Raw genomic sequence first — 72,089 nt, forward strand, 5'->3', positions numbered from 1 at the left:
AATTATGGTCAATGGTGTTTCCGCCAAGGAAGCAAAATATTGGGAGGATTACCAATTCTCCGATGAATCGGATTCCGATGAGAATTCCGATGATGTTATAGAAATTACCCCAACTGAATTTAAAAAGGCAAAAGAAAATAATAAGGGAAAGGGCATAAAAATAGAGAAATCTAATTCCAACCCCGATGAACTTTATATGTATCGTCAACCCCCGAAGTCCTTAAGTTGTAACAATGACCCGGGAACCTCTAAACCACCAGGTTTTTCAAAACCAATGTGGACAACGACGGCTCGTATTAGGGGAACATCATATATCCCTAGAAACTTGGCAAAACGAACCAAAACCGAAGAAGAAGAAACGAGTGAGTCGGAATAAGATAGTTGTATTCGTGTGGTGTAATATATGTAATATAGTGTTCTTATGCTTTATGATATATGTAAAAATTGCTTGTATTAATAAGTATTTTTTTATGAAACTAACTCTTGTCTATTTTACAGTTTAAAAACACAAAATGGATAGACAACCCAATATTTTAAGAGACCTACCCGGAGACATGATTGATGAAATCTTGTCTAGAGTCGGCCAGAATTCTTTGACACAACTATTTAAGGCGAGATCAGTTTGTAAGACATTCGAAGAACGTTCCAAGAATGTCTTGGTTTATAAGAGACTTTCGTTTGAAAGATGGGGGATATCACATTGGGAAACCCATAAGTTACGATGTGTTTACTTTGACGCATATATTGCGGGGAACCCAAATGCTATTTTACGCAACGGGTTAAGAAATTATTTTGACTCAATATATCCGAATATTGGACTTCGTGATTTAGAAAAAGCGGCTAACATGCAACATAAAGAAGCATGTTATGCTTACGGATTAGTAATGTTCGCTTCTCACCAAAGTGAGAAAAAGAACATCGGGCTACAACTATTAAACAAAACGTTTCCACAAGTGACGGAGTCGGTAATTGGGGTAAGAAATGAGGTTTTTAGATTATTACGGGACTGTTGGACATTACGTAACCCTCGTCCCTTTGATGACGTTACAACACGCTGTCTTATCAATGGCCATAACGGTTATGTTGCACAAGACCAAGGATGGGAAGTAGTCCTAGTAAAACCAGAATGCATGGCTTGTTTCTGGACGTATGAATTACGTGTCTTTATTGCCTTTGCTGAACGACTTGTGTACTAGCTAGAATTGTCTTCACAACTATCTTGTATCAAAGTTATTGTGTGCTATATTTCATGCTTTATGTAAAATAAGCGGTATTGTAAGTTTGTAAAATATTGTATAAAAGTTTGAACGCGAAATATTATTACAATCAGTTTTTCATATAGAATTGTAGTAGTTGAATTGTATATTAGCTACTAAGTATGAACTTAACGGGTAGGTACTACCCGAATTTAAACTTATAAAACGCTAATATGAAGAAAAATATTTTATAAATGAGTTCATAATATGCTACGAAATACTATTAACTACTCTTAATATTCTGTTTGATTAACTTGTTCCATTTAACTATTTTGAAGGAAATGGCACCGACTACTCGACACACCGTGAATATGAATGAAGAGGAATTCCGTACTTTTCTAGCTTCAAACATAGCCGCAGTACAGGCTGCGCTACATACCAACAATAACCTTGGATCTAGCAGTAAAGGAAATCGTGTAGGATGCACCTACAAAGAATTCACTGCCTGCAAACCTTTGGAATTTGATGGAACCGAAGGACCGATCGGATTGAAACGGTGGACCGAGAAGGTTGAATCGGTGTTTGCCATAAGTAAGTGTACTGAAGAGGAAAAAGTGAAGTACGCTACGCATACCTTCACAGGTTCTGCGTTAACATGGTGGAATACCTATCTAGAGCAAGTGGGACAAGATGATGCGTACGCACTACCGTGGTCAGCATTCAAGCACTTGATGAACGAGAAGTACCGTCCCAGAACCGAGGTCAATAAGCTCAAGACAGAACTTATAGGGTTACGAACCCAAGGATTTGATATTACCACGTACGAAAGACGATTCACAGAATTGTGCCTATTGTGTCCGGGAGCATTCGAAGATGAGGAAGAGAAGATCGACGCGTTTGTGAAAGGATTACCGGAAAGAATCCAAGAAGATATAAGTTCACACGAGCCCGCCTCCATACAACAGGCATGTAGAATGGCTCACAAACTAGTGAACCAGATTGAAGAAAGAATTAAAGAACAGACTGCTGAAGAGGCCAATGTGAAGCAAGTCAAAAGAAAGTGAGAGGAAAACGGTGATAAGAATCACCAATACAACAACAACAGCAATTACAACAATAATCGCAACAATTATCCCAACAATCGCAATATCAATCGCAACTACAACAAACGGCCCAACAACAACAACAACAACAACAACAGCAACTACAACAATCATCCCAACAACAATAATAACCGCAACAACAACAACAATCAGAAGCAGCTATGCCAAAGGTGTGAAAAGAATCACTCGGGGTTCTGCACCAAATTTTGCAACAAGTGTAAAAGAAATGGTCATAGCGCGGCGAAGTGTGAGGTCTACGGACCAGGGGTTAATAGAACGAAAGGAACAAATGGTGTCGGAACGAGTAATGGCGGAGCAAGTAGTGTCGGAGTAAGTTATGCCAATGTAGTTTGTTATAAATGTGGAAAACCAGGCCACATTATTAGAAATTGCCCGAACCAGGAGAACACGAATGGACAAGGCCGTGGAAGAGTTTTCAATATTAATGCGGTAGAGGCACAGGAAGACCCGGAGCTTGTTACGGGTACGTTTCTTATTGACAATAAATCTGCTTACGTTTTATTTGATTCGGGTGCGGATAGAAGCTATATGAGTAGAGATTTTTGTGCTAAATTAAGTTGTCCATTGACGCCTTTGGATAGTAAATTTTTACTCGAATTAGCAAATGGTAAATTAATTTCAGCAGATAATATATGTCGGAATCGAGAAATTAAACTGGTTAGCGAAACATTTAAGATTGATTTGATACCAGTAGAGTTAGGGAGTTTTGATGTGATAATCGGTATGGACTGGTTGAAAGAAGTGAAAGCGGAGATCGTTTGTTACAAAAATGTAATTCGCATTATAAGAGAAAAAAGAAAACCCTTAATGGTGTACGAAGAAAAGGGCAACACGAAGCTACATCTTATTAGTAATTTGAAGGCACAAAAACTAATAAGAAAAGGTTGCTATGCTGTTCTAGCACACGTCGAGAAAGTACAAACTGAAGAAAAGAGCATCAATGATGTTCCCATTGCAAAAGAATTTCCCGATGTATTTCCGAAATAATTACCGGGATTACCCCCACATCGATCCGTTGAATTTCAAATAGATCTTGTACCAGGAGCTGCACCAATAGCTCGTGCTCCTTACAGACTCGCACCCAGCGAGATGAAAGAACTGCAAAGCCAATTACAAGAACTTTTAGAGCGTGGTTTCATTCGACCAAGCACATCACCGTGGGGAGCTCCTGTTTTGTTTGTCAAGAAGAAAGATGGTACATTCAGGTTGTGTATCGACTACCGAGAGTTGAACAAACTTACCATCAAGAACCGCTACCCACTACCGAGAATCGATGACTTATTTGATCAACTACAAGGCTCGTCTGTTTATTCAAAGATTGACTTACGTTCCGGGTATCATCAAATGCAGGTGAAAGAAGATGATATTCCAAAGACTACTTTCAGAACACGTTACGGTCATTACGAGTTTATGGTCATGCCGTTTGGTTTAACTAATGCACCAGCTGTGTTCATGGACCTTATGAACCGAGTGTGTGGACCATACCTTGACAAGTTTGTCATTGTTTTCATTGATGACATACTTATTTACTCAAAGAATGACCAAGAACACGGTGAACATTTGAGAAAGGTGTTAGAAGTATTGAGGAAGGAAGAATTGTACGCTAAGTTTTCAAATGTGCATTTTGGTTGGAAGAAGTTCAATTCCTCGGTCACATAGTGAACAAAGAAGGTATTAAGGTGGATCCGGCAAAGATAGAAACTGTTGAAAAGTGAGAAACCCCGAAAACTCCGAAACACATACGCCAGTTTTTAGGACTAGCTGGTTACTACAGAAGGTTCATCCAAGACTTTTCCAGAATAGCAAAACCCTTGACTGCATTAACGCATAAAGGGAAGAAATTTGAATGGAATGATGAACAAGAGAAAGCGTTTCAGTTATTGAAGAAAAAGCTAACTACGGCACCTATATTGTCATTGCCTGAAGGGAATGATGATTTTGTGATTTATTGTGATGCATCAAAGCAAGGTCTCGGTTGTGTATTAATGCAACGAACGAAGGTGATTGCTTATGCGTCTAGACAATTGAAGATTCACGAACAAAATTATACGACGCATGATTTGGAATTAGGCGCGGTTGTTTTTGCATTAAAGACTTGGAGGCACTACTTATATGGGGTCAAAAGTATTATATATACCGACCACAAAAGTCTTCAACAAATATTTAATCAGAAACAACTGAATATGAGACAGCGTAGGTGGATTGAATTATTGAATGATTACGACTTTGAGATTCGTTACCACCCGGGGAAGGCAAATGTGGTAGCCGATGCCTTGAGCAGGAAGGACAGAGAACCCATTCGAGTAAAATCTATGAATATAATGATTCATAATAACATTACTACTCAAATAAAGGAGGCGCAACAAGGAGTTTTAAAAGAGGGAAATTTAAAGGATGAAATACCCAAAGGATCGGAGAAGCATCTTAATATTCGGGAAGACGGAACCCGGTATAGGGCTGAAAGGATTTGGGTACCAAAATTTGGAGATATGAGAGAAATGGTACTTAGAGAAGCTCATAAAACCAGATACTCAATACATCCTGGAACGGGGAAGATGTACAAGGATCTCAAGAAACATTTTTGGTGGCCGGGTATGAAAGCCGATGTTGCTAAATACGTAGGAGAATGTTTGACGTGTTCTAAGGTCAAAGCTGAGCATCAGAAACCATCAGGTCTACTTCAACAACCCGAAATCCCGGAATGGAAATGGGAAAACATTACCATGGATTTCATCACTAAATTGCCAAGGACTGCAAGTGGTTTTGATACTATTTGGGTAATAGTTGATCGTCTCACCAAATCAGCACACTTCCTACCAATAAGAGAAGATGACAAGATGGAGAAGTTAGCATGACTGTATTTGAAGGAAGTCATCTCCAGACATGGAATACCAATCTCTATTATCTCTGATAGGGATGGCAGATTTATTTCAAGATTCTGGCAGACATTACAGCAAGCATTAGGAACTCGTCTAGACATGAGTACTGCCTATCATCCACAAACTGATGGGCAGAGCGAAAGGACGATACAAACGCTTGAAGACATGCTACGAGCATGTGTTATTGATTTCGGAAACAGTTGGGATCGACATCTACCGTTAGCAGAATTTTCCTACAACAACAGCTACCATTCAAGCATTGAGATGGCGCCGTTTGAAGCACTTTATGGTAGAAAGTGCAGGTCTCCGATTTGTTGGAGTGAAGTGGAGGATAGACAGATTACGGGTCCGGAGATTATACAAGAAACTACCGAGAAGATCATCCAAATTCAACAACGGTTGAAAACCGCCCAAAGTCGACAAAAGAGCTACGCTGACATTAAAAGAAAAGATATAGAATTTGAAATTGGAGAGATGGTCATGCTTAAAGTTGCACCTTGGAAAGGCGTTGTTCGATTTGGTAAACGAGGGAAATTAAATCCAAGGTATATTGGACCATTCAAGATTATTGATCGTGTCGGACCAGTAGCTTACCGACTAGAGTTACCTCAACAACTCGCGGCTGTACATAACACTTTCCACGTCTTGAATTTAAAGAAATGTTTTGCTAAAGAAGATCTCACTATTCCGTTAGATGAAATCCAAATCAACGAAAAACTTCAATTCATCGAAGAACCCGTCGAAATAATGGATCGTGAGGTTAAAAGACTTAAGCAAAACAAGATACCAATTGTTAAGGTTCGATGGAATGCTCGTAGAGGACCCGAGTTCACCTGGGAGCGTGAAGATCAGATGAAGAAGAAATACCCGCATCTATTTCCAGAAGATTCGTCAACACCTTCAACAGCTTAAAATTTCGGGACGAAATTTATTTAACGGGTAGGTACTGTAGTGACCCGAACTTTTCCATGTTTATATATATTAATTGAGATTGATATTTACATGATTAAATGTTTCCAACATGTTAAGCAATCAAACTTGTTAAGACTTGATTAATTGAAATATGTTTCATATAGACAATTGACCACCCAAGTTGATCGGTGATTCACGAACGTTAAAACTTGTAAAAACTATATGATGACATATATATGGATATATATATATATATATAGTTAACATGATACTATGATAAGAAAACATATCATAAAGTATATTAACAATGAACTACATATGTAAAAACAAGACTACTAACTTAATGATTTTTAAACGAGACATATATGTAACGATTATCGTTGTAAAGACATTTAATGTATATATATCATATTATGAGATATTCATACATGATAATATCATGATAATATAATAATTTAAAATCTCATTTGATATTATAAACATTGGGTTAACAACATTTAACAAGATCGTTAACCTAAAGGTTTCAAAACAACACTTACATGTAACGACTAACGATGACTTAACGACTCAGTTAAAATGTATATACATGTAGTGTTTTAATATGTATTTATACACTTTTGAAAGACTTCAATACACTTATCAAAATACTTCTACTTAACAAAAATGCTTACAATTACATCCTCGTTCAGTTTCATCAACAATTCTACTCGTATGCACCCGTATTCATACTCGTACAATACACAGCTTTTAGATGTATGTACTATTGGTATATACACTCCAATGATCAGCTCTTAGCAGCCCATGTGAGTCACCTAACACATGTGAGAACTATCATTTGGCAACTAGCATGAAATATCTCATAAAATTACAAAAATATGAGTAATCATTCATGACTTATTTACATGAAAACAAAATTACATATCCTTTATATCTAATCCATACACCAACGACCAAAAAAAACCTACAAACACTTTCATTCTTCAATTTTCTTCATCTAATTGATCTCTCTCAAGTTCTATCTTCAAGTTCTAAGTGTTCTTCATAAATTCCAAAAGTTCTAGTTTCATAAAATCAAGAATACTTTCAAGTTTGCTAGCTCACTTCCAATCTTGTAAGGTGATCATCCAACCTCAAGAAATCTTTGTTTCTTACAGTAGGTTATCATTCTAATACAAGGTAATAATCATATTCAAACTTTGGTTCAATTTCTATAACTATAACAATCTTATTTCAAGTGATGATCTTACTTGAACTTGTTTTCGTGTCATGATTCTGCTTCAAGAACTTCGAGCCATCCAAGGATCCATTGAAGCTAGATCCATTTTTCTCTTTTCCAGTAGGTTTATCCAAGGAAATTAAGGTAGTAATGATGTTCATAACATCATTCGATTCATACATATAAAGCTATCTTATTCGAAGGTTTAAACTTGTAATCACTAGAACATAGTTTAGTTAATTCTAAACTTGTTCGCAAACAAAAGTTAATCCTTCTAACTTGACTTTTAAAATCAACTAAACACATGTTCTATATCTATATGATATGCTAACTTAATGATTTAAAACCTGGAAACACGAAAAACACCGTAAAACCGGATTTACGCCGTCGTAGTAACACCGCGGGCTGTTTTGGGTTAGTTAATTAAAAACTATGATAAAATTTGATTTAAAAGTTGTTATTCTGAGAAAATGATTTTTATTATGAACATGAAACTATATCCAAAAATTATGGTTAAACTCAAAGTGGAAGTATGTTTTCTAAAATGACTACCTTTACAAAAACGACTTGTAACTTATTTTTCTGACTATAAACCTATACTTTTTCTGTTTAGTTTCATAAAATAGAGTTCAATATGAAATCATAGCAATTTGATTCACTCAAAACGGATTTAAAATGAAGAAGTTATGGGTAAAACAAGATTGGATAATTTTTCTCATTTTAGCTACGTGAAAATTGGTAACAAATCTATTCCAACCATAACTTAATCAACTTGTATTGTATATTATGTAATCTTGAGATACCATAGACACGTATACAATGTTTCGACCTATCATGTCGACACATCTATATATATTTCGGAACAACCATAGACACTCTATATGTGAATGTTGGAGTTAGCTATACAGGGTTGAGGTTGATTCCAAAATATATATAGTTTGAGTTGTGATCAATACTGAGATACGTATACACTGGGTCGTGGATTGATTCAAGATAATATTTATCGATTTATTTCTGTACATCTAACTGTGGACAACTAGTTATAGGTTACTAACGAGGACAGCTGACTTAATAAACTTAAAACATCAAAATATATTAAAAGTGTTGTAAATATATTTTGAACATACTTTAATATATATGTATATATTGTTATAGGTTCGTGAATCAACAGTGGCCAAGTCTTACTTCCCGACGAAGTAAAAATCTGTGAAAGTGAGTTATAGTCCCACTTTTAAAATCTAATATTTTTGGGATGAGAATACATGCAGGTTTTATAAATGATTTACAAAATAGACACAAGTACGTGAAACTACATTCTATGGTTGAATTATCGGAATCGAATATGCCCCTTTTTATTAAGTCTGGTAATCTAAGAATTTGGGAACAGACACCCTAATTGACGCGAATCCTAAAGATAGATCTATTGGGCCTAACAAACCCCATCCAAAGTACCGGATGCTTTAGTACTTCGAAATTTATATCATATCCGAAGGGTGTCCCGGAATGATGGGGATATTCTTATATATGCATCTTGTTATTGTCGGTTACCAGGTGTTCACCATATGAATGATTTTTATCTCTATGTATGGGATGTGTATTGAAATATGAAATCTTGTGGTCTATTGTTACGATTTGATATATATAGGTTAAACCTATAACTCACCAATATTTTTGTTGACGTTTAAAGCATGTTTATTCTCAGGTGAATATTAGGAGCTTCCGCTGTTGCATACTAAAATAAGGACAAGATTTGGAGTCCATGTTTGTATGATATTGTGTAAAAACTGCATTCAAGAAACTGATTTCGATGTAACATATTTGTATTGTAAACCATTATGTAATGGTCGTGTGTAAACAGGATATTTTAGATTATCATTATTTGATAATCTACGTAAAGGTTTTTAAACCTTTATTTATGAAATAAAGGTTATGGTTTGTTTTAAAAATGAATGCAGTCTTTGAAAAACGTCTCATATAGAGGTCAAAACCTCGCAACGAAATCAATTAATATGGAACGTTTTTAATCAATAAGAACGGGACATTTCAAATATCATAAATAATATTTACTGTAGAATTAGGGAAATATTCTAAATAATATTTTGATATGTTGATATAGATGTATAATTAATATTTTTGCATATGGGTTTGATTTTTTTTTTTTTTTTTTTTTTTTTTTGAATTAGGATTTTGTTAAATTTTTAATATGGGTTTTAGTTTGCAGTTACATGATGTTGGGATTAGTATGTTTGTTAATCTTCATATTACTCAGTTATTCGAATTAGTATAAGAGGTTTAAAATAATACATCATTGTTAATAGATTTGAGTTAGCTTTGGTGACAGAATTAGGTGCTAAAGTTATTGGAGTAATATTTATATGTCCTGTTCTAATATGCAGATTTCGTTAACCAACATAAATAGAACAATAGGCTTTCGGGTGTTGCAGTAAAGTTGTTAGTTCGTTCGTTCATCTGAAGTTGTAACTATTCAGTGCTTGTTTACAAGTTTAACCTTTAAATTACATAATTATAGGATCTTACCACATATTGAGATGAAGCTTGATGGCTACAGTTTGATGAGGTAACATAAATTAAACCTATGTTGTCTTTAGCTTGTCAACTACACCAAGGATATTGGATCAGGTAAATAGTCATATCAAATTTGAGACCAACACATGTATCTTTCATTGACTTGAGTTTTTGATTTAATGCAGCAACAGAAACAAGCTGATACAAGCTCGAACCAGGGACGTTTCTATTCTTGATGATTGGTAATCGAACAAAAGAAGAAAAATATAGAAGAGTATAATGGTGACGGTTTAAGGTGAACAGAATTATAGCAGCAGTAGTAACTAAGGTAGCAGTGGTTGGTTGTTGATGGTTCTTCTTGGATGGAAAACAGAAAACAATAAGCATCGTAACAGCAATGATGGGTGGCGATTAGGGATTTTACTTCAAACATAAATAACAGACATAACAGCAACATTAGTGGTGGTTTTAGGGTGGTGTGTTGGATTGGGTCGAGCAAGAAAGTAGTAGTAGGGAAGAAAGATATATCGAGCGTGTGATGGTTTGGTTTAATACTACTCGAATTAGAACATAAAAGAGGCAGGCACATAGTGATCGGTTTAATATCAACAGTGATGGTGATTTGAAACAGAGAATTCTAGTGATAGGTGTTCGTTTGAAAAGAGGAGAGAACAGAAAGCAGAGAAAATAATTTAATGTTGAGGTTGATATATGATACGAGCTTGGATGGTAACAAATGCAAGAGTTGGTACATGTGAAGTGGATTAGGTTATTTGCTCGATGGCTATAAGGGCATGGAAACAAAGTTATAAAGTGATGATGTTTGTCATATGAGGTGTACTCATAAATATATGTATATAAAATATAGAATGGACAGTTCATAGAACAACACAATATATGTGAATTGAGAAATCGAATAGTAATGTGGGGACTGGTTAGTTAATTGATAATGATATCCAATTCCTTTTCTCAATCAAAGTCTAACGAATTTTGCCAACATTTTCTCAATATGTTACGTGATTTAACATGTTTATTTATCTTCTTTATTCTTTTTCCTTTTACCTTGATGATAAGTTTCGCACAAGAAAACAAAAATATTTCATAAGGGACTCAGTATGCTAAGCTAGTGGAGACAGGAAAAACAACTCAGATAGAGATATATAACAAATTTTAATTATGGTGATGTTATTGCGAAATAATTTGTTTTTATTTAATATTAATAGTTATTGAATATATTAATAATATTAATACTGTTTATTTTAAAATCATATAAGTTGGAATTTTTACTTGCTTAATATCAATCGGAACATCAAACGAGTATTACAATCATTTAATATTTATTTTTAATATACTGTAAATATATATAGATTCAGGTTTTTATTATATAATACATTAAATATATGTCTTCAAATAAATAAATTTAATATTTAATCTTATATATTTACAATTAATATTCATGTACATATATATATACATACATAAATATATATGAATCTATTTACAAATAGTTGTTCGTGAATCGTTGGGAACAATCGAAGGTCAATTGAATATATAAACATAGTTTCAAAATTTTCGAGACTCAATATTACAGACTTTGCTTATCGTGTCAAAATATTATATCCTATCGAGAGTTTGATTCAAAATTAGTCGAAATTTTCCGGGTCGTGACAATATATATATATATATATATATATATATATATATATATATGTATATATATATATATATATATATATATATATGTATATATATATATATATATATATATATATATATATAATTAATATTCCATACTTATGATACTTGTGATAATTTTAATTGTCCATTGTTAGTAGTCCAACGTTCGTAGTCCAATAGTCCAATAGTCCAACAGTATAAATGTATATATAAATATAAATGTGTATATTGTGTTAGAATTCACTAACACTATAATATATTGTCTTAATATAATAAGACACATAATATGTATATTGTCTGAAGCAATCCGCGACCCATTGTATACATGTCTCAGGCTCGATCACAACTCAAAGTATATAATATTTTGGAATCCACTTCGACCCACAGCTAACTCGAGATTACTGCCAATGGTGTCTAATAGTTCGTTCCAATAATATATATAGAAGAAGTCAAAATGATATGTCAAAACTTTGTATACGAATCCATGGTGATCATGTCATATATATATATATATATATATATATATATATATATATATATATATATATATGGTGCCTTACGATCTTTATTAAGACTATAATATATTGTCGTAGAACTTAATCACGACTATTATAAATTGTATTTCCATAAGTTCGGGAACAAGACATGTATAAATACATGTAGGATACAAGGTAAGTTATCTAGGATAAGGTTAGCATCCATTTTTATAAATCATGTCTGTAGCTAAAAATTAAGAAAAATATCCAATTTTGTTTTACTCATAATTTCTTTGTTACAAATCCATTTTGAGTGATTCGAGTTGTCATGGTTTCGTATTGAACTCAAGATTATTAATCTTAACAGAAAAAGTATAGGTTTATAGTCAAAAATACAGCTTAGGTGTCAAATAAGAGAAGATAGTCATATCCATCGTAAGAACGACATCATGATGACCCTTTTGAAAAACATACTTCCACTTAGAGTTTAACCATGGATTTTGGATATATTTCATATTCATATAAAATAAGATTTTTCACCAAAGAAAATCTTTTAATTCAATGTTTAAGATAGGTTTTTAAAATTAAACCCAAAACAGCCCCCGTTCGACTAAGACGGCGTATATTCGATTTTAAGGTGTTCTTCGTGTTTACAAGTTTTATATCCTTATGTTAGCTTGACATACTGTCATAATACATGTGTTGAAGTATTTTAAAAGTCAAGTTAGAAGGATTAATTTTATTTGCAAACAAGTTTAGAAATAATCTAAACTATGTTCTTGTTGTTATTAGTTATAACTCAAAATAAGATAGCTATATGAATACGAATTGAATAAGATTATGAATAAGGTTACTACCTCAAATCAAATGAGTAAAGTTGCTGGAGAAATAAGGAGAATATCTTGAGTTCAAAGATACCCTTGATGGCTTGGAATTCTTGAAGTGTTCTTGATCAAGCTTTGTTATGATGATTATAACTTGGATTATGAGACCAATACTTGCTGAATTGAATGGAGGTTTGAGAGAGTGTTTGAGTATGTGTTTAGAGAGTAAAATGATGTAGTTAATTGGAATAAAATGGATGGTTATTTATCCTACATGTTGGCATCAAAATGGGGACAACAACATGGCTCCATGGTTTGTAATTTTATGCATTTAGTCATACTAGTTTCCAAGTCATGGTTCCCACAAGTCTACATCATGTTTATACATGTATCATAACTGATTGAGGGCTACTAAGATCAATGATTTAGTATGTATATACCTATAGTAAATACATATAGAAGTTGGGTATTATATGGGTATAAATACCGTATGAATACGAATAGGATTCTTGATAAAATTGAATGAGAACATGAGTATAGCTATCTTTATTGAGTATCAATATATTGATATATATTATTAAGTCTTTCAAAAGTGTATTAATACATATTAATACAATACATATACATACATTTTAATTTAGAAGTTATTACAACGTTAATCGTTATATATATATGTATATAGTCTTGAAGTCTTTAAGTTACTAATCTCATTTTATGTATATAACCAATTGTTATTATATATAATAATGAGATACTTAAATATCATTTTAAAAAATCATAAGTATATATATATATATATATATATATATATATATATATATATATATATATATATATATATATATATATATATATATATATATATATATATATATATATATCCATATATACATCATTATATAATTATTTCAAATTATGATGTTTGTGAATCGTCAGACAGACTGGGTGGTCAAACATTTGCATAAAATCCATTCCAAAAAATATATATCTTGACAAGTTTGATTGCTTAACATGTTGGAAACATTTAATTATGTAAATATTAATCTTCAATATATTAGCGGAAAAATCCAGGTCGTTACATCATGTCTAGATGGGTCCCTAATGCTTGTTGCAATGTTTGCCAGAACCTTGAAACAAATCTGCCATCCCTATCAGAGATAATAGAGACGGGTATTCCATGTCTGGAAATGACTTCTTTCAAATATAATCGTGCCCATTTCTCCATTTTGTCATCTTCTCTCATTGGCAGAAAATGTGCTGATTTGGTGAGACGATCGACTATTACCCAAATAGTATCATAACCACTTGCAGTTTTTGGCAATTTAGTAATGAAATCCATGGTAATGTTTTCCCATTTCCATTCCGGAATTTCTGGTTGTTGAAGTAGACCTGATGGTTTCTGATGTTCAGTTTTGACCTTAGAACACGTCAAACATTCTCCTACGTATGTAGCAATATCAGCTTTTATACCCAGCCACCAAAAGTGTTTCTTGAGATCCTTGTACATCTTTCCCGCTCCAGGATGTATTGAATATCTTGTTTTATGTGCTTCCTTAAGTACCTTTTCTCTCACATCTCCCAACTTTGGTACCCAAATTCTTTCAGCCCTATATCGGGTTCCATCTTCCAGAATATTAAGATGTTTCTCCGATCCTTTGAGTATTTCATTCTTCAATTTCCCTTCTTTTACAACTCCTTGTTGCGCCTCCTTTATTTGAGTAGTAAGGTTAGTACGAATAATTATATTCATAGCTTTTACCCATATAGGTTCTCTGTCCTTTCTACTCAGAGCGTCGGCTACCACATTCGTCTTCCCCGGGTGATATCGAATTTCAAAATTGCAATCATTCAATAGCTCAATCCACCTACGTTGTCTCATGTTCAGTTGTTTCTGATTAAATACATGTTGGAGACTTTTGTGATCGGTATATATAATACTTTTAACCCCATATAAGTAGTGCCTCCAAGTCTTTAATGCAAAAACAACCGCGCCTAATTCCAAATCATGCGTCGTATAATTTTGCTCGTGAATCTTCAATTGTCTAGACGCATAAGCAATTACCTTCGTTCGTTGCATTAATACACAACCAAGACCTTGCTTCGAAGCGTCACAATAAATCACAAAATCATCATTCCCTTCTGGCAATGACAATATAGGTGCCGTAGTTAACTTTTTCTTTAACAATTGAAACGCTTTCTCTTGTTCATCCTTCCATTCAAATTTCTTTCCTTTATGCGTTAATGCAGTCAAGGGTTTCGCTATTTTGGAAAAATCTTGGATGAATCTTCTGTAGTAACCGGCCAGTCCTAAAAATTGGCGTATATGCTTCGGAGTTTTCGAGGTTTCCCATCTTTCAACGGTTTCAATCTTTGCCGGATCCACCTTAATACCTTCTTTGTTCACTATGTGACCAAGGAATTGAACTTCTTCCAACCAAAATTCACACTTTGAAAACTTAGCGTACAATTTTTCCTTCCTCAATAACTCTAACACTTTTCTCAAATGTTCACCGTGCTCTTGGTCATTCTTTGAGTAAATAAGTATGTCATCGATGAAAACAATGACAAACTTGTCAAGGTATGGTCCACACACTCGGTTCATGAGGTCCATGAACACAGCTGGTGCAAACCCAAATGGCATAACCATAAACTCGTAATGACCGTAACGTGTTCTGAAAGCAGTCTTTGGAATATCATCCTCCTTCACCCGCATTTGATGATATCCGGAACGTAAATCAATCTTTGAATAAACTGACGAGCCTTGTAGTTGATTAAATAAGTCGTCGATTCTCGGTAATGGATAACGGTTCTTGATGGTAAGTTTGTTCAACTCTCTGTAGTCGATACACAATCTGAACGAACCATCCTTCTTCTTGACAAACAATACCGGTGCTCCCCATGGTGATGTGCTTGGTCGAATGAAACCACGCTCCAAAAGTTCTTGTAATTGACTTTGGAGTTCCTTCATTTCGCTGGGTGCGAGTCTGTATGGAGCACGAGCTATTGGTGCAGCTCCTGGTACAAGATCTATTTGAAATTCAACGGATCGATGTGGAGGTAGTCCCGGTAATTCTTTCGAAAATACGTCGGGAAATTCTTTTGCGGCGGGAACATCATTGATGTTCTTTTCTTCGGTTTGCACCTTCTCGACATGTGCTAGAATGGCATAGCAACATTTTCTTATTAGTTTTTGCACCTTAAGGTTACTAATAAGATTTAACTTCGCATTGCTCTTTTCTCCGTATACCATTAAAGGTTTTCCTTTTTCTCGTACAATGCGAATCGCATTTTTGTAACATACCACCTCTGCTCTTTCCTTTTTCATCCAGTCCATGCCAATTATTACATCAAAACTTTCTAACTCTACTGGTATCAAATTTATCTTAAACGTTTCACCAACTAGTTTAATTTCACAATTTCGACATATTTTATCCGCTGACACTAATTTACCGTTTGCTAATTCGAGTAAAAATTTATTATCCAAAGGCGTTAATGGGCAACCCAATTTAGCATAAAAATCTCTACCCACATAGCTTTTATCCGCACCCGAATTAAATAAAACATAAGCAGGTTTATCGTCAATAAAAAATGTACCCGTAACAAGCTCCGGGTCTTCCTGCGCTTCTGTCGCATTAATATTGAAAACTCTTCCACGATTTTGCCCATTACTTTTCTATGGGTTCGGTAAATTACTCCTAATGTGGCCCAACTTTCCACATCCATAACAAATAAAGGCGGCATTACTTGTTCCGACATTATTTGTTCTTTTATTTTGGTTAATCCTTGGGCCATAGACCTCACACTTTCTCGCACCATGGCCATTTCTTTTACACCTGGTGCAAAATGTCGTGCAGAACCCTGTGTGATTCTCTTCACATCTTGGACATTTATTGTTCTGATTGTTGTTGCCATTGTTGTTATTGAGGTTGTTGTTGGGATTGTTATTGTTGTTGGAACGGTTGTTGTTGGGACGATTGTTGTAGTTGTTATTGTTTGAATGGTTTTTGTTGCGGTTATTGTTGCGAAAAAGGTACGTTTGTGGTTGTGATTTTGGGGTTAATTTTTGATGCGATAGTTACTGTTTTTGTTATATTCGTGACCCTTGTCACTGGTTTCTTCCCACTTTCTATTGAGTTGTTTTGTGTTGACCTCATCGGCCGCTTGCTTTTTCATTCTTCCTTCGATCTGGTTTATGAGCTTGTGAGCCATTCGACTTGCCTTTTGTATGGAGGCGGGTTCGTTTATACTCACATTTTCCTGGATCCTTTCTAGTAACCCTTTTACAAACATGTCAATCTTCTCTTCTTCATCCTCGAACGCTCTTGGACACAATAAGCACAACTCCGTGAATCTTCGTTCGTACGTGGTAATGTCTAAACCTTGCGTTTATAATCCTCTAAGCTCCACCTTGAGCTTATTGACCTCGTTTCTGGGACGATACTTCTCGTTTATCAAGTGCTTGAATGCCGACCACGGTAGTGCGTAAGCAGCATTTTGTCCCTCCTGCTCGAGGTAGGTGTTCCACCATGTTAACGCAGCACATGTGAAGGTATGCGTAGCGTATTTCACTTTGTCTTTTTCAGCACACTTACTTATTGCAAACACTGATTCGACCTTTTCATTCCACCGTTTTAATCCGATTGGACCCTCGATTCCATCGAATTCCAATGGTTTGCAGGCAGTGAATTCTTTGTAGGAACATCCGCCACGAGTTCTTGTGGCGTTTGTTCCGTTGCTAGTTTCAGAGTTATTGTCGTTATTATGCATCGTAGCCTGCATTGCGGCTATGTTCGCAGCAAGAAAGGTACGGAATTCTTCTTCGCTCATACTCATGGTATGTCGAGTAGTTGGTGCCATTTTCCTTCAAAAATAGCCAAAAGAAACGAGTTAATCATATAGAATATCAAGAGTAGTCAATAGTATTTTGTAGCATAATATGAACTTATTTATAAAAGCTTTTTCTTCATATTGGCGTTTTATAATTTTTAATTCGGGTAGTACCTACCCGTTAAGTTCATACTTTGTAGCTAATATACCATTTCAACTACTACAATTCTATATGAAAAACTAATCACAAAAAAAAAAAAAATATTTCATATTCAAACTTTTATACAATAACTTGCAAACTTACAATACCGCTATTTTACATATAGCATGAAATATAACACATAAAAACTTTGATACAAAGTACTTGCGAAGATAATTCTAGTTAATGCGCAAGGCGTTCAGCAAAGGCAATAAAGACACGTAATTCATACTTCCAGAAACAAGTCATGCATTCTGGTTTTACTAATACTACTTCCCATCCTTGGTCTTATGGAACATAAACGAAGGTTTCGTAATGACCAACAGTTTCGTAACAACCTAAAAACCTCGTTTCTTACCCCAATTACCGAATCCGTCACTTGTGGGAATGTTTTATTTAATAATTGTAATCCGATGTTCTTTTTCTCATTTTGGTGAGAAGCGAACATCACTAACCCGTAAGCATAACATGCTTCTTTATGTTGCATGTTAGAAGCTCTTTCTAAATCATGAAGTCCTATGTTCGGATACATTGAGTCAAAATAGTTTCTTAACCCGTAGCGTAAAATAGCATTTGAGTTCCCCGCATTATATGCGTTAAAGTAAACACGGTGTAACTTATGGACTCCCCAATGTGATATCCCCCATCTTTCAAATGAAAGCCTTTTATAAACTAAGGCATGCTTGGAACATTCTTCGAATGTTCTACAAACTTATTTTGCCATAAATAGTTGTGCCGATGAATTCTGACCGACTCTAGACAAGATTTCATCAATCATGTCTTCGGGTAGGTCTTCTAAAATATTTGGTCGCCTATTCTTAACATCCATTTTGTGTTTTTATACTGTAAAATAGACAAGGGTTAGATTCATAAAAGATGCTTATTAAACAATACACGCAATTTTTACATATATCATAAAGCACAAGCACACTATATTACATATATTACACCGCATGATTACCACTTTCTTATTCCGACTCACTCGTTTCTTCTTCTTCGGACTTGGTTCTTTTTGCTAAGTTTCTAAGGATATATGGTTTTTCCATAATACGAGCCGTCGTTTTCCACAATGGTTTAGAAAAACCTGGTGGTTTAGAGGTTCCCGGGTCATTATTACAACTTAAGAAATATGGGGGTTGACGATACATATAAAGTTCATCGGTGTTAAAATTTGATTTCTCTATTTTGATGCCCTTTCCCTTATTATTCTCTTTTGCCTTTTTAATTTGGGTTGAGGTAATTTCTATAACATCATCGGAATCCTCATCGGGATCCGATTCATCGGAAAATTGGTAATCTTCCCAATATTTTGCTCCCTTGGCGGAAACACCATTGACCATTATTAACCTTGGTCTGTTGGTTGAGGATTTTCTTTTACTTAACCGTTTTATTATTTCCCCCACCGGAACCTCTTCTTGGTTCCACTTCCTCCGGTTCCTCTTCTTCTGGTTCCTCTTCTTCCGGTTCCTCTTCTTCCGGTTCCTTTTCTTCCGGTTCCTCTTCTTCCGGTTCCTCTTCGGGAATTTGTGAATCTTTCCAATATATATTCGACACTTCATTATTATTAGGTGAGTCGATGGGATTTGTACTAGAGGTAGACATCTATCACACAATATCAAACACGTTAAGAGATTAATATTTCACATAATATTTACATATTAAAAATATATAGTTTCCAACAAAATTTGTTAAGCAATCATTTTTAACGAAAGGCACGGTCGAAGTCCAGACTCACTAATGGATCCTAACAAACTCGATAAGACACACTAATGCAAAATGTTGGTTCTCTAAGACCAACGCTATGATACCAACTGAAATGTCCCGTTCTTATTGATTAAAAACGTTCCATATTAATTGATTTCGTCGCGAGGTTTTGACCTCTATATGAGATGTTTTTCAAAGACTGCATTCATTTTTAAAACAAACCATAACCTTTATTTCATCAATAAAGGTTTAAAAGCATTACGTAGATTATCAAATAATGATAATCTAAAATATTCCGTTTACACACGACCATTACATAATGGTTTACAATAAAAATATGTTACATCGAATTAAGTTTCTTGAATGCAGTTTTTACACAATATCATACAAGCATGGACTCCAAAACTTGTCTTTATTTTAGTATGCAACAGCGGAAGCTCTTAATCATCACCTGAGAATAAACATGCTTTAAACGTCAACAAAAATGTTGGTGAGTTATAGGTTTAATCTCTATATTTATCAAATCATAATAATAGACCACAACATTTCATTTTTCATAACAACCATCTCACATCAGGCATTTCGCATACTGCAGAGATAAAAATCATTCATGTGGTGAACACCTAGTAACCGACATTAACTAGATGCATATAGAATATCTCCATCATTCTGGGACACTCATCGGACATGATAAAATCGAAGTACTAAAACATTCCAAATTCCAGAATGGGGCTTGTTGGGCCCGATAGATCTATCTTTAGGATTTGCATCAATTAGGGAGTCTGTTCTCTAATTCTTAGGCTACCAAGCTAAAAGGGGCATATTCGATTTCGATCATTCAACCATAAAATGTAGTTTCACATACTTGTGTCTATTTTGTAAAGCATTTATAAAATTGCATGTATTCTCATCCCAAAAATATTAGATTTTAAAAGTGGGACTATAACTCACTTTCACCGATTATCAATTCGTCGGGAATTAGGCTTGGCCACGAGTTGATTCACGAACCTATAACAATATATACATATATATCAAAATATGATCAAAATATATTCAAAATATTTTCTTTATTACGTGTTGATGATTTTAGTTGTCCAGTTAGCAGTCCAACGTTAGAAGTCCACACTTAGTCGTACATGAATAATTTAATATGTATCTTGAATCAATGCACGACCCAGTGTATACATATCTCAGTATTGATCACAACACAAACTATATATATATTTTGGAATCAACCTCAACCCTGTATAGCTAACTCCAACATTTGCATATAGAGTGCCTATGGTTGTTCCGCAATATATATATATATATAGATGGGTCGACATGATAGGTCGAAACATTGTATACGTGTCTATGGTATCTCAAGATTACATAATATACAATATAAGTTGATTAAGTTATGGTTGGAATAGATTTGTTATGAAGTTTCACGTAGCTAAAATAAGTAATTTTTACCAATCTTGTTTTACCCATAACTTCTTCGTTTTAAATCCGTTTTGAATGATTTAAGCGGCTATGGTTTCATATTGAACTTAACTTTATGAAACTAAACAGAAAAAGTATAAGTTTATAGTCGAAAATACAAGTTACAAGTCGTTTTTGAAAGAGGTAGTCATTTTCGTCGAAAGAACGACATCTTGATGACTATTTTGAAAAACATACTTTCACTTTGAGTTTAACCATGATTTTTGGATATAGTTTCATGTTCATAAGAAAAATCATTTTTCCAGAAGCATAGCTTTTAAATCAAAGTTTTTCATAGTTTTTAATTATCCAAACCAAAACAGCCCCTGGTGTTACTACGACGGCATATGTCCGGTTTTATGGTGTTTATCGTGTTTCCAAGTTTTAAATCATTAAGTTAGCATATCATATAGATATAGAACATGTGTTTAGTTGATTTTAAAAGTTGAGTTAGAAGGATTAACTTTGTTTGAGAACAAGTTTAGAATTAACTAAACTATGTTCAAGTGATTACAAGTTATAATCTTCGAATAAGATAGTTTTATATATATGAATCAAATGATGTTAAGAACATCATTACTACCTCAAGTTTAGTAGGTAAACCTACTGGAAGTGACAAGAAATGATCTAGCTTCAAAGGATCCTTGGATGGCTTGAAAGTTCTTGAAGTAGAATCATGACACGAAAACAAATTCAAGTAAGATTACTACTCGAATTAAGATTGTTATAGTTATAGAACTTGAATCAAAGTTTGAATATGAGTATTACCTTGATTTAGAAAGATAACCTACTGTAAAAAACAAAGATTTCTTGAGGTTGGATGATCGCTTGAAATGGATTAGAAAGATTGGAAGTAAACTAGTAAACTTGAAAGGATTTTCGAAGTGTTCTTGAAGTGTTCTTCTTATGATGATTATAGCTTGATTCTTGAAGTAATTTTTGATGAAGATGATGATTAGTTACTGGAAAAATTCATTCACAAGTGTGTGTGTGTGTGTGTGTGTGTGTGTGTTGAGAGAGAATTAGAAAGAGAATTGGAAATGAAATGAAGTGAATGGTGAGTGGTGAGTGGTGAGTGGGGTTAAAAGAAGTTATTGCTAGTTGACTAGTGCATGGTAGAAGTTAAATTTGATTAGTCATGCATGACATAATCAAGAGTGGAATCCTATGCTAGTTCCTATTGGTATATACTCATAGTAAGTATGTCTAGAAGCTGCGTATCATACGAGTACGAATACTGAATGAATATTGTTGATGAAAATGAACGAGAATAGAATTGTAAATAACTTTGATAAGTATGAGTGTTTTGATATGTGTCTTGAAGTCTTTCAAAAGTGTATTAATATATCTTAATACACTACATGTATATACATTTTAATGAAGTCGTTTAGTCATCGATAGTCGTTACATGTAAGTGTTGTTTTGAAACCTTTAATGTTAACGATCTCATTTAATGTTGTTAATCCATTGTTTATTATATCTAATGGAAAACATGCTAGTTAAAGTAGGTTCTTTAGTATTTCCAGTAGATTTTGTTATTCTGGATATGGAAGAAAATTCTCGAGTTCCTCTCATATTAGGAAGACCATTCTTAAACACGGCTAAAGCAATAATAGACGTGTTTGGTAAGAAATTGACCCTAAGTATAGAGGACGAGAGTGTTACCTTTTCTGTTGATAGAGCAATGCAACAACCGCAATCTGCAGATGATACATGTTATTATATTCAAACTATAGATTCACATGCAGAATTATTAGAAGAATTTCCAGAATTACAAGGAACAGGGGAATGTTCTTTTGGAGAAGGAACTGAACCAATTTATGAAACTGAAATGTTAGCTACACTTATGGCTAATGGATATGAAACAACAACAGAAGAAATTCAAATGCTAAAAGAGGAAGACAGATATCGATATAAATCATCGATAGAAGAACCACCGACATTAGAGTTAAAGCCACTTCCAAACCATTTGGAATACGCTTATTTACATGGTGAATCTGAATTACCTATAATAATATCGTCTTCTCTTACTGAAAATGAAAAATCTCAACTCATTTCTGTGCTAAAAGCTCATAAACCAGCTATTGCATGGAAGATTCATGATATTAAAGGAATAAGTCCTTCGTATTGCACACATAAAATCCTTATGGAAGAAGGTCATAAAACGTATGTGCAACGCCAACGAAGGCTAAATCCTAATATGCAAGATGTTGTTAAGAAAGAAATTATTAAACTACTAGATGCAGGTTTAATTTATCCAATCTCTGATAGTCCATGGGTAAGCCCAGTTCAATGTGTACCTAAGAAGGGTGGCATGACTGTCATCACAAATGAAAAAAATGAGCTTATTCCTACTAGGACTGTAACAGGATGGCGTGTTTGTATTGATTATAGAAAATTAAATGACGCCACCAGAAAAGATCACTTTCCCTTACCTTTCATTGATCAAATGTTGGAAAGATTAGCTACGTGAAACTTCATAACAAATCTATTCCAACCATAACTTAATCAAATTATATTGTATATTATGTAATCTTGAGATACCATAGACACGTATACAATGTTTCGACCTATCATGTCGACCCATCTATATATATATTGCGGAACAACTATAGGCACTCTATATGAAAATGTTGGAGTTAGCTATACAGGGTTGAGGTTGATTCCAAAATATATATATAGTTTGAGTTGTGATCAATACTGAGATATGTATACACTGGGTCGTGCATTGATTCAAAATACATATTAAATTATTCATGTACGACTAAGTGTGGACTTCTAACTTTGGACTGCTAACTGGACAACTAAAATCATCAACACGTAATAAAGAAAATATTTTGAATATATTTCGATCATATTTTGATATATATGTATATATTGTTATAGGTTCGTGAATCAACCCGTGGCCAAGCCTAATTCCCGACGAATTGATAATCGGTGAAAGTGAGTTATAGTCCCACTTTTAAAATCTAATATTTTTGGGATGAGAATACATGCAGGTATTATAAATGATTTACAAAATAGACACAAATACGTGAAACTAAATTCTATGGTTGAATTATCCAAATCGAATATGCCCCTTTTTATTAAGTCTGGTAATCTAAGAATTAGGGAACAGACACCCTAATTAATGCGAATCCTAAAGATAGATCTATTAGGCCTAACAAACCCATCCAAAGTACCAGATGCTTTAGTACTTCGAAATTTATATCATATCTGAAGGGTGTCTCGGAATGATGGGGATATTCTTATATATGCATCTTGTTAATGTCGGTTAGCAGGTGTTCACCATATGAATGATTTTTATCTCTATGTATGGGATGTGTATTGAAATATGAAATCTTGTGGTCTATTGTTATGATTTGATATATATAGGTTAAACCTATAACTCACCAACATTTTTTGTTGACGTTTAAAGCATGTTTATTCTCAGGTGAATACTAAGAGCTTCCGCTGTTGCATACTAAAATAAGGACAAGATTTGGAGTCCATGTTTATATGATATTGTGTAAAAACTGCATTCAAGAAACATATGTCGATGTAATATATTTCTATTGTAAACCCTTATGTAATGGTCAAGTGTAAACAGTATATTTTATTTTAAATTATCATTATTTGATAATCTACGTAATGATTTTAAAACCTTTATTGATAAAATAAAGGTTATGGTTGTTTTAAAAATGAATGCAGTCTTTGAAAAATGTCTCATACAGAGGTCAAAACCTCGCAACGAAATCAATTAATATGGAACGTTTATAATCAATATAAATGGGACATTTCAGTTGGTATCCGAGCGTTGGTCTTAGAGAACCAGAAAATTTGCGTTAGTGTGTCTTATCGAGTTTGTTAGGATGCATTAGTGAGTCTGGACTTCGACCGTGTTTTCTTTAAAAATGATTGCTTAACATTTATGTTGGAAACTATATATTATTAACATAAATATTATGTGATATATTAATCTCTTAACATGTTTGATATTATGTGATAGATGTCTACCTCTAGCACAAATCCCATTAACTCACCTAATAATAACGAAGAGTCGAATATATATTGGCAAGATTCACAAGTTCCCGAAGAACCGGAAGAAGAGGAAACGGAACCGGAAGAAGAGGAACCAGAAGAAGAGGAACCAGAAGAAGAGGAACCAGAAGAAGAAGAGGTTCCGGAGGGGGGAATAGTAGGAACCACAGAAAACCGGTCAAATAAAAGAAAATCTTCAACCAATGGACCAAAGTTAATAATGGTCAATGGTGTTTCCGCTAAGGAAGCAAAATATTGGGGAAATTACCAATTTTCCGATGAATTGGATCCTGATGAGGATTCTGATGATGTTATAGAAATTACTCCGACCCAATTTAATGAGGCAAAAGAAAATAATAAGGGAAAAGGCATCAAAATAGAGAAATCTGATTCCGACCCCGATGAACTTTATATGTACCGTCAACATCCGTATTTTCAATATCGTGACAATAACCCGGGAACCTCTAAACCACCAGGTTTTTCTAAACCAATGTGAAAAACGACAGCTCGTATTAGAGGAACATCATATATCCCTAGAAGATTAGGAAAAAGAACCAAGTCCGAAGAAGAAGAAACCAGTGATTCAGATTAGAGGGGTGTGAGCATGTTGTGTAATAAATGTATTGTAGTGTGCTTGTACTTTTATGTTCTATGTAAAAATTGCTTGTATTGTTTGTTATTACGAATCTAATCCTTGTCTATTTTACAGTATAAAAACAAAATGGACGTTAAGGGTAGACAACCGAATATTTTAGAAGACCTACCAGAGGATATGATTGAGGAAATCTTGTCTAGAGTCGGTCAGAATTCATCTGCACATTTAGTTATGGTGAAATTAACTTGTCAAACGTTTAAAAGACTTTTCAGAAATGCCTTAGTTTATAAAAGGCTTTCCTTTGATAGGTGGGGTATATCACATTGGGGAGACTTTAAGTTACGCCGTGTTTTCTTTAAAGCATTAAATGCGGGGAACCCAAATGCAATTTTACGCTACGGGTTAAGAACCTATTTTGACTCAACATATCCCAACATAGGATTTCGTGAATTAGAAAGAGCTTCTAACATGCAACATAAAGAAGCATGTTATGCTTACGGGTTAGTGATGTTCGCTTCTTACCAAAGTGAGAAAAAGAACATCGGATTGCAGCTTTTATATAAAACTTTCCCACAAGTGACGGATTCAGTAGTTGGGGTGAGAAACAAGGTTTTTAGATTATTACAGGGCTGTTGGACATTACGAAACCCTCGTCCTTTTGACGACATTACAACATGCTGCCTAGCCAATGGTCATAACGGTTATTTTCCACAAGAACAAGGATGGGAAGTCATCTTAGTAAAACCAGAATGCATGACTTGTTTCTGGACTTATGAATTACGTGTCTTTATTTCCTTTGCTGAACAACTTGCGTATTAACTAGATTTATCTTCAAAACTGTCATGTATCATAGTGTACTATATTTCATGTTATATGTAATATAACGAAGTTGTAAGTTTGAAGAATATTTGTATGTGATATATTATTATAATCAGTTTTTCATATGGAATTGTAGTAGTTGAATTGTATATTAGCTACTAAGTATGAACTTAACGGGTAGGTAGTACCCGAATTTAAACTTATAAAACGCTAATATGAAGAAAAAGCTTTTATAAATGAGTTCATATTATGCTACAAGATACTATTGACTACTCTTAATATTCTGTATGATTAACTTGTTTCATTTGACAATTTTGAAGGAAATGGCACCGACTACTCGACACACCTTGAATATGAGCGAAGAGGAATTTCGTGCCTTTCTTGCTTCAAATATAGCCGCAGTACAGGCCGCGCTACATACCAACAATAACTCTGAATCTAGCAATACAGCTAACGGCGCAAGAAATCTTGTAGGATGCTCTTACAAGGAATTCACTGTAGTGACCCGAACTTTTCCATGTTTATATATATTAATTGAGATTGATATTTACATGATTAAATGTTTCCAACATGTTAAGCAATCAAACTTGTTAAGACTTGATTAATTGAAATATGTTTCATATAGACAATTGACCACCCAAGTTGATCGGTGATTCACGAACGTTAAAACTTGTAAAAACTATATGATGACATATATATGGATATATATATATAGTTAACATGATACTATGATAAGAAAACATATCATAAAGTATATTATCAATGAACTACATATGTAAAAACAAGACTACTAACTTAATGATTTTTGAACGAGACATATATGTAACGATTATCGTTGTAAAGACATTTAATGTATATATATCATATTAAGAGATATTCATACATGATAATATCATGATAATATAATAATTTAAAATCTCATTTGATATTATAAACATTGGGTTAACAACATTTAACAAGATCATTAACCTAAAGGTTTCAAAACAACACTTACATGTAACGACTAACGATGACTTAACGACTCAGTTAAAATGTATATACATGTAGTGTTTTAATATGTATTTATACACTTTTGAAAGACTTCAATACACTTATCAAAATACTTCTACTTAACAAAAATGCTTACAATTACATCCTCGTTCAGTTTCATCAACAATTCTACTCGTATGCACCCGTATTCGTACTCGTACAATACACAGCTTTTAGATGTATGTACTATTGGTATATACACTCCAATGATCAGCTCTTAGCAGCCCATGTGAGTCACCTAACACATGTGGGAACCATCATTTGGCAACTAGCATGAAATATCTCATAAAATTACAAAAATATGAGTAATCATTCATGACTTATTTACATGAAAACAAAATTACATATCCTTTATATCTAATCCATACACCAACGACCAAAAACACCTACAAACACTTTCATTCTTCAATTTTCTTCATCTAATTAATCTCTCTCAAGTTCTATCTTCAAGTTCTAAGTGTTCTTCATAAATTCCAAAAGTTCTAGTTTCATAAAATCAAGAATACTTTCAAGTTTGCTAGCTCACTTCCAATCTTGTAAGGTGATCATCCAACCTCAAGAAATATTTGTTTCTTACAGTAGGTTATCATTCTAATACAAGGTAATAATCATATTCAAACTTTGGTTCAATTTCTATAACTATAACAATCTTATTTCAAGTGATGATCTTACTTGAACTTGTTTTCGTGTCATGATTCTGCTTCAAGAACTTCGAGCCATCCAAGGATCCATTGAAGCTAGATCCATTTTTCTCTTTTCCAGTAGGTTTATCCAAGGAAATTAAGGTAGTAATGATGTTCATAACATCATTCGATTCATACATATAAAGCTATCTTATTCGAAGGTTTAAACTTGTAATCACTAGAACATAGTTTAGTTAATTCTAAACTTGTTCGCAAACAAAAGTTAATCCTTCTAACTTGACTTTTAAAATCAACTAAACACATGTTCTATATCTATATGATATGCTAACTTAATGATTTAAAACCTGGAAACACGAAAAACACCGTAAAACCGGATTTACGCCGTCGTAGTAACACCGCGGGCTGTTTTGGGTTAGTTAATTAAAAACTATGATAAACTTTGATTTAAAAGTTGTTATTCTGAGAAAATGATTTTTATTATGAACATGAAACTATATCCAAAAATTATGGTTAAACTCAAAGTGGAAGTATGTTTTCTAAAATGGTCATCTAGACGTCGTTCTTTCGACTGAAATGACTACCTTTACAAAAACGACTTGTAACTTATTTTTCCGACTATAAACCTATACTTTTTCTGTTTAGATTCATAAAATAGAGTTCAATATGAAACCATAGCAATTTGATTCACTCAAAACGGATTTAAAATGAAGAAGTTATGGGTAAAACAAGATTGGATAATTTTTCTCATTTTAGCTACGTGAAAATTGGTAACAAATCTATTCCAACCATAACTTAATCAACTTGTATTGTATATTATGTAATCTTGAGATACCATAGACACGTATACAATGTTTCGACATATCATGTCGACACATCTATATATATTTCGGAACAACCATAGACACTCTATATGTGAATGTTGGAGTTAGCTATACAGGGTTGAGGTTGATTCCAAAATATATATAGTTTGAGTTGTGATCAATACTGAGATACGTATACACTGGGTCGTGGATTGATTCAAGATAATATTTATCGATTTATTTCTGTACATCTAACTGTGGACAACTAGTTATAGGTTACTAACGAGGACAGCTGACTTAATAAACTTAAAACATCAAAATATATTAAAAGTGTTGTAAATATATTTTGAACATACTTTAATATATATGTATATATTGTTATAGGTTCGTGAATCAATAGTGGCCAAGTCTTACTTCCCGACGAAGTAAAAATCTGTGAAAGTGAGTTATAGTCCCACTTTTAAAATCTAATATTTTTGGGATGAGAATACATGCAGGTTTTATAAATGATTTACAAAATAGACACAAGTACGTGAAACTACATTCTATGGTTGAATTATCGAAATCGAATATGCCCCTTTTTATTAAGTCTGGTAATCTAAGAATTAGGGAACAGACACCCTAATTGACGCGAATCCTAAAGATAGATCTATTGGGCCTAACAAACCCCATCCAAAGTACCGGATGCTTTAGTACTTCGAAATTTATATCATATCCGAAGGGTGTCCCGGAATGATGGGGATATTCTTATATATGCATCTTGTTATTGTCGGTTACCAGGTGTTCACCATATGAATGATTTTTATCTCTATGTATGGGATGTGTATTGAAATATGAAATCTTGTGGTCTATTGTTACGATTTGATATATATAGGTTAAACCTATAACTCACCAACATTTTTGTTGACGTTTAAAGCATGTTTATTCTCAGGTGAATATTAAGAGCTTCCGCTGTTGCATACTAAAATAAGGACAAGATTTGGAGTCCATGTTTGTATGATATTGTGTAAAAACTGCATTCAAGAAACTGATTTCGATGTAACATATTTGTATTGTAAACCATTATGTAATGGTCGTGTGTAAACAGGATATTTTAGATTATCATTATTTGATAATCTACGTAAAATAAGCGGTATTGTAAGTTTGTAAAATATTTCATGCTTTATGTAAAATAAGCGGTATTGTAAGTTTGTAAAATATTGTATAAAAGTTTGAACGCAAAATATTATTATAATCAGTTTTTCATATAGAATTGTAGTAGTTGAATTGTATATTAGCTACTAAGTATGAACTTAACGGGTAGGTACTACCCGAATTTAAACTTATAAAACGCTAATATGAAGAAAAAGCTTTTATAAATGAGTTCATATTATGCTACGAAATACTATTAACTACTCTTAATATTCTGTATGATTAACTTGTTCCATTTAACTATTTTGAAGGAAATGGCACCGACTACTCGACACACCGTGAATATGAATGAAGAGGAATTCCGTACTTTTCTAGCTTCAAACATAGCCGCAGTACAGGCTGCGCTACATACCAACAATAACCTTGGATCTAGCAGTACAGGAAATCGTGTAGGATGCACCTACAAAGAATTCACTGCCTGCAAACCTTTGGAATTTGATGGAACCGAAGGACCGATTGGATTGAAACGGTGGACCGAGAAGGTTGAATCGGTGTTTTCCATAAGTAAGTGTACTGAAGAGGACAAAGTGAAGTACGCTACGCATACCTTCACAGGTTCTGCGTTAACATGGTGGAATACCTATCTAGAGCAAGTGGGACAAGATGATGCGTACGCACTACCGTGGTCAGCATTCAAGCACTTGATGAACGAGAAGTACCGTCCCAGAACCGAGGTCAATAAGCTCAAGACAGAACTTAGAGGGTTACGAACCCAAGGATTTGATATTACCACGTACGAAAGACGATTCACAGAATTGTGCCTATTGTGTCCGGGAGCATTCGAAGATGAGGAAGAGAAGATCGACGCGTTTGTGAAAGGATTACCGGAAAGAATCCAAGAAGATATAAGTTCACACGAGCCCGCCTCCATACAACAGGCATGTAGAATGGCTCACAAACTAGTGAACCAGATTGAAGAAAGAATTAAAGAACAGACTGCTGAAGAGGCCAATGTGAAGCAAGTCAAAAGAAAGTGGGAGGAAAACGGTGATAAGAATCACCATTACAACAACAACAGCAATTACAACAATAATCGCAACAATTATCCCAACAATCGCAACATCAATCGCAACTACAACAAACGGCCCAACAACAACAACAACAACAGCAACAGCAACTACAACAATCATCCCAACAACAATAATAACCGCAACAACAACAACAATCAGAAGCAGCTATGCCAAAGGTGTGAAAAGAATCACTCGGGGTTCTGCACCAAATTTTGCAACAAGTGTAAAAGAAATGGTCATAGCGCGGCGAAGTGTGAGGTCTACGGACCAGGAGTTAATAGAACGAAAGGAACAAATGGTGTCAGAACGAGTAATGGCGGAGCAAGTAGTGTCGGAGCAAGTTATGCCAATGTAGTTTGTTATGAATGTGGAAAACCAGGCCACATTATTAGAAATTTCCCGAACCAGGAGAACACGAATGGACAAGGCCGTGGAAGAGTTTTCAATATTAATGCGGTAGAGGCACAGGAAGACCCGGAGCTTGTTACGGGTACGTTTCTTATTGACAATAAATCTGCTTACGTTTTATTTGATTCGGGTGCGGATAGAAGCTATATGAGTAGAGATTTTTGTGCTAAATTAAGTTGTCCATTGACGCCTTTGGATAGTAAATTTTTACTCGAATTAGCAAATGGTAAATTAATTTCAGCAGATAATATATGTCGGAATCGAGAAATTAAACTGGTTAGCGAAACATTTAAGATTGATTTGATACCAGTAGAGTTAGGGAGTTTTGATGTGATAATCGGTATGGACTGGTTGAAAGAAGTGAAAGCGGAGATCGTTTGTTACAAAAATGCAATTCGCATTATACGAGAAAAAGGAAAACCCTTAATGGTGTACGGAGAAAAGGGCAACACGAAGCTACATCTTATTAGTAATTTGAAGGCACAAAAACTAATAAGAAAAGGTTGCTATGCTGTTCTAGCACACGTCGAGAAAGTACAAACTGAAGAAAAGAGCATCAATGATGTTCCCATTGCAAAAGAATTTCCCGATGTATTTCCGAAAGAATTACCGGGATTACCCCCACATCGATCCGTTGAATTTCAAATAGATCTTGTACCAGGAGCTGCACCAATAGCTCGTGCTCCTTACAGACTCGCACCCAGCGAGATGAAAGAACTGCAAAGCCAATTACAAGAACTTTTAGAGCGTGGTTTCATTCGACCAAGCACATCACCGTGGGGAGCTCCTGTTTTGTTTGTCAAGAAGAAAGATGGTACATTCAGGTTGTGTATCGACTACCGAGAGTTGAACAAACTTACCATCAAGAACCGCTACCCACTACCGAGAATCGACGACTTATTTGATCAACTACAAGGCTCGTCTGTTTATTCAAAGATTGACTTACGTTCCGGGTATCATCAAATGCGGGTGAAAGAAGATGATATTCCAAAGACTGCTTTCAGAACACGTTACGGTCATTACGAGTTTATGGTCATGCCGTTTGGTTTAACTAATGCACCAGCTGTGTTCATGGACCTTATGAACCGAGTGTGTGGACCATACCTTGACAAGTTTGTCATTGTTTTCATTGATGACATACTTATTTACTCAAAGAATGACCAAGAACACGGTGAACATTTGAGAAAGGTGTTAGAAGTATTGAGGAAGGAAGAATTGTACGCTAAGTTTTCAAAGTGTGCATTTTGGTTGGAAGAAGTTCAATTCCTCGGTCACATAGTGAACAAAGAAGGTATTAAGGTGGATCCGACAAAGATAGAAACTGTTGAAAAGTGGGAATCCCCGAAAACTCCGAAACACATACGCCAGTTTTTAGGACTAGCTGGTTACTACAGAAGGTTCATCCAAGACTTTTCCAGAATAGCAAAACCCTTGACTGCATTAACGCATAAAGGGAAGAAATTTGAATGGAATGATGAACAAGAGAAAGCGTTTCAGTTATTGAAGAAAAAGCTAACTACGGCACCTATATTGTCATTGCCTGAAGGGAATGATGATTTTGTGATTTATTGTGATGCATCAAAGCAAGGTCTCGGTTGTGTATTAATGCAACGAACGAAGGTGATTGCTTATGCGTCTAGACAATTGAAGATTCACGAACAAAATTATACGACGCATGATTTGGAATTAGGTGCGGTTGTTTTTGCATTAAAGACTTGGAGGCACTACTTATATGGGGTCAAAAGTATTATATATACCGACCACAAAAGTCTTCAACACATATATAATCAGAAACAACTAAATATGAGGCAGCGTAGGTGGATTGAATTATTGAATGATTACGACTTTGAGATTCGTTACCACCCAGGGAAGGCAAATGTGGTAGCCGATGCCTTGAGCAGGAAGGACAGAGAACCCATTCGAGTAAAATCTATGAATATAATGATTCATAATAACATTACTACTCAAATAAAGGAGGCGCAACAAGGAGTTTTAAAAGAGGGAAATTTGAAGGATGAAATACCCAAAGGATCGGAGAAGCATCTTAATATTCGGGAAGACGGAACCCGGTATAGGGCTGAAAGGATTTGGGTACCAAAATTTGGAGATATGAGAGAAATGGTACTTAGAGAAGCTCATAAAACCAGATACTCAATACATCCTGGAACGGGGAAGATGTACAAGGATCTCAAGAAACATTTTTGGTGGCCGGGTATGAAAGCCGATGTTGCTAAATACGTAGGAGAATGTTTGACGTGTTCTAAGGTCAAAGCTGAGCATCAGAAACCATCAGGTCTACTTCAACAACCCGAAATCCCGGAATGGAAATGGGAAAACATTACCATGGATTTCATCACTAAATTGCCAAGGACTGCAAGTGGTTTTGATACTATTTGGGTAATAGTTGATCGTCTCACCAAATCAGCACACTTCCTACCAATAAGAGAAGATGACAAGATGGAGAAGTTAGCACGACTGTATTTGAAGGAAGTCGTCTCCAGACATGGAATACCAATCTCTATTATCTCTGATAGGGATGGCAGATTTATTTCAAGATTCTGGCAGACATTACAGCAAGCATTAGGAACTCGTCTAGACATGAGTACTGCCTATCATCCACAAACTGATGGGCAGAGTGAAAGGACGATACAAACGCTTGAAGACATGCTACGAGCATGTGTTATTGATTTCGGAAACAGTTGGGATCGACATCTACCGTTAGCAGAATTTTCCTACAACAACAGCTACCATTCAAGCATTGAGATGGCGCCGTTTGAAGCACTTTATGGTAGAAAGTGCAGGTCTCCGATTTGTTGGAGTGAAGTGGGGGATAGACAGATTACGGGTCCGGAGGTTATACAAGAAACTACCGAGAAGATCATCCAAATTCAACAACGGTTGAAAACCGCCCAAAGTCGACAAAAGAGCTACGCTGACATTAAAAGAAAAGATATAGAATTTGAAATTGGAGAGATGGTCATGCTTAAAGTTGCACCTTGGAAAGGCGTTGTTCGATTTGGTAAACGAGGGAAATTAAATCCAAGGTATATTGGACCATTCAAGATTATTGATCGTGTCGGACCAGTAGCTTACCGACTAGAGTTACCTCAACAACTCGCGGCTGTACATAACACTTTCCACGTCTCGAATTTAAAGAAATGTTTTACTAAAGAAGATCTCAATATTCCGTTAGATGAAATCCAAATCAACGAAAAACTTCAATTCATCGAAGAACCCGTCGAAATAATGGATCGTGAGGTTAAAAGACTTAAGCAAAACAAGATACCAATTGTTAAGGTTTGATGGAATGCTCGTAGAGGACCCGAGTTCACCTGGGAGCGTGAAGATCAGATGAAGAAGAAATACTCGCATCTATTTCCAGAAGATTCGTCAACACCTTCAACAGCTTAAAATTTCGGGACGAAATTTATTTAACGAGTAGGTACTGTAGTGACCCGAACTTTTCCATGTTTATATATATTAATTGAGATTGATATTTACATGATTAAATGTTTCCAACATGTTAAGCAATCAAACTTGTTAAGACTTGATTAATTGAAATATGTTTCATATAGACAATTGACCACCCAAGTTGATCGGTGATTCACGAACGTTAAAACTTGTAAAAACTATATGATGACATATATATGGATATATATATATAGTTAACATGATACTATGATAAGAAAACATATCATAAAGTATATTATCAATGAACTACATATGTAAAAACAAGACTACTAACTTAATGATTTTTGAACGAGACATATATGTAACGATTATCGTTGTAAAGACATTTAATGTATATATATCATATTAAGAGATATTCATACATGATAATATCATGATAATATAATAATTTAAAATCTCATTTGATATTATAAACATTGGGTTAACAACATTTAACAAGATCATTAACCTAAAGGTTTCAAAACAACACTTACATGTAACGACTAACGATGACTTAACGACTCAGTTAAAATGTATATACATGTAGTGTTTTAATATGTATTTATACACTTTTGAAAGACTTCAATACACTTATCAAAATACTTCTACTTAACAAAAATGCTTACAATTACATCCTCATTCAGTTTCATCAACAATTCTACTCGTATGCACCCGTATTCGTACTCGTACAATACACAGCTTTTAGATGTATGTACTATTGGTATATACACTCCAATGATCAGCTCTTAGCAGCCCATGTGAGTCACCTAACACATGTGGGAACCAACATTTGGCAACTAGCATGAAATATCTCATAAAATTACAAAAATATGAGTAATCATTCATGACTTATTTACATGAAAACAAAATTACATATCCTTTATATCTAATCCATACACCAACGACCAAAAACACCTACAAACACTTTCATTCTTCAATTTTCTTCATCTAATTGATCTCTCTCAAGTTCTATCTTCAAGTTCTAAGTGTTCTTCATAAATTCCAAAAGTTCTAGTTTCATAAAATCAAGAATACTTTCAAGTTTGCTAGCTCACTTCCAATCTTGTAAGGTGATCATCCAACCTCAAGAAATCTTTGTTTCTTACAGTAGGTTATCATTCTAATACAAGGTAATAATCATATTCAAACTTTGGTTCAATTTCTATAACTATAACAATCTTATTTCAAGTGATGATCTTACTTGAACTTGTTTTCGTGTCATGATTCTGCTTCAAGAACTTCGAGCCATCCAAGGATCCATTGAAGCTAGATCCATTTTTCTCTTTTCCATTAGGTTTATCCAAGGAAATTAAGGTAGTAATGATGTTCATAACATCATTCGATTCATACATATAAAGCTATCTTATTCGAAGGTTTAAACTTGTAATCACTAGAACATAGTTTAGTTAATTCTAAACTTGTTCGCAAACAAAAGTTAATCCTTCTAACTTGACTTTTAAAATCAACTAAACACATGTTCTATATCTATATGATATGCTAACTTAATGATTTAAAACCTGGAAACACGAAAAACACCGTAAAATCGGATTTACGCCGTCGTAGTAACACCGCGGGCTGTTTTGGGTTAGTTAATTAAAAACTATGATAAACTTTGATTTAAAAGTTGTTATTCTGAGAAAATGATTTTTATTATGAACATGAAACTATATCCAAAAATTATGGTTAAACTCAAAGTGGAAGTATGTTTTCTAAAATGGTCATCTAGACGTCGTTCTTTCGACTGAAATGACTACCTTTACAAAAACGACTTGTAACTTATTTTTCCGACTATAAACCTATACTTTTTCTGTTTAGATTCATAAAATAGAGTTCAATATGAAACCATAGCAATTTGATTCACTCAAAACGGATTTAAAATGAAGAAGTTATGGGTAAAACAAGATTGGATAATTTTTCTCATTTTAGCTACGTGAAAATTGGTAACAAATCTATTCCAACCATAACTTAATCAACTTGTATTGTATATTATGTAATCTTGAGATACCATAGACACGTATACAATGTTTCGACCTATCATGTCGACACATCTATATATATTTCGGAACAACCATAGACACTCTATATGTGAATGTTGGAGTTAGCTATACAGGGTTGAGGTTGATTCCAAAATATATATAGTTTGAGTTGTGATCAATACTGAGATACGTATACACTGGGTCGTGGATTGATTCAAGATAATATTTATCGATTTATTTCTGTACATCTAACTGTGGACAACTAGTTATAGGTTACTAACGAGGACAGCTGAATTAATAAACTTAAAACATCAAAATATATTAAAAGTGTTGTAAATATATTTTGAACATACTTTAATATATATGTATATATTGTTATAGGTTCGTGAATCAACAGTGGCCAAGTCTTACTTCCCGACGAAGTAAAAATCTGTGAAAGTGAGTTATAGTCCCACTTTTAAAATCTAATATTTTTGGGATGAGAATACATGCAGGTTTTATAAATGATTTACAAAATAGACACAAGTACGTGAAACTACATTCTATGGTTGAATTATCGAAATCGAATATGCCCCTTTTTATTAAGTCTGGTAATCTAAGAATTAGGGAACAGACACCCTAATTGACGCGAATCCTAAAGATAGATCTATTGGGCCTAACAAACCCCATCCAAAGTACCGGATGCTTTAGTACTTCGAAATTTATATCATATCCGAAGGGTGTCCCGGAATGATGGGGATATTCTTATATATGCATCTTGTTATTGTCGGTTACCAGGTGTTCACCATATGAATGATTTTTATCTCTATGTATGGGATGTGTATTGAAATATGAAATCTTGTGGTCTATTGTTACGATTTGATATATATAGGTTAAACCTATAACTCACCAACATTTTTGTTGACGTTTAAAGCATGTTTATTCTCAGGTGAATATTAAGAGCTTCCGCTGTTTCATACTAAAATAAGGACAAGATTTGGAGTCCATGTTTGTATGATATTGTGTAAAAACTGCATTCAAGAAACTGATTTCGATGTAACATATTTGTATTGTAAACCATTATGTAATGGTCGTGTGTAAACAGGATATTTTAGATTATCATTATTTGATAATCTACGTAAAGCTTTTTAAACCTTTATTTATGAAATAAAGGTTATGGTTTGTTTTAAAAATGAATGCAGTCTTTGAAAAACGTCTCATATAGAGGTCATAACCTCGCAACGAAATCAATTAATATGGAACGTTTTTAATCAATAAGAACGGGACATTTCAGTTGGTATCCGAGCGTTGGTCTTAGAGAACCAGAAAATTTGCATTAGTGTGTCTTATCGAGTTTGTTAGGATGCATTAGTGAGTCTGGACTTCGACCGTGTTTTCTTTAAAAATGATTGCTTAACATTTTTGTTGGAAACTATATATTTTTAACATATGAATATTATGTGATATATTAATCTCTTAACGTGTTTGATATTATGTGATAGATGTCTACCTCTAGAACAAGTCCCATTGACTCACCTAATAATAATGAAGAGTCAAATGTAAATTGGAATGATTTGTGGACCGATTCACAAGTTCCCGAAGAGGAACCGGAAGAAGAGTCGGAACCGGAAGAAGAATCGGAACCGGAAGAAGAATCGGAACCGGATGAAGAAATAGAACCGGTGGGGGAAATAATAAAACGGTTAAGTAAAAGAAAATCCTCAACCAACCGACCAAAGTTAATTATGGTCAATGGTGTTTCCGCCAAGGAAGCAAAATATTGGGAGGATTACCAATTCTCCGATGAATCGGATTCCGACGAGAATTCCGATGATGTTATAGAAATTACCCCAACTGAATTTAAAAAGGCAAAAGAAAATAATAAGGGAAAGGGCATAAAAATAGGGAAATCTAATTCCAACCCCGATGAACTTTATATGTATCGTCAACCCCCGAAGTCCTTAAGTTGTAACAATGACCCGGGAACCTCTAAACCACCAGGTTTTTCTAAACCAATGTGGACAACGACGGCTCGTATTAGGGGAACATCATATATCCCTAGAAACTTGGCAAAACGAACCAAAACCGAAGAAGAAGAAACGAGCGAGTCGGAATAAGATAGTTGTATTCGTGTGGTGTAATATATGTAATATAGTGTTCTTATGCTTTATGATATATGTAAAAATTGCTTGTATTAATAAGTATTTTTTTTATGAATCTAACTCTTGTCTATTTTACAGTTTAAAAACACAAAATGGATAGACAACCCAATATTTTAAGAGACCTACCCGGAGACATGATTGATGAAATCTTGTCTAGAGTCGGCCAGAATTCTTCGGCACAACTATTTAAGGCGAGATCAGTTTGTAAGACATTCGAAGAACGTTCCAAGAATGTCTTGGTTTATAAGAGACTTTCGTTTGAAAGATGGGGGATATCACATTGGGAAACCCATAAGTTACGATGTGTTTACTTTGACGCATATATTGCGGGGAACCCAAATGCTATTTTACGCAACGGGTTAAGAAATTATTTTGACTCAATATATCCGAATATTGGACTTCGTGATTTAGAAAAAGCGGCTAACATGCAACATAAAGAAGCATGTTATGCTTACGGATTAGTAATGTTCACTTCTCACCAAAGTGAGAACAAGAACATCGGGCTACAACTATTAAACAAAACGTTTCCACAAGTGACGGAGTCGGTAATTGGGGTAAGAAATGAGGTTTTTAGATTATTACGGGACTGTTGGACATTACGTAACCCTCGTCCCTTTGATGACGTTACAACACGCTGTCTTATCAACGGCCATAACGGTTATGTTGCACAAGACCAAGGATGGGAAGTAGTCCTAGTAAAACCAGAATGCATGACTTGTTTCTGGACGTATGAATTACGTGTCTTTATTACCTTTGCTGAACGACTTGTGTACTAGCTAGAATTGTCTTCACAACTATCTTGTATCAAAGTTATTGTGTGCTATATTTCATGCTTTATGTAAAATAAGCGGTATTGTAAGTTTGTAAAATATTGTATAAAAGTTTGAACGCGAAATATTATTATAATCAGTTTTTCATATAGAATTGTAGTAGTTGAATTGTATATTAGCTACTAAGTATGAACTTAACGGGTAGGTACTACCCGAATTTAAACTTATAAAACTCTAATATGAAGAAAAAGCTTTTATAAATGAGTTCATATTATGCTACGAAATACTATTAACTACTCTTAATATTCTGTATGATTAACTTGTTCCATTTAACTATTTTGAAGGAAATGGCACCGACTACTCGACACACCGTGAATATGAATGAAGAGGAATTCCGTACTTTTCTAGCTTCAAACATAGCCGCAGTACAGGCTGCGCTACATACCAACAATAACCTTGGATCTAGCAGTACAGGAAATCGTGTAGGATGCACCTACAAAGAATTCACTGCCTGCAAACCTTTGGAATTTGATGGAACCGAAGGACCGATCGGATTGAAACGGTGGACCGAGAAGGTTGAATCGGTGTTTGCCATAAGTAAGTGTACTGAAGAGGACAAAGTGAAGTACGCTACGCATACCTTCACAGGTTCTGCGTTAACATGGTGGAATACCTATCTAGAGCAAGTGGGACAAGATGATGCGTACGCACTACCGTGGTCAGCATTCAAGCACTTGATGAACGAGAAGTACCGTCCCAGAACCGAGGTCAATAAGCTCAAGACAGAACTTAGAGGGTTACGAACCCAAGGATTTGATATTACCACGTACGAAAGACGATTCACAGAATTGTGCCTATTGTGTCCGGGAGCATTCGAAGATGAGGAAGAGAAGATCGACGCGTTTGTGAAAGGATTACCGGAAAGAATCCAAGAAGATATAAGTTCACACGAGCCCGCCTCCATACAACAGGCATGTAGAATGGCTCACAAACTAGTGAACCAGATTGAAGAAAGAATTAAAGAACAGACTGCTGAAGAGGCCAATGTGAAGCAAGTCAAAAGAAAGTGGGAGGAAAACGGTGATAAGAATCACCATTACAACAACAACAGCAATTACAACAATAATCGCAACAATTATCCCAACAATCGCAACATCAATCGCAACTACAACAAACGGCCCAACAACAACAACAACAACAACAACAACAACAGCAACTACAACAATCATCCCAACAACAATAATAACCGCAACAACAACAACAATCAGAAGCAGCTATGCCAAAGGTGTGAAAAGAATCACTCGGGGTTCTGCACCAAATTTTGCAACAAGTGTAAAAGAAATGGTCATAGCGCGGCGAAGTGTGAGGTCTACGGACCAGGAGTTAATAGAACGAAAGGAACAAATGGTGTCGGAACGAGTAATGGCGGAGCAAGTAGTGTCGGAGCAAGTTATGCCAATGTAGTTTGTTATAAATGTGGAAAACCAGGCCACATTATTAGAAATTGCCCGAACCAGGAGAACACGAATGGACAAGGCCGTGGAAGAGTTTTCAATATTAATGCGGTAGAGGCACAGGAAGACCCGGAGCTTGTTACGGGTACGTTTCTTATTGACAATAAATCTGCTTACGTTTTATTTGATTCGGGTGCGGATAGAAGCTATATGAGTAGAGATTTTTGTGCTAAATTAAGTTGTCCATTGACGCCTTTGGATAGTAAATTTTTACTCGAATTAGCAAATGGTAAATTAATTTCAGCAGATAATATATGTCGGAATCGAGAAATTAAACTGGTTAGCGAAACATTTAAGATTGATTTGATACCAGTAGAGTTAGGGAGTTTTGATGTGATAATCGGTATGGACTGGTTGAAAGAAGTGAAAGCGGAGATCGTTTGTTACAAAAATGCAATTCGCATTATACGAGAAAAAGGAAAACCCTTAATGGTGTACGGAGAAAAGGGCAACACGAAGCTACATCTTATTAGTAATTTGAAGGCACAAAAACTAATAAGAAAAGGTTGCTATGCTGTTCTAGCACACGTCGAGAAAGTACAAACTGAAGAAAAGAGCATCAATGATGTTCCCATTGCAAAAGAATTTCCCGATGTATTTCCGAAAGAATTACCGGGATTACCCCCACATCGATCCGTTGAATTTCAAATAGATCTTGTACCAGGAGCTGCACCAATAGCTCGTGCTCCTTACAGACTCGCACCCAGCGAGATGAAAGAACTGCAAAGCCAATTACAAGAACTTTTAGAGCGTGGTTTCATTCGACCAAGCACATCACCGTGGGGAGCTCCTGTTTTGTTTGTCAAGAAGAAAGATGGTACATTCAGGTTGTGTATCGACTACCGAGAGTTGAACAAACTTACCATCAAGAACCGCTACCCACTACCGAGAATCGACGACTTATTTGATCAACTACAAGGCTCGTCTGTTTATTCAAAGATTGACTTACGTTCCGGGTATCATCAAATGCGGGTGAAAGAAGATGATATTCCAAAGACTGCTTTCAGAACACGTTACGGTCATTACGAGTTTATGGTCATGCCGTTTGGTTTAACTAATGCACCAGCTGTGTTCATGGACCTTATGAACCAAGTGTGTGGACCATACCTTGACAAGTTTGTCATTGTTTTCATTGATGACATACTTATTTACTCAAAGAATGACCAAGAACACGGTGAACATTTGAGAAAGGTGTTAGAAGTATTGAGGAAGGAAGAATTGTACGCTAAGTTTTCAAAGTGTGCATTTTGGTTGGAAGAAGTTCAATTCCTCGGTCACATAGTGAACAAAGAAGGTATTAAGGTGGATCCGACAAAGATAGAAACTGTTGAAAAGTGGGAAACCCCGAAAACTCCGAAACACATACGCCAGTTTTTAGGACTAGCTGGTTACTACAGAAGGTTCATCCAAGACTTTTCCAGAATAGCAAAACCCTTGACTGCATTAACGCATAAAGGGAAGAAATTTGAATGGAATGATGAACAAGAGAAAGCGTTTCAGTTATTGAAGAAAAAGCTAACTACGGCACCTATATTGTCATTGCCTGAAGGGAATGATGATTTTGTGATTTATTGTGATGCATCAAAGCAAGGTCTCGGTTGTGTATTAATGCAACGAACGAAGGTGATTGCTTATGCGTCTAAACAATTGAAGATTCACGAACAAAATTATACGACGCATGATTTGGAATTAGGTGCGGTTGTTTTTGCATTAAAGACTTGGAGGCACTACTTATATGGGGTCAAAAGTATTATATATACCGACCACAAAAGTCTTCAACACATATTTAATCAGAAACAACTGAATATGAGGCAGCGTAGGTGGATTGAATTATTGAATGATTACGACTTTGAAATTCGTTACCACCCGGGGAAGGCAAATGTGGTAGCCGATGCCTTGAGCAGGAAGGACAGAGAACCCATTCGAGTAAAATCTATGAATATAATGATTCATAATAACATTACTACTCAAATAAAGGAGGCGCAACAAGGAGTTTTAAAAGAGGGAAATTTAAAGGATGAAATACCCAAAGGATCGGAGAAGCATCTTAATATTCGGGAAGACGGAACCCGGTATAGGGCTGAAAGGATTTGGGTACCAAAATTTGGAGATATGAGAGAAATGGTACTTAGAGAAGCTCATAAAACCAGATACTCAATACATCCTGGAACGGGGAAGATGTACAAGGATCTCAAGAAACATTTTTGGTGGCCGGGTATGAAAGCCGATGTTGCTAAATACGTAGGAGAATGTTTGACGTGTTCTAAGGTCAAAGCTGAGCATCAGAAACCATCAGGTCTACTTCAACAACCCGAAATCCCGGAATGGAAATGGGAAAACATTACCATGGATTTCATCACTAAATTGCCAAGGACTGCAAGTGGTTTTGATACTATTTTGGTAATAGTTGATCGTCTCACCAAATCAGCACACTTCCTACCAATAAGAGAAGATGACAAGATGGAGAAGTTAGCACGACTGTATTTGAAGGAAGTCGTCTCCAGACATGGAATACCAATCTCTATTATCTCTGATAGGGATGGCAGATTTATTTCAAGATTCTGGCAGACATTACAGCAAGCATTAGGAACTCGTCTAGACATGAGTACTGCCTATCATCCACAAACTGATGGGCAGAGCGAAAGGACGATACAAACGCTTGAAGACATGCTACGAGCATGTGTTATTGATTTCGGAAACAGTTGGGATCGACATCTACCGTTAGCAGAATTTTCCTACAACAACAGCTACCATTCAAGCATTGAGATGGCGCCGTTTGAAGCACTTTATGGTAGAAAGTGCAGGTCTCCGATTTGTTGGAGTGAAGTGGGGGATAGACAGATTACGGGTCCGGAGATTATACAAGAAACTACCGAGAAGATCATCCAAATTCAACAACGGTTGAAAACCGCCCAAAGTCGACAAAAGAGCTACGCTGACATTAAAAGAAAAGATATAGAATTTGAAATTGGAGAGATGGTCATGCTTAAAGTTGCACCTTGGAAAGGCGTTGTTCGATTTGGTAAACGAGGGAAATTAAATCCAAGGTATATTGGACCATTCAAGATTATTGATCGTGTCGGACCAGTAGCTTACCGACTAGAGTTACCTCAACAACTCGCGGCTGTACATAACACTTTCCACGTCTCGAATTTAAAGAAATGTTTTGCTAAAGAAGATCTCAATATTCCGTTAGATGAAATCCAAATCAACGAAAAACTTCAATTCATCGAAGAACCCGTCGAAATAATGGATCGTGAGGTTAAAAGACTTAAGCAAAACAAGATACCAATTGTTAAGGTTCGATGGAATGCTCGTAGAGGACCCGAGTTCACCTGGGAGCGTGAAGATCAGATGAATAAGAAATACTCGCATCTATTTCCAGAAGATTCGTCAACACCTTCAACAGCTTAAAATTTCGGGACGAAATTTATTTAACGAGTAGGTACTGTAGTGACCCGAACTTTTCCATGTTTATATATATTAATTGAGATTGATATTTACATGATTAAATTTTTCCAACATGTTAAGCAATCAAACTTGTTAAGACTTGATTAATTGAAATATGTTTCATATAGACAATTGACCACCCAAGTTGATCGGTGATTCACGAACGTTAAAACTTGTAAAAACTATATGATGACATATATATGGATATATATATATAGTTAACATGATACTATGATAAGAAAACATATCATAAAGTATATTATCAATGAACTACATATGTAAAAACAAGACTACTAACTTAATGATTTTTGAACGAGACATATATGTAACGATTATCGTTGTAAAGACATTTAATGTATATATATCATATTAAGAGATATTCATACATGATAATATCATGATAATATAATAATTTAAAATCTCATTTGATATTATAAACATTGGGTTAACAACATTTAACAAGATCATTAACCTAAAGGTTTCAAAACAACACTTACATGTAACGACTAACGATGACTTAACGACTCAGTTAAAATGTATATACATGTAGTGTTTTAATATGTATTTATACACTTTTGAAAGACTTCAATACACTTATCAAAATACTTCTACTTAACAAAAATGCTTACAATTACATCCTCGTTCAGTTTCATCAACAATTCTACTCGTATGCACCCGTATTCGTACTCGTACAATACACAGCTTTTAGATGTATGTACTATTGGTATATACACTCCAATGATCAGCTCTTAGCAGCCCATGTGAGTCACCTAACACATGTGGGAACCATCATTTGGCAACTAGCATGAAATATCTCATAAAATTACAAAAATATGAGTAATCATTCATGACTTATTTACATGAAAACAAAATTACATATCCTTTATATCTAATCCATACACCAACGACCAAAAACACCTACAAACACTTTCATTCTTCAATTTTCTTCATCTAATTGATCTCTCTCAAGTTCTATCTTCAAGTTCTAAGTGTTCTTCATAAATTCCAAAAGTTCTAGTTTCATAAAATCAAGAATACTTTCAAGTTTGCTAGCTCACTTCCAATCTTGTAAGGTGATCATCCAACCTCAAGAAATCTTTGTTTCTTACAGTAGGTTATCATTCTAATACAAGGTAATAATCATATTCAAACTTTGGTTCAATTTCTATAACTATAACAATCTTATTTCAAGTGATGATCTTACTTGAACTTGTTTTCGTGTCATGATTCTGCTTCAAGAACTTCGAGCCATCCAAGGATCCATTGAAGCTAGATCCATTTTTCTCTTTTCCAGTAGGTTTATCCAAGGAAATTAAGGTAGTAATGATGTTCATAACATCATTCGATTCATACATATAAAGCTATCTTATTCGAAGGTTTAAACTTGTAATCACTAGAACATAGTTTAGTTAATTCTAAACTTGTTCGCAAACAAAAGTTAATCCTTCTAACTTGACTTTTAAAATCAACTAAACACATGTTCTATATCTATATGATATGCTAACTTAATGATTTAAAACCTGGAAACACGAAAAACACCGTAAAACCGGATTTACGCCGTCATAGTAACACCGCGGGCTGTTTTGGGTTAGTTAATTAAAAACTATGATAAACTTTGATTTAAAAGTTGTTATTCTGAGAAAATGATTTTTATATGAACATGAAACTATATCCAAAAATTATGGTTAAACTCAAAGTGGAAGTATGTTTTCTAAAATGGTCATCTAGACGTCGTTCTTTCGACTGAAATGACTACCTTTACAAAAACGACTTGTAACTTATTTTTCCGACTATAAACCTATACTTTTTCTGTTTAGATTCATAAAATAGAGTTCAATATGAAACCATAGCAATTTGATTCACTCAAAACGGATTTAAAATGAAGAAGTTATGGGTAAAACAAGATTGGATAATTTTTCTCATTTTAGCTACGTGAAAATTGGTAACAAATCTATTCCAACCATAACTTAATCAACTTGTATTGTATATTATGTAATCTTGAGATACCATAGACACGTATACAATGTTTCGACCTATCATGTCGACACATCTATATATATTTCGGAACAACCATAGACACTCTATATGTGAATGTTGGAGTTAGCTATACAGGGTTGAGGTTGATTACAAAATATATATAGTTTGAGTTGTGATCAATACTGAGATACGTATACACTGGGTCGTGGATTGATTCAAGATAATATTTATCGATTTATTTCTGTACATCTAACTGTGGACAACTAGTTATAGGTTACTAACGAGGACAGCTGACTTAATAAACTTAAAACATCAAAATATATTAAAAGTGTTGTAAATATATTTTGAACATACTTTAATATATATGTATATATTGTTATAGGTTCGTGAATCAACAGTGGCCAAGTCTTACTTCCCGACGAAGTAAAAATCTGTGAAAGTGAGTTATAGTCCCACTTTTAAAATCTAATATTTTTGGGATGAGAATACATGCAGGTTTTATAAATGATTTACAAAATAGACACAAGTACGTGAAACTACATTCTATGGTTGAATTATCGAAATCGAATATGCCCCTTTTTATTAAGTCTGGTAATCTAAGAATTAGGGAACAGACACCCTAATTGACGCGAATCCTAAAGATAGATCTATTGGGCCTAACAAACCCCATCCAAAGTACCGGATGCTTTAGTACTTCGAAATTTATATCATATCCGAAGGGTGTCCCGGAATGATGGGGATATTCTTATATATGCATCTTGTTATTGTCGGTTACCAGGTGTTCACCATATGAATGATTTTTATCTCTATGTATGGGATGTGTATTGAAATATGAAATCTTGTGGTCTATTGTTACGATTTGATATATATAGGTTAAACCTATAACTCACCAACATTTTTGTTGACGTTTAAAGCATGTTTATTCTCAGGTGAATATTAAGAGCTTCCGCTGTTGCATACTAAAATAAGGACAAGATTTGGAGTCCATGTTTGTATGATATTGTGTAAAAACTGCATTCAAGAAACTGATTTCGATGTAACATATTTGTATTGTAAACCATTATGTAATGGTCGTGTGTAAACAGGATATTTTAGATTATCATTATTTGATAATCTACGTAAAGCTTTTTAAACCTTTATTTATGAAATAAAGGTTATGGTTTGTTTTAAAAATGAATGCAGTCTTTGAAAAACGTCTCATATAGAGGTCAAAACCTCGCAACGAAATCAATTAATATGGAACGTTTTTAATCAATAAGAACGGGACATTTCATTCACTGCCTGCAAACCTTCAGAATTTGATGTGACCGAAGGACCAATCGGATTGAAACGGTGGACCGAGAAAGTTGAATCGGTGTTTGCCATAAGTAAGTGTGCTAAAGGAGACAAAGTGAAGTACGCTACGCATACCTTCACAGGTATTGCGTTAACATGGTGGAATACCTATCTAGAGCAAGTGGGACAAAATGCTACTTACGCGCTACCGTGGTCAGCATTCAAGCACTTGATGAACGAGAAGTACCGTCCCAGAACCGAGGTCAATAAGCTCAAGTTAGAACTTAGAGGGTTACGAACACAGGGATTCGATATTACTTCGTACGAAAGACGATTCACAGAATTGTGCCTATTGTGTCCGAGAGCGTTCGAAGATGAGGAAGAGAAGATCGACGCGTTTGTGAAAGGGTTACCGGAGAGAATCCAAGAAGATATAAGTTCACACGAGCCTGCCTCCATAAAAAAGGCATGTAGAATGGCTCACAAACTAATGAACCAGATTGAGGGAAGAATTAAAGAACAGGCGGCCGAAGAGGCCAACGTGAAGCTAGTCAAAAGAAAGTAGGAGGAAAATGGTGATAAGAGTCACCAATACAACAATAACTATCCCAACAATCGCAACATCAATCACAACTACAACAAACGGCACAACAACAACAACAACAACAACAACTACAACAATCATCCCAACAATAATAACAACCGCAACAACAACAACAATCAGAAGCAGCTATGCCAAAGGTGTGAAAAGTATCACTCGGGGTTCTGCACTAAATTTTGCAACAAGTGTAAAACAAATGGTCATAGCGTGGCAAAGTGTGAGGTCTACGGACCAGGGGTTAACAGAACGAAAGGAACAAATGGTATCGGAACGAGTAATGGCGGAGCAAGTAGTGTCGGAGCAAGTTGTGCCAATGTAGTTTGTTATAAATGTGGAAAACTGGGCCACATTATTAGAAATTGCCCGAACCAGGAGAACACGAATGGACAAGGCCGCGGAAGAGTTTTCAATATTAATGCGGCAGAGGCACAGGAAGACCCAGAACTTGTTACGGGTACGTATCTTATTGATAATAAATCTGCTTACGTTTTATTTGATTCGGGTGCAGATAGAAGCTATATGAGTAGAGATTTTTGTGCTAAATTAAGTTGTCCATTGACATCATTAGATAGTAAATTTTTACTCGAATTAGCAAATGGTAAATTAATTTCAGCAGATTATATATGCCGGAATCGAGAAATTAAACTGGCTAGCGAAATATTTAAGATTGATTTGATACCAGTAGAGTTAGGGAGTTTTGATGTAATAGTTGGCATGGACTGGCTGAAGGAGATGAAAGCAGAGATCGTATGTTACAAAAATGCAATTCGCATTGTACGAGAAGAAGGAGAACCCTTAATGGTGTACGGAGAAAAGGGCAACACGAAGCTACATCTTATTAGTAATTTGAAGGCACAAAAACTAATAAGAAAAGGTTGCTATGCTGTTCTAGCACACGTCGAGAAAGTACAAACTGAAGAAAAGAGCATCAATGATGTTTCCGTCGCAAAAGATTTTCCCGATGTATTTCCGAAAGAATTACCGGGACTACCTCCACATCGATCTATTGAATTTCAAATAGATCTTGTACTAGGAGCTGCACCAATAGCTCGTGCTCCTTACAGACTCGCACCCAGCGAGATGAAAGAACTGCAAAGCCAACTGCAAGAACTACTAGAACGTGGTTTCATTCAACCAAACACATCACCATGGGGAGCTCCTATTTTGTTTGTCAAGAAGAAGGATGGTACATTTAGGTTGTGTATTGACTACAGAGAGTTGAATAAACTTACCATCAAAAACCGTTATCCACTGTCGAGAATTGACGACTTATTTGATCAACTACAAGGCTCATCGGTTTATTTGAAAATCGATTTACGTTCTGGATATCATCAAATGCGAGTAAAGGAGGTTGATATTCCAAAAACTGCTTTTAGGACGCGTTATGGTCATTACGAGTTTATGGTTATGCCATTTGGATTGACTAACGCACCAGCTGTGTTCATGGACCTTATGAACCGAGTGTGTGGGCCATATCTTGATAAGTTTGTCATTGTTTTCATCGATGACATACTTATTTACTCGAAGAATGATCAAGAGCACGAAGAACATTTGAGAAAAGTGCTAGAAGTATTGATGAAAGAAAAACTGTACGCTAAGTTTTCAAAGTGTGCATTTTGGTTGGAAGAAGTTCAATTCCTCAGTCACATAGTGAACAAAGAAGGTATCCAGGTGGACCCGGAAAAGATCGAAACCGTTGAAAAGTGGGAAACCCCAAAAACTCCGAAGCATATACGTCAATTTTTAGGATTGGCTGGTTACTACAGAAGATTCATCCAAGATTTCTCCAAAATAGCAAAACCCTTGACTGCATTAACGCATAAAGGGAAGAAATTTGAATTGAAGGATGAACAAGAGAAGGCGTTTCAGTTATTGAAGAAAAAGCTAACTACAGCACCTATATTGTCATTGCCTGGAGGGAATGATGATTTTTTGATTTATTGTGACGCATCAAAGCAAGGTCTCGGTTCTGTATTCATGCAACAAACGAAGGTGATTGCTTATGCGTCTAGACAATTGAAGATTCACGAGCAAAATTATACGACTCACGATTTGGAATTGGGTGCTGCTGTTTTTGTATTAAAGACTTGGAGGCATTATTTATATGGGGTCCAAAGTATTATATATACTGACCACAAAAGTCTCCAACATATATTTAATTAGAAGCAACTGAATATGAGACAACGCAGGTGGATTGAACTGTTGAATGATTATGATTTTGAGGTTCGATACCACCCGGGGAAGGCGAATGTGGTAGCCGACGCTTTGAGTAGAAAGGACAGAGAACCTATACGGGTAAAAGCTATGAATATAATTATTCGTACTAACCTTACTACTCAAATAAAGGAGGCGCAACAGGGGGTTGTAAAAGAAGGAAAGTTGAAGAATGAGATACCTAAAGAATCAGAGATACATCTTAATATTCGGGAAGATGGAACCCGATATAGGGCAGATAGAATTTGGATAACAAGGTTTGGAGATGTGAGAGAAATGGTACTTAAGGAAGCACATAAAACCAGATATTCAATACATCCTGAAGCGTGGAAGATGTATAAAGATCTCAAGAAACAATTTTGGTGGCCGGGTATGAAAGCCGTTATTGCTAAATATGTAGGAGAATGTTTGATGTGTTCTAAGGTCAAAGCTGAACATCAGAAACCATCAGGTCTACTACAACAACCAAAAATCTCGGAATGGAAATGGGAAAACATTACCATGGATTTCATTACTAAATTGCCAAGATCTGCAAGTGGTTATAATAGTATTTGGGTAATAGTTGATCATCTCATCAAGTCATCACACTTCCTGCCAATGAGAGAAGATGACAAAATGAAGAAGTTGGCGCGATTGTATTTGAAGGAGGTTGTCTCCAGACATGGAATACCCGTCTCTATTATCTCTGATAGGGATGATAGATTTGTTTCAAGGTTCTGGCAGACGTTGCAACAAGCATTGGGGACTCGTCTAGACATGAGTACTGCCTATCATCCACAAACTGATGGGCAGAGCGAAAGGACGATACAAACACTTGAAGACATGCTACGAGCATGTGTTATTGATTTCGGAAACAGTTGGGATCGAAACCTACCGTTAGCAGAATTTTCCTACAACAACAGTTATCATTCTAGTATTGAGATGGCGCCGTTTGAGGCACTTTATGGTAGAAAGTGCAGGTCTCCGATTTGTTGGAATGAAGTGGGGGATAGACAAATTACGGGTCCGGAGATAATAAAAGAAACTACCGAGAAAATCATCCAAATTCAACAACGATTAAAAACCGCCCAGAGTCGACAAAAGAGCTACGCAGACAGTAAAAGAAAATATATAGAGTTTGAAATTGGAGAATTGGTCATGCTTAAGGTTTCACCTTGGAAAGGCGTTGTTCGATTTGGTAAACGGGGAAAACTAAATCCAAGGTACATTGGACCATTCAAGATTATAGATCGTGTCGGACCAGTAGCTTACCAACTGGAGCTACCTCAACAACTCGCGGCTGTACATAACACTTTCCACGTCTCGAATTTGAAGAAATGTTTTGCTAAAGAAGATCTCACTATTCCGTTGGACGAAATCCAAATCAATGAAAAACTTCAATTCATTGATGAACCCGTCGAAATAATGGATCGTGAGGTTAAGAGACTTAAGCAAAACAAGATACCGATTGTTAAGGTTTGATGGAATGCTCGTAGAGGACCCGAGTTCACCTGGGAGCATGAAGATTAGATGAAGAAGAAATACCCGCATCTATTTCCAGAAGATTCATCAACACCTTCAACAGCTTAAAATTTCGGGACGAAATTTATTTAACGGGTAGGTACTGTAGTGACCCGAACTTTTCCATGTTTATATATATTAATTAAGATTGATATTTACATGACTAAATGTTTCCAACATGTTAAGCAATCAAACTTGTTAAGACTTGATTAAATGAAATAAGTTTCATATAGACAATTGATCACCCAAGTTGTCCGGCGATTCACGAACGTTACAAATTTGTAAAAACTACATGTTGTGGTATATATAGAAATATATATATGGTTGACATGAGATTATGATGAGTAATTATCTCACTAAGTATATTAACAATGTGTGATATACATAAGAAATGAGATTACTAAGTTAAGAAACTCGAAATGATATATATAACGATTATCGTTATGATAACGTCTACTAAATATATATGTATCATATTAAGATATTGATACACTATATTTAACATGATAAAATGATATTTAAATATATCATTAAGTGTGTTAACAATGAACTACATATGTAAAAACAAGACTACTAACTCAAGAATTACGAAACGAGACTTATATGTAACGATTATCGTTGTAACGATATTTTTGATGTATATATCATATTAAGATATATTCATACATCATAATATCATGATAACATAATAATTTAACATCTAATTTGATATAATAAACATTGGGTTAACAACATTAATTGAGATCGTTAACTTAAAGGTTTCAAAACAACACTTACATGTAACGACTAACGAAGACTTAACGACTCCATTAGAATGTATATACATGTTGTGTTTTGATATGTATTCTAAAACTTTTGAAAGACTTCAAGACACATATAAAAATACTTCTACTTAACAAAAATGCTTACAATTACATCCTCGTTCAGGTTCATCAACAATTCTACTTGTATGCACCCGTATTCGTACTCATACAATACACAGCTTTTAGATGTATGTCCTATTGGTATATACACTCCAATGATTAGCTCTTAGAAGCCCATGTGAGGCCCCTAACATATGTGGGAACCATCATTTGGCAACTAGCATGAAATATCTCATAAAATTACAAAAATATTAGTAATCATTCATGACTTATTTACATGAAAACAAAATTACATATCCTTTATATCTAATCCATATACCAACGACCAAAAACACCTACAAACACTCTCATTTTTCAATTTTATTCATCTAATTGATCTCTCTCAAGTTCCATCTTCAAGTTCTAAGTGTTCTTCATAAATTCCATAAGTATAGTTTCATAAAAATCAAGAATACTTCCAAGTTTGCAAGTCTACTTTCAAGCTTTCTAATCCATTCCAAGTAATCATCTAAGATCAAGGAATCTTTATTATTTATAGTAGGTTATCTTTCTAATTCAAGGTAATATTCATATTCAACTTTTATTCAATTTCTACAACTATAACAATCTTATTTCGAGTGAAAATCTTACTTGAACTGTTTTCGTGTCATGATTCTGTTTCAAGAACTTTCAAGCCATCCAAGGATCCTTTGAAGTTAGATCCATTTTTCTCATTTCCAGTAGTTTTATCCAGAAAACTTGAGGTAGTAATGATGTTCATAACATCATTCGATTCATACATATAAAGCTATCTTATTCGAAGGTTTAAACTTGTAATCACTAGAACATAGTTTAGTTAATTCTAAACTTAATCACAAACAAAAGTTAATCCTTCTAACTTGACTTTTAAAATCAACTAAACACATGTTCTACATCTATATGATATGCTAACTTAATGATTTAAAACCTGGAAACACGATGAACACCATAAAATCAGATATACGCCGTCGTAGTGAAACCGGGGGCTGTTTTGGTTTGGATAATTAAAAACTATGATAAACTTTGATTTAAAAGTTTTTCTTATGGGAAAATGATTTTTCATATGAACATGAAACTATATCCAAAAATCTTGGTTAAACTCAAAGTGAAAGTATGTTTTTCAAAATGGTCATCAAGATGTCGTTCTTTCGACGGAAATGACTACCTCTTTAGTAATTGACATGTAACATAAATTTCCGACTATAAACCTATACTTTTTCTATATGAATTCTTAAATTAGAGTTCAATATGAAACCATAGTAATTTGATTCACTCAAAACGGATTTAAAATGAAGAAGTTATGGGTAAAACAAGATTGGATATTTTTGATCTTTTTAGCTACGGGAAATGTTTAACAAATATATACAAATCATATCCTAGCTAACTTATATTGTATTATACATGTATTCTAATATATTATGTAATCTTGGGATACCATAGACACGTATGCAAATGTTTTGACATATCATATCGACCCATGTATATATATTATTTGGAACAACCATAGACACTCCATATGCAGTAATGTTGGAGTTAGCTATACAGGGTTGAGGTTGATTCCAAAAATATATATACTTTGAGTTGTGATCTAGCCTGAAATGTGTATACACTGGGTCGTGGATTGATTCAAGATAATATATATCGATTTATTTCTGTACATCTAACTGTGGACAACTAGTTGTAGGTTACTAACGAGGACAGCTGACTTAATACACTCAAATCTTTAAAACATAATAAAAATGGTTATGATTATATTTTGATCATACTTTGATATATATGTACATATTTGTATTGGTTCGTGAATCGATCCGTGGCCAAGTCTTATTTCCGGGAAAGGAAATATCTGTGAAAGTGAGTTATAGTCCCACTTTTAAAATCTAATATTTTTGGGATGAGAATACATGCAGGTTTTATAAATGATTTACAAAATAGATACAAGTACGTGAAACTACATTCTATGGTTAAATTATCGAAATCGAATATGCCCCTTTTTTTTAAGTCTGATAATCTAAGAATTAGGGAACAGACACCCTAATTGACGCGAATCCTAAAGATAGATCTATTGGGCCTAACAAACCCCATCCAAAGTACCGGATGCTTTAGTACTTCGAAATTTATATCATATCCGAAGGGTGTCACGGAATGATGGGGATATTCTTATATATGCATCTTGTTAATGTCGGTTACCAGGTGTTCACCATATGAATGATTTTTATCTCTATGTATGGGATGTGTATTGAAATATGAAATCTTGTGGTCTATTGTTATGATTTGATATATATAGGTTAAACCTATAACTCACCAACATTTTTTGTTGACGTTTAAAGCATGTTTATTCTCAGGTGAATACTAAGAGCTTCCGCTGTTGCATACTAAAATAAGGACAAGATTTGGAGTCCATGTTTATATGATATTGTGTAAAAACTGCATTCAAGAAATATATGTCGATGTAATATATTTCTATTGTAAACCCTTATGTAATGGTCAAGTGTAAACAGTATATTTTATTTTAGATTATCATTATTTGATAATCTACGTAATGCTTTTAAAACCTTTATTGATAAAATAAAGGTTATGGTTGCTTTAAAAATGAATGCAGTCTTTGAAAAAAGTCTCATATAGAGGCCAAAACCTCGAAACGAAATCAATTAATATGGAACATTTATAATCAATATGAACGGGACATTTCAATTAAAATGTCGTTACAACGATAATCGTTACGTATATGCCTCGTTTCAAAATCCTTGAGTTAGTAGTCTTGTTTTTACTTATGTAGTTTATTGTTAACACACTTAATGGTATATTTACTTGTCATTTTATCATGTTAATTATAGTGTAACAATATCTTAATATGATTCATATATATTTAATAAGGCGTTTTTATAATGATAATCGTTATATATATCGTTTCGAGTTTCTTACGTCAATAGTCTCATTTTTTTATGTATACACTCATTGTTAATATAATTAATGAGATACTTGATTATCATTTTATCATGTTAAACATATATATATATATATATATATATATATATATATATATATATATATATATATATATATATATATATATATATATATCCAAATATATATCATCATGTCATATACAAATTATAACGTTCGTGAATCATCGGTCAAACTGGGTGGTCAAACGTTTACATAATTTCTGTTTCAATTAACCAAGTCTTAACAAGTGTGATTGCTTAACATGTGGAAACATTTAATCATGCAAATATAGTTTTCATTTAATATATAATCATGGTAAAGTTCGGAAAAGTTCGGGTCACTACAGTACCTACCCGTTAAATAAATTTCGTCCCGAAATTTTAAGCGGTTGAAGGTGTTGGCTCATCTTCTGGAAATAAGTGCGGGTATTTCTTTTTCATCTGATCTTCATGTTCCCAGGTGAACTCGGGTCCCCTACGAGCATTCCATCGAACCTTAACGGTTGGTATTTTATTTTGCTTAAGTCTTTTAACCTCACGATCCATTATTTCGACGGGTTCTTCAATGAATTGAAGTTTTTCGTTGATTTGGATTTCGTCTAACGGAATAGTGAGATCTTCTTTAGCAAAACATTTCTTCTAATTCGAGACGTGAAAAGTGTTATGTACAGCCGTGAGTTGTTGAGGTAACTCAAGTCGGTAAGCTACTCGTCCGACACGATCAATAATCTTGATTGGCCCAATGTACCTTGGATTTAGTTTCCCCCGTTTACCAAATTGAACAACTCCTTTCCAAGGTGCAACTTTAAGCATGACCATCTCTCCAATTTCAAATTCTATATCTTTTCTTTTAAGGTCCGCGTAACTCTTTTGTCGACTTTGGGCGGTTTTCAATCGTTGCTGAATTTGAATGATTTTCTCGGTAGTTTCTTGGATAATTTCTGGACCCGTAATTTGTCTATCCCCCACTTCACTCCAACAAATCGGAGACCTGCATTTTCAACCATAAAGTGCCTCAAACGGCGCCATCTCAATACTCGAATGGTAAATGTTGTTGTAGGAAAACTCTTCTAATGGTAGATGTCGATCCCAACTGTTTCCAAAATCAATAACACTTGCTCGTAGCATGTCTTCAAGCGTTTGTATCGTTCTTTCACTCTGCCCATCAGTTTGTGGATGATAGGCTATACTCATGTCTAGACGAGTCCCTAATGCTTGTTGCAACGTTTTCCAGAACCTTGAAACAAATCTGCCATCCCTATCAGAGATAATAGAGGCGGGTATTCCATGTCTAGAAACGACTTCTTTCAAATATAATCGCGCCAATTTCTCCATTTTGTCATCTTCTCTCATTGGCAGAAAATGTGCTGATTTGGAGAGACGATCGACTATTACCCAAATAGTATCATAACCACTTGCAGTCTTTGGCAATTTAGTAATGAAATCCATGGTAATGTTTTCCCATTTCCATTTCGGAATTTCTGGTTGTTGAAGTAGACCTGATGGTTTCTGATGTTCAGCTTTGACCTTAGAACACGTCAAACATTCTCCTACGTATGTAGCAATATCATCTTTCATACACGGCCACCAAAAATGTTTCTTGAGATCCTTGTACATCTTTTCCGCTCCGGGATGTATTGAATATCTTGTTTTATGTGCTTCCTTAAGTACGTTTTCTCTCACATCTCCCAACTTTGGTACCCAAATTCTTTCAGCCCTATATCGGGTTCCATCTTCCCGAATATTAAGATGTTTCTCCGATCCTTTGGGTATTTCATTCTTCAATTTCCCTTCTTTTACAACTCCTTGTTGCTCCTCCTTTATTTGAGTAGTAAGGTTAGTACGAATAATTATATTCATAGCTTTTACCCGTATAGGTTCTCTGTCCTTTCTACTCAGAGCGTCGGCTACCACATTCTCCTTTCCCGGGTGATATCGAATTTCAAAATTGTAATCATTCAACAGCTCAATCCACCTACGTTGTCTCATGTTCAGTTGTTTCTGATTAAATATATGTTGGAGACTTTTGTGATCGGTATATATAATACTTTTGACCCCGTATAAGTAGTACCTCCAAGTCTTTAATGCAAAAACAACCGCGCCTAATTCCAAATCATGCGTCGTATAATTTTGCTCGTGAATCTTCAATTGTCTAGATGCATAAGCAATTATCTTCGTTCGTTGCATTAATACACAACCAAGACCTTGCTTCGAAGCGTCACAATAAATCACAAAATCATCATTCCCTTCTGGCAATGACAATATAGGTGCCGTAGTTAACTTTTTCTTTAACAATTGAAACGCTTTCTCTTGTTCATCCTTCCATTCAAATTTATTTCCTTTATGCATTAATGCAGTCAAGGGTTTCGCTATTTTGGAAAAATCTTAGATGAATCTTCTGTAGTAACCGGCCAGTCCTAAAAATTGGCGTATATGCTTCGGAGTTTTCGAGGTTTCCCATCTTTCAACGGTTTCAATCTTTGCCGGATCCACCTTAATACCTTCTTTGTTCACTATGTGACCAAGGAATTGAACTTCTTCCAACCAAAATGCACACTTTGAAAACTTAGCGTACAATTTTTCCTTCCTCAATAACTCTAACACTTTTCTCAAATGTTCACCGTGTTCTTGGTCATTCTTTGAGTAAATAAGTATGTCATCGATGAAAACAATGACAAACTTGTCAAGGTATGGTCCACACACTCGGTTCATGAGGTCCATGAACACAGCTGGTGCAAACCCAAATGGCATAACCATAAACTTGTAATGACCGTAATGTGTTCTAAAAGCAGTCTTTGGAATATCATCCTCCTTCACCCGCATTTGATGATATCCGGAACGTAAATCAATCTTTGAATAAACTGACGAGCCTTGTAGTTGATTAAATAAGTCATCGATTCTCGGTAATGGATAACGGTTCTTGATGGTAAGTTTGTTCAACTCTCTGTAGTCGATACACAATCTGAACGAACCATCCTTCTTCTTGACAAACAATACCGGTGCTCCCCATGGTGATGTGCTTGGTCGAATGAAACCACGCTCCAAAAGTTCTTGTAATTGACTTTGGAGTTCCTTCATTTCGCTGGGTGCGAGTCTGTATGGAGCACGAGCTATTGGTGCAGCTCCTGGTACAAGATCTATTTGAAATTCAACGGATCGATGTGGAGGTAGTCCCGGTAATTCTTTCGAAAATACGTCGGAAAATTCTTTTGCGGCGGGAACATCATTGATGTTCTTTTCTTCGGTTTGCACCTTCTCGACATGTGCTAGAATGGCATAGCAACCTTTTTTTATTAGTTTTTGCACCTTAAGGTTACTAATAAGATTTAACTTCGCGTTGCTCTTTTCTCCGTACACCATTAAAGGTTTTCCTTTTTCTCGTACAATGCGAATCGCATTTTTGTAACATACCACATCTGCTCTTTCCTTTTTCATCCAGTCCATGTCAATTATTACATCAAAACTTCCTAACTCTACTAGTATCAAATTTATCTTAAATGTTTCACCAACCAGTTTAATTTCACGATTTCGATATATTTTATCCGCTGACATTAATTTACCGTTTGCTAATTCGAGTAAAAATTTATTATCCAAAGGCGTTAATGGGCAACCTAATTTAGCACAAAAATCTCTACCCACATAGCTTTTATCCGCACCCGAATCAAATAAAACATAAGCAGATTTATCGTCAATAAGAAACGTACCCGTAACAAGCTCCGGGTCTTTCTGCGCTTCTGTCGCATTAATATTGAAAACTCTTCCACAATTTTGCCCATTATTTTTCTCTGGGTTGAGGCAATTACTCCTAATGTGGCCCGACTTTCCACATCCATACCAAACAAAGGTGGCATTTCTTGTTCTGACATTATTTGTTCTTTTATTTTGGTTAATCCTTGGGCCATAGACCTCACACTTTCTCGCACCATGGCCATTTCTTTTACACCTGGTGCAAAATGTCATACAGAACCCTGTGTGATTCTCTTCACATCTTGGACATTTATTGTTCTGATTATTGTTGCCATTGTTGTTATTGAGGTTGTTGTTGGGATTGTTATTGTTGTTGGAACGGTTGTTGTTGGGACGATTGTTGTAGTTGTTATTATTGGAATGGTTTTTGTTGCGGTTATTGTTGCGAAAAAGGTACGTTTGTGGTTGTGATTTTGGGGTTGATTGTTGATACGATAGTTACTGTTGTTGTTGTATTTGTGACTCTTGTCACTGGTTTCTTCCCACTTTCTCTTGAGTTGTTTCGTGTTGACCTCATCGGCCGCTTGCTTTTTCATTCTTCCTTCGATCTGGTTTATGAGCTTGTGAGCCATTCAACTTGCCTTTTGTATGGAGGCGGGTTCATTTGTACTCACATTTTCTGGGATCCTTTCTGGTAACCCTTTTACAAACGCGTCAATCTTCTCTTCTTCATCCTCGAACGCTCTTAGACACAATAAGCACAACTCCGTGAATCTTCGTTCGTACGTGGTAATGTCAAAACCTTGCGTTTGTAATCCTCTAAGCTCCACCTTGAGCTTATTGACCTCGTTTCTGGGACGATACTTCTCATTTATCAAGTGCTTGAATGCCAACCACGGTAGTGCATAAGCAGCATCTTGTCCCACCTGCTCGAGGTAGGTGTTCCACCATGTTAACGCAGCACCTGTGAAGGTATGCGTAGCGTATTTCACTTTGTCTTCTTTAGCACACTTACTTATTGCAAACACCGATTCGACCTTTTCATTCCACCGTTTTAATCCGATTGGACTATCGGTTCCATCGAATTCCAGTGGTTTGTAGGCAGTGAATTCTTTGTAGGAACATCTGCCACGAGTTCTTGTGGCATTTGTTCCGTTGCTAGTTTCAGATTTATTGTTGTTATTATGCATCGCAGCCTGCACTGCGGCTATGTTCGCAGCAAGAAAGGTACGGAATTCTTCTTCGCTCATACTCATGATATGTCGAGTAGTTGGTGCCATTTTCCTTTAAAAATAGCCAAAAGAAACGAGTTAATCATATAAAATATCAAGAGTAGTCAATAGTATTTTGTAGCATAATATGAACATATTTATAAAAGTTTTTTCTTCATATTGGCGTTTTATAATTTTTAATTCGGGTAGTACCTACCCGTTAAGTTAATACTTAGTAGCTAATATACCATTTCAACTACTACAATTCTATATGAAAAACTTATCACAAAAAAAAAAAAAAAATTTCATATTCAAACTTTTATACAATAACTTGCAACTTACAATACCGCTATTTTACATATAGCATGAAATATAACACATAAAAACTTTGATACAAAGTAGTTGCGAAGATAATTCTAGTTAATGATCAAGGCGTTCAGCAAAGGCAATAAAGACACATAATTCATACGTCCAGAAACAAGTCATGCATTCTGGTTTTACTAATACTACTTCCCATCCTTGGTCTTGTGGAACATAACCGTTGTGACCGTTAGCAAGACAACGTGTTGTAACGTCATCAAAAGGACGAAGGTTACGTAATAACTAACAGTTTCGTAACAACCTAAAAACCTCGTTTCTTACCCCAAATACCGAATTCGTCACTTGTGGGAATGTTTTATTTAATAATTGTAATCCTATGTTCTTTTTCTCATTTTGGTAAGAAGCGAACATCACTAACCCGTAAGCATAACATGCTTCTTTATATTGCATGTTAGAAGCTCTTTCTAAATCATGAAGTCCTATGTTCGGATACGTTGAGTCAAAATAGTTTCTTAACTCGTAGCGTAAAATAGCATTTGGGTTCCCCGCATTATATGCATTAAAGTAAACACGGCGTAACTTATGTGTAGTGACCCGAACTTTTCCATGTTTATATATATTAATTGAGATTGATATTTACATGATTAAATGTTTCCAACATGTTAAGCAATCAAACTTGTTAAGACTTGATTAATTGAAATATGTTTCATATAGACAATTGACCACCCAAGTTGACCGGCGATTCACGAACGTTAAAACTTGTAAAAACGACATGACGATATATATATGGATATACATATGGTTAACATGAGATTATGATAAGTAAGTATCTCCATAAGTATATTAACAATAAGTTATATACATATAAACAAGACTACTAACTTAAGGATTTCGAAACGAGACATATATGTAACGATTATCATTGTAACGACATTTAAATGTATATATATCATATTAAGATATATTAATATATCATAATATCATGATAATATAATAATTTAACATCTCATTAGATATAATAAACAATGTGTTAACAACATTAATTGAGATCGTTAACTTAAAGGTTTCAAAACAACACTTACATGTAACGACTAACGATGACTTAACGACTCAGTTAAAATGTATATACATGTAGTGTATTTAGATGTATTAAAATACTTTTGGAAGACTTCAAGACATATATCAAAACACTCATACTTAACGAAAATGGTTACAGTTACTTTCCCATTCTTTTCTTTCATCAAGAATTCTAGTCGTATTCTTACCCGTATTATACACAGCTTCAAAACGTACTTACTATGGGTATATACCAATAGGAACTAGCATGGGATTCCACTCTTGATTATGTCATGTATGACTAATCAATTTTAACTTCTACCATGAGCTAGTCAACTAACTAGAACTCCTTTTAACCCCACTCACCACTCACCAATTACCACTCATCATTCACTCCATTTCACTTCCAATTCTCTTTCTAATTCTCTCACAACACACACACACTATTATGAACGTATTTTTCCAGTAGTTAATCATCATCTTCATCAAAAATCACTTCAATAATCAAGCTATAATCATCATAGGAAGAACACTTCAAGAACACTTCAAAAATCCCTTCAAGTTTACTAATTTACTTCCAAGCTTTCTAATCCATTCCAAGTAATCATCTAAGATCAAGAAACCTTTGTTATATATAGTAGGTTATCTTTCTTATTCAAGGTAATATTCATATTCAAACTTTGATTCAATTTCTATAACTATAAACTATCTTAATTCGAGTAAAAATCTTACTTGAACTTGTTTTTGTGTCATGATCCTACTTCAAGAACTTTCAAGCCATCCAAGATCCTTTGAAGCTAGATCATTTCTTGTCACTTCCAGTAGGTTTACCTACTAAACTTGAGGTAGTAATGATGTTCATAACTGATGGAATTCTTCACATAAACAAGTTACAAAACCCATGTTGTATATGTATGTATTCGTGTATATATGTGTATGTCAAGCGGAAGCGAAATAAAGTTTATGCATGTAAAGTTTAACCTCTTAAACAAGAATTCCATTAAAAGATCTAGTCTTGAATAATATACTTAAATGTAAATAGAAGCTAGTGAGGTGTTATACCTACTCCAAAAGGAGGTGAAGAACAAGGATGAAGAAGATGATGTAGATGAACAAAGCTTCTAACTTGAAGCCTCAAATCTTTGATACCCACAAGCACTAATCAACACCCAAGACTTGGTTAGGATTTTAAACACTTAAAATAAGCTTGAATCAAACTTGAAGAACCCCTTTTTGTTCTCCCTTGAATTCGGCCAAGAAGGAGGAAGAAGGAGGAGTTTTTGTTTTTCAAATTTGCATGTAATCTAGTATGTGTGAATGTACCAAAGTAAAAGTATCAAATGAAGAGATTTAAGCAACCAAGACAAGCATGGGGTGGCTTGTCTTGGAGCCATAAAACCGCCACCCCATCTATTGGTGGAGGAAAATCCTTTTAATTTTTATTATTCAAATTAATAAGATTAATTTGTTAAATAAAATTCCATTTGATACTTCCACTTACTTCTTTATAAAACCTATTATAAAGATAAGTAAATATACTTATTTACTTGTACATCATAAACTTATAATCCTCTTACAAGTTGTCCATGTATTACATGCACATATATTTAATTTTATAACCATTTTATAAAATTATCACACTTACATTTTTAATTATCCAAATAATTATTCAAGCATATTATCTTTAGAAAACCAATTTCTAAAGTCAAAGTGTATAGTATTTATTTTAAAGATCCATTCCTTAAAACAAATACTTTAAGGTGTTGTTGGCTTGTTATTGGGTATGACCCGACTTGGATCATAACATGTTGGCCACATTAATCAATTATGTCTCTCGGGCATATGAAATACCTTCAATCTCCCACTTGCACGAGAAACATAAGGAATTAATGCAAGTGACAGATACCACCTAACGACCGTCCATCACCCCCAACATGTTATGACTTAGTGCCATTCAATAACATCATCCCTTTCGAGTTCCCATCTCGAATATGATTAGGTGAATCTTTTAATATATCCTTTTGTCCTAGATGTCATGTCAAATCCAAGAGACATAGAATGATCACTCTCTTATAGATCTAACTTTATCAGGCCTTAGGCATCTGACTCTCAACGAATAAGAGGGACAAATTCCATCTTGACTACATACGTCCTAGACACTACACTTCGTACCATACCTGAAGCCTCCCTTATGTACTACCATGTTTCAGAATAGCGAAGGAAAGAATCAAGGCACAATATTCGGTGAATGTCTGAACCCAATATGTGTCTCAGGTCAGAGGATATAATGATATTCTCCTTTACTCAAGATTACATGTGATCAACCACAAAGGCTCCATATAGTAAATCTTGAGAGCGGGTCTTCCAATATTTGTGTCCCACAAATATCTATGAACCTTGGTCGCAACCTTGCCCCACATTCACCATTTGAATGCTAACCAATCCAAGTTCATAATAGTCTAGACCTCACACTTGTTCCCACAAATGTGATCAACTACGGAATTCAGAATAATAGTTTATTCATGGATAAAATATGCAAAATTGGAACATGACTCATAAATAAATTAATACCATAATTATATTAATGACTTTGAACTAATTCGTTCCGTTACAATACATAAAATAGATCAATTCCAATCACTAGAATATCGAAGCCCTAATGCACAAACATGTCCCTCATGTTTTGGCCCATGTAAAAGCTTCGTGAGTGGATCCGCAACATTTTGATCTGTGTGAACTTTGTGAATACATATCTTTCCCTTTTCAACCTCATCCCTAATGTAGTTGAATCTCCGCTCAATGTGACGAGTCTTTTGATGAGCACGAGGTTCCTTGATTTGAGCAATCGCACCCTCGTTGTCACAAAAGATCTCAAGAGGGTCCTGAATGGAAGGGACCACTCCTAAGTCGTCGATGAATTTCTTCATCCATGCAGCTTCCTGAGCTGCCAATGAGGCGGAAATGTACTCCGACTCTGTAGTGGATAACGCAACAACTTCCTGTTTCGCACTCTTCCAAGAGACCGCACCACCATTTAACATGAATACATAACCGGATTGTGATCGAGAGTCATCTCGATCAGTTTGGAAACTCGCATCCACGTAACCTTTTACAGCGAGTTCCTCCTCACCAGACCCATATATTAGAAACATATCCTTAGTCCTTCTAAGGTATTTCAATATACATTTAACCGCAGTCCAATGACTATTTCCTGGGTTATTCTGGTATCTACTTGTCAAGCTTAGAGCGCATGACACATCCGGTCTAGTACATATCATTGCATACATGATAGACCCAATAGCAGATGCGTATGGGACTTTCTTCATTCTCTCTTGTTCATCTTTGGTGGTAGGACACTGAGATGAACTGAGAACGGTTCCCTTTTGAATAGGTACCAAACCTTTCTTAGAGTTTTCCATCTTGAACCTTTTCAAGATTTTATCAATGTATGTACTTTAACTTAAACCTATCAACTTCTTGGATCTATTCCTATAGATACCAATCCCCAATATGTATTGTGCTTCTCCAAGATCCTTAATGGAGAAGCAACCTTTTAACCAAGTTTTGACCTCTTGCATTGTGGTTATATCATTCCCAAATAATAATATATCATCCACATATAACACAAGGAACATTATGGAGCTCCCACTAGCCTTCTTGTATACACAAGCTTCATCACCATTTTTAATGAAGCCAAATTTCTTTGCCTCTTCATTAAAACAATGATTCCACATCCTAGATGCTTGTTTCAATCCGTAGATTGATTTCTTTAACTTGCATACCTTTTTAGGATTTTTCGGATCAACAAAACCTTCGGGCTGTACCATATAGACATCTTCCTCAAGATACCCATTTAGGAAAGCGGTTTTGACATCCATTTGCCAAATTTCGTAATCATAATGAGCAGCGATGGAAAATAATATCCTAATAGACTTTAGCATTGCCACAGGCGAAAAAGTTTCATCATAGTCAACCCCTTGAGTTTGAGTGAAACCCTTTGCTACAAGTCTAGCTTTGTATGTATCCAAGTTTCCATGTATGTCGGTTTTCTTCTTGAAAAGCCACTTGCAATCAACTAGCTTAGAGCTAGGAGGTTGCTCAACAAGTTCCCAAACTTGGTTTTCATACATGGATTGCATCTCGGCGTTCATGGCTTCCTGCCATTTATCTTTATCAATCCTTGATAAAGCATCTTTGTAGTTTGTCGGTTCATCCAAATCAACCGTATAGCAACCATCCACGAGAAACCCATATCTCTCGGGAGGATTACTAATCCTACTAGATCTTCGAACGTATTGTGTACTTTGATCATCCACATGATCATTTTCAACATCCTCATGTTGAGTGCTAGTGTCAACCAATTTTGTATCATCGGCTTGATCTTGTATCTCTACAAGATCTATTTTCCTTTCACCATTACCTTTCATAAGGAACTTGGTTTCAAGAAATTCCGCTTTCCGAGCTACAAATACCGTTTGCTCGGATGGATCATAGAAGTAATATCCCATGTCATCTTTGGGATATCCTATGAAGATACACTTTGTGGATCGAGCATGTAGCTTATTTGCTACATAACGCTTAGGATAAGCTTCACATCCCCATACTTTCAAGTATGAAAGAGAAGGAGGTTTTCCAAACCACATCTCATGAGGAGTTCGTTCCACTTTCTTGGTTGGGGCCATATTTAAAATACGAGCCGCGGAGCTTAGACAATAACCCCAAAATGATAGAGGTAACGAGCTTCTTGCCATCATAGATCGAACCATATCCATTAGGGTTCGGTTCCTCCTTTCGGAAACTCCATTAAGTTGGGGTGTTCCGGGTGGAGTAAGTTGTGAGATAATCCCACAACTCTTAAGATGATCTTGGAAAGCATCGCTTAGGTATTCACCTCCTCTATCTGTACGAAGTACCTTGATTGTCTTATTGAGTTGATTTTGTACTTCGTTTTGGTATTCTTTGAATGCTTCAAACGTTTCGTCCTTGTGTCTTAATAAGTAGACATATCCAAAACGACTAAAGTCATCAATGAAAGTAACAAAGTATCTTTCACCATTCCTAGTCATGGGTTTAAAGGGTCCACATACATCCGAATGTATTAATCCCAATAAATCTTTAGCCCTTTCATAAGTCCCTTTGAAAGGTGCTTTAGTCATCTTGCCTTGTAAACAAGATTCACATACATCAAACGAATCCATTTCATTTGATTTCAAAAGTCCAATCTTTTGAAGTGTATGCATTCGGTTCTTATTTATATGACCAAGGCGACAATGCCATAAATAGGAATCACTCAAATCCCTTTTGAGTTTTTTGGTGCTAGCATGGTATATAGAGCTCGATGATGCGTCATCATGAACCAATTCATAAATTCCATTTGAAGGCGAAGCCTTGAAATAGAATACATTATCTAAACAAAAATGGATATCATCATTAATAAAATTAACATTAAATCCACATTGTCTCAAACGGGAAATAGAAATAATGTTTCGACATAAGTCGGGTGCATACAAAACATCATTCAAAATAAGTTCCAAGCCACTTGGAAGTTTCAACACAAAGTCTCCTTGAGCTTTCACTTGCACTTTAGCTCCATTTCCCATGAAGAGACTTGATGTTCCCGTTTGCTTGTTACTTCTTTTGAACCCCTGCAAGGAATTGCAAATGTGAGTTCCACATCCAGTGTCTAATACCCATGTATTAGAAGAAGTAATACTAAGCTCTATATATACCATATATATATTACCTGAGGTTTGCCCTGCATCCCTCTTGTCCTTCAACTCCTTAAGATAGACCGGGCAATTTCGCTTCCAGTGACCCATTTCACCGCAACCGAAACACGGGTCTTCTTTGGGGTTTGCCTTCTCGGCTACCTTTTGCTTCTTAGCCTTGTTGATGGTTGGGGTAACCATCTTCCCCTTCCCTTTGCCTTGATAGGCGGGTCCCTTTCTCTTAGCCACCTTTGGCTTAGAGGTGTTACCTTTAGACCCACCTTGATCGATCGCTAACACGGGTAAAGCCCTTTTACCCATGCTAGTTTCCGCCGTTCTTAGCATACCGTGAAGCTCACCTATGCTCTTATCCATCCCATTCATATTTTAATTAATTACAAATTGATCAAACCTTTTTGATAGGGAGTTAAGGATAAGATCGGTGGCTAACTCATTAGATATGTTTAGGTTAAGACGGTTAGCACGATCGATAAGGCTTTTCATCTTAAGTACATAAGATGAAACCGATTGGGTATCGTCCATACGACAAGCATGTAGCGCCCGAACCGTTTCGAAATGCTCAACACGCGCTTGTTGGAGGAACATCTCCTTCAATTGCGTTATCATGTCGTATGCACTATGATGCTCGAAATCCTTTTGGAGTTCGGGTATCATAGTCCCAAGCATTAAGCATGAGACTTGAAGGGAGTCGTGGCAATACTTATCGTAAGAGGCCATTGCCTCCACATCATTCTCATCCGGTTGATCGGGAATGGGGTCCTCAAGCACATACATTTTATCCTCTTGTTTGAGGACAATCCGAAGATTGCGGAACCAATCCATAAAGTTTGTATGGTTGAGTTTGTCTTTCTCGAGGAGAGACCGTAATGATAGGTTGTTCATGTTAAGTGGTGCGTTTTGCATGTTGTTGTTGTTAGCGGCCATCTACAAAATTCAACAAAGTCCTTTTAAGTATCGATTTTAAATTTAATAAACAATACCCTTTAAATTTGTTTTATTAAATATTAGAATCCAACGGTAAATCAAATTTCGGTTAGGTGACCTTTATCCCGTCATTTGATTTAGCTAGGTAGTCTTAATGACAATTGCAATCCTTTTGCAACTTCTAAGTTATGGGATCATGCAATCCTTTTGCATGGCATATTAATCCCATCAACGCCTATTTGTTCCTCACGCTTCGGTGACCCTAAGTTCATGATTCCCAAATCAAGTCGTCCTTCTTGCGTAAACATGTAGACTTAACATACAAGTGGTTAGGTGACCTTTATCCCATATGTATGCGAAGTGTACCTTATTCACATTAGTTCACTCATGACGGTTAGGTGACCTTTATCCCATCAAGAGATTCCTAATATGTCCAAGTGTTTCCACAAAAGGATGGCGTTTAACTTGTTTACCTTGTTTTAGTTAAAGGGATTTTATGTTTTCTACATTCTAGTTTTAGAAAACAAAATGCTATACACCAACATGCATTTGGTGTGTAGTGTTTTTTTTATGAAAAACCCATTTTCATGTCCTTATTAGTAAACCAATTACTAGTTATAACCATTTCATCACCTTTTAAATAAACCGTTTTATTTAAGTCTAATAACCAATTATTAGTGTCATTTTGTTATGTTTTTATTATAACCATTTTATAATGTATTATGCAAGTATTAACATGTGATGATCTTGTAGCAACCAAACATACAAACATACACAAGCATGCATAACAAAGTGTTCACAATCAAGAGCCATTTGGTGGACATTTGTTTAGCCAAAACAAATGTCACCTAAGAGGGTTAACCAAAGTAAGAGATTTTTACCAAAATCTCCCACTTAATCTTGTAATCTTCAAAGCTCCATCTTGTAATCTTCATCATGAGTCTTCACTTTCATTTTACAAAATTATATCCTAATACAATTTTTCTAGAAAATGAAATAACAACCTATTCTATTTTTACAAACCAAATAGAATAAATTACATCAACAAATTACAAGATTAATTACAACTTTTACAAACCAAAATTACCAAAATTATTACAACCATATGAATGAATATTACAACCAAGAATAATAACCAAATCATCCAAACATTCAACCACACGGTCTAGGCTCGATTGTGAACAACAACATAACAATAATCTTGGCCAAACTTGAAGTCCAAACCCACTTTTGGAACCCCAAAAATTCGGCCAACACCATAAACCCACCAAAACTCAAAATTTTTACATTCTACTTTCATGCATGTTGGTAGATTGTAAAATAAATGAGTTTACTAGCCAAAAACAAGAAGCATATTAACAAGACTTTGGTTCTAGATACCATTGATGGAATTCTTCACATAAACAAGTTACAAAACCCATGTTGTATATGTATGTATTCGTGTATATATGTGTATGTCAAGCGGAAGCGAAATAAAGTTTATGCATGTAAAGTTTAACCTCTTAAACAAGAATTCCATTAAAAGATCTAGTCTTGAATAATATACTTAAATGTAAATAGAAGCTAGTGAGGTGTTATACCTACTCCAAAAGGAGGTGAAGAACAAGGATGAAGAAGATGATGTAGATGAACAAAGCTTCTAACTTGAAGCCTCAAATCTTTGATACCCACAAGCACTAATCAACACCCAAGACTTGGTTAGGATTTTAAACACTTAAAATAAGCTTGAATCAAACTTGAAGAACCCCTTTTTGTTCTCCCTTGAATTCGGCCAAGAAGGAGGAAGAAGGAGGAGTTTTTGTTTTTCAAATTTGCATGTAATCTAGTATGTGTGAATGTACCAAAGTAAAAGTATCAAATGAAGAGATTTAAGCAATCAAGACAAGCATGGGGTGGCTTGTCTTGGAGCCATAAAACCGCCACCCCATCTATTGGTGGAGGAAAATCCTTTTAATTTTTATTATTCAAATTAATAAGATTAATTTGTTAAATAAAATTCCATTTGATACTTCCACTTACTTCTTTATAAAACCTATTATAATGATAAGTAAATATACTTATTTACTTGTACATCATAAACTTATAATCCTCTTACAAGTTGTCCATGTATTACATGCACATATATTTAATTTTATAACCATTTTATAAAATTATCACACTTACATTTTTAATTATCCAAATAATTATTCAAGCATATTATCTTTAGAAAACCAATTTCTAAAGTCAAAGTGTATAGTATTTATTTTAAAGATCCATTCCTTAAAACAAATACTTTAAGGTGTTGTTGGCTTGTTATTGGGTATGACCCGACTTGGATCATAACATGTTGGCCACATTAATCAATTATGTCTCTCGGGCATATGAAATACCTTCAATAACATCATTCGATTCATATATATAAAACTATCTTATTCGAAGGTTTAAACTCGTAATCACTAGAACATAGTTTAGTTAATTCTAAACTTGTTCGCAAACAAAAGTTAATCCTTCTAACTTGACTTTTAAAATTAACTACACACATGTTCTATATCTATATTATATGCTAACTTAATGATTTAAAACCTGGAAACACGAAAAACACCGTAAAACCGGATTTACGCCGTCGTAGTAACACCGCGGGCTGTTTTGGGTTAGTTAATTAAAAACTATGATAAACTTTGATTTAAAAGTTGTTATTCTGAGAAAATGATTTTTATTATGAACATGATACTATATCCAAAAATTATGGTTAAACTCAAAGTGGAAGTATGTTTTCTAAAATGGTCATCTAGACGTCGTTCTTTCGACTGAAATGACTACCTTTACAAAAACGACTTGTAACTTATTTTTCTGACTATAAACCTATACTATTTCTCTTTAGATTCATAAAATATAGTTCAATATGAAACCATAGCAATTTGATTCACTCAAAATGGATTTAAAATGAA

This window comes from Rutidosis leptorrhynchoides, chromosome 1, assembly GCF_046630445.1.
Source record: "Rutidosis leptorrhynchoides isolate AG116_Rl617_1_P2 chromosome 1, CSIRO_AGI_Rlap_v1, whole genome shotgun sequence".
NCBI classification, from domain to species: Eukaryota; Viridiplantae; Streptophyta; class Magnoliopsida; order Asterales; family Asteraceae; genus Rutidosis; species Rutidosis leptorrhynchoides.